This window comes from Podarcis gaigeae (genome assembly GCF_964106915.1).
Source record: "Podarcis gaigeae genome assembly, chromosome: 12".
Classification (NCBI taxonomy): Eukaryota; Metazoa; Chordata; class Lepidosauria; order Squamata; family Lacertidae; genus Podarcis; species Podarcis gaigeae.
Genome location: NC_139688.1, coordinates 31,779,271 through 31,851,359, shown reverse-complemented (window position 1 = coordinate 31,851,359; position 72,089 = coordinate 31,779,271). Strand labels below are relative to the sequence as shown.

General features: G+C 43.3%; 1 long non-coding RNA gene across 2 annotated transcripts; it reads left to right on the top strand.

The window, feature by feature from the left end:
• Positions 1 to 40,509: 40,509 nt before the first annotated feature.
• On the top strand, positions 40,510 to 61,515 carry LOC310828260. Of its 2 annotated transcripts, XR_014556793.1 has the most exons (4): positions 40,510 to 40,905; positions 51,784 to 51,857; positions 56,365 to 56,433; positions 58,927 to 59,121. It is a non-coding gene; the product is annotated as an uncharacterized lncRNA (long non-coding RNA). The 2 variants fall into 2 exon arrangements; XR_014556792.1 differs by lacking the exons at positions 56,365 to 56,433; positions 58,927 to 59,121 and adding an exon at positions 61,220 to 61,515.
• Positions 61,516 to 72,089: the final 10,574 nt, after the last annotated feature.

The following is a 72,089-nucleotide window of genomic DNA, read 5'->3' as shown; positions in this document are numbered from 1 at the left end:
ATTCAACCAGATGCCCTGTACCAGATCCTTGGATAACATTAACAGGGTTCGTTGCTTCGTGCATTTCAATGGAGCAATGCCCATTTGCACCAGCTCAATATGCCAGACTTGTGCCAGGCAGTCAGAATGTAGAAATGATCAGACATCTATGAATAATCCTTATCGATCTTTTCCTTAAAATACATATTTACAGAAATGTGAAAGTTAAATATAGAAATCACAGAATGTCAGAGGTCATCTCTCCCTCCCCCACAGCCCACAAAAGCCGAGGCGTTTTGAAGCACTTGAAAACCATCTGGAAAATGTCAGCTGGCGAAACTTTGTTCTTCCTACATTCTGAAAATTCAGAAAGGGGGGGGGGGATTTATTAATCCTTCCAAGAATCTGCACTTCAGAATGATGCCTGGAGAATGAGCATGAGTAATCACAGCCCCAGAAACAATATTACAAGAAAGTTGGGAGTGTTTAGAAAAGTTAATGGAATTTGTGCCAATAACAGTGATAGACTATATGACAGAATGGATTTGGGGCCTGTAAGTGCATATTGTGTATATTGATGTGTATGTATTATACACATACACATGCAGAAGTTACATTCTGTTTATCTGGAACTGTTGTTTTAATCATTTTTGATTACCCTGAGGCAGAGTGACATTTGGTGCACATTTTTTTTTTAAGTTAAAGAGATGATTTTTTAACACCTTGTAGCAGGTGGAGGCAAAACACAGCCAAGTGCTTATAAGATTGCAACTACACACGTGTGAGATATAGTGCTGATGGTAGCTGTCTAACAACAGGTTTCAGGGGAGGAGGCAATCACTCATCCTCTGTTTCTTTCTGGATTTTCTGTCAGTCAGGGCCAGCCTGAATTAGCTGCCTGATTGTCAGGCCCTGGTTGGCTGAGGAGGAGAGCTGGGAGCCAAGAGCCCCTCAGGGAGGACTCAAACTGGTTGGATGAAGAAGCATGGTAGGAGACTACTTCCCAAGAGCCTGCCAGGGAGGGCTCTGAATATGACACCTTAGGTTTCACATGATTTTCCCAAAGACTCAAAAAATCCAGAAGATTTTCTCCTATACACTGCAAGAGAAGATTAGCAAATGGTGAAGAAGAATCCCATCCGTTTGTTGTTGTTGTTAAACATCTCCTTCTTCTTCTTCTTCTTCTTCTTCTTCTTCTTCTTCTTCTTCTTCTTCTGGTTATTATCAAAACATAAAATCACAATTTAAAACACAAAATACATAATTTAAAAATACCCAATAATCCCCCCTCCCCTACACATTTTAAAAGAGCATTTCTTCATTAGAACAGAGAATTTTGCTGACCATTTCATTCACAATGATAGGTTGATGTAACAAATTGCATTGAACTTTAACTTTCCACTCCACTGTATTCGGATAACATATATATATATATATATATATATATATATGTTTTCAATAATAATTTAAGAAACAAAGATGTACTGATTTTCCCGCAGACTTAAAAAAAATGCAATCTTATGTAGAAATAGGGAGAACTGAACTTAAATCTGGGAAAAAAGATGAGAAATGGAGAAAAACCAAAGCTGACAAATTTGTCTATCCTTATCTATCTATATCTCATCAAATCTGAAAACATAAGCATATGAAAATAATTTATCATAGACTTCATCTTCTTATGTTATCTCTGCCACGGCAGTGCTCACCAATTTGGCTTGGGGAGTTCTTCTCTCCCAACTGATACCCCTGTAACAAATATGTTCCATTTCTAATGAACTTAAATGTGACGGCGAGATGTTTGTTAAGAAAGCCATATCATGCTCGTTGGCTGATTACCAGGTTATTGCTCGGATTTTGACCTCACTGAAAACTCACTGAAAACTGTACTGTATTGGTCATGGGAAAAGAAAACTCTAATATATGTTCTGCAATGGCAAGTTCTGTCTTGCCAGGACAGTTGAGTCAAATGGCTTTCTTCCCTATTTTATTTTGACAATTTGTAAGGCAAGTTCTCCACCCAGTGGCTACAATACGCTTTGAACGCACAATCCAGTATCTGACAGGCTGTTTCCTGAGTTCCTTTCTGGCTAGGGAAAACCATTAAGAAGTGGAAGCAATGGGGTGGGAGTGGATAAAAAATAATCTAGCTTTTTTAATCATGAAAGACTACATAAATTCATCACAGATCTATGAAGATTCAGAGCTGCATTTGAGAGAGAAAAGACAGACATCATTTAGATTCAGCTTCTAGGTTTTACATCTGCTGCATTCATCTGCATTGTCCTATAGGGGCATAAGAATCTACCTTATAGAATCATAGAATCATAGAGTTGGAAGAGAACACAAGGGCCATCGAGTCCAACCCCCTGCCAAGCAGGAAACACCATCAGAGCACTCCTGACATATGGTTGTCAAGCTTCTGCTTAAAGACCTCCAAAGAAGGAGACTCCACCACACTCCTTGGCAGCAAATTCCACTGTCGAACAGCTCTTACTGTCAGGAAGTTATTCCTAATGTTTACGTGGAATCTTCTTTCTTGTAGTTTGGATCCATTGCTCCGTGTCCGCTTCTCTGGAGCAGCAGTAAACAACCTTTCTCCCTCCTCTATGTGACATCCTTTTATATATTTGAACATGGCTATCATATCACCCTTTAACCTCCTCTTCTCCACGCTAAACATGCCCAGCTTATTGTCCATTGATGTCAGTATTCCGTATATTTACTTGCAGAAACTCTCCAGCGTTTTCAGATAACAGTCTTCCTAGTCTGTACATGGAAGTGCCAGGAGTTGAACCAGGCAGTGGCGTAGCGTGGGGGGTGCAGGGGGGGCCGGCCGCACCGGGCGCAACATCTGGGGGTTAGGGTTAGGGGGCGGAAATCCACGGGTTAGGGGGCGCAAATCCACCAGTTAGGGGGTGCAAATTACTTGCCTTGCCCCGGGTGCTGACAACCCATGCTACACCACTGGAACCAGGCACCTTCTGCATTCAAAGCAGATGTCCTACCATCGTGCTACAACCTTCCTCTATATGTATACAGTGGAACCTCGGTTGCTGAATGCCTCCATAGTCAAACATTTCAACTTTCAAATGCCAAAAACCCAGAAGTAACTGCTCCAGTTTTCGAATGATTTTTGGAAGCCGAATGTGCTACATAGCTTCCGTTTTGAGTTTCCTATTGTATTGAAGCTTCCATATTGAGTTTTCAGTTTTTGAACATTTCGAAAGTCGAACGGTCTTCCAGAGCAGATTACGTTCGAAAACCGAGGTTCCACAGTATTTCCGAGCTGAAAAAGGATCCAAACACTTCTGACATCATTATCTAATTTATTAACCTTGGATTAGAGCATTGAGTTTATACAATCCCCACGGCTGTGCTACACATGGGTGTAGCCAGGATTTATGTTGGGGGGAACAGGACACCCATTTTTCATCACCCTCTGACTCTGTCTAGCAGATTTGGAGTGAAATGACTCAACAACAGTTGTTTGAAATGACTTTCTTTTGACTCCAAGTGCTCAGAAAAACCTGTCAAAATCTTTCTACAACTTCTACTTTTAGTTAAGCATTTTTATTTATTTACTTGACTGGAGGGGGCAGTTGCCCCCCTGCCTACATCCATGCCACATAATACATTTCTGTCCTTAGGAACAATGTTCCCTCTGTATAGGCTAACAGAAATACGCATTTTTGTTGCAAGAATTGGAGGAGGTAACAGGGCTCAGAGGTCAAGAATTTGCTCTGCAGGCAAAAGGTTCCAGGTTAAATCCCAGGCATCTCATGGGAGGACTGGAAAAGAAAGCTGTGTGTAACTCTGGATAGCCACTGTTGGTCAATGTCAGTACTTGCCGTAGCTCTATTTTCCTACTTAATTTGTTGGCCTGTCTAGTCCAGCCCCCTGCTCTCACAGTGACCAGCCAGGTATGCCGGTGGGAAGCCCACAAGCAGAAACTGAGTTCAACAGTACTCTGTTCCCTGGGTGGTTTCCAGAAACTGGCATTCAGAAAGATACTGCCTCAATCAGTGGAGACCTAGGACCCACGTACCTATGGGACTTCCTCTCCTGGTGTGCCCCACGGAGGACCTTAAGGTCCACAAATGACAACATTTTGGAGGGCCCAACTCACAAGGTGGTTAGGTTGGTCTCAACTAGGGCCAGGGGCTTTTCAGTACTGGCCCCAACTTGGTGGAATGCTCTCTCACAAGAGACTAGGGCCCTGCGGGACTTGACATCTTTCCGCAGGGCCTGCAAGACAGAGCTGTTCTGCCTGGCCTTTGGTTTGGACTCAATCTGACCCTTATGTTTCCCTCCCCTTATGGTTTTGACTTTTAAAATGATGCTGCATTTTAAATTGCATTTTAACCTGTATTTTAAATTGTTTTTTTTTCTTTTTCTTTCTTTTTCTTATCATGTTTTTACTGTGATTTTATTGGTGTTAGCCGCCCTGATGCACCATGCAAAATCTCTTTTCAACATAAGCAGCTAAACTTTCTATTAACTGGGCAACTCTTGGCTGCAGCTCTTCGCTTCCTTAGAAGTTCTGCTCTGTTTGCTGAGGAAACCATGACCCGTGAGGCAGCTCTGCCACCCAGTGGCTGTACAATGGAAACTAACTTTTTCTAAAAATGCAAACCATTTTTTTTGGGGGGGGTGTTTTTATTGGCTTTTAATACAAAAATAATAACAAATAACAATGGGGAGAATTGCATAAAGCAGTTCCACAGCTGGTAAATGATTTGATTATAATTGTAAATTATTTTTTACCCACCAATATAGATTAAAGAAAATTATTCATTATCCAACACTTTATGCATGGTGTCACTTCTGTGTGGAACATAGTGTTGTTGTTATTATTGTTGTTGTTGTTGTTTAGTCGTTTAGTCGTGTCCAACTCTTTGTGACCCCATGGACCAGAGCACGCCAGGCACTCCTGTCTTCCACTGCCTCCCGCAGTTTGGTCAGACTCATGTTTGTAGCTTCGAGAACACTGTCCAACCATCTCATCCTCTGTCGTCCCCTTCTCCTTGTGCCCGCCATCTTTCCCAACATCAGGGTCTTTTCCAGGGAGTTTTCTCTTCTCATGAAGTGGCCAAAGTATTGGAGCCTCAGCTTCACGACCTGTCCTTCCAGTGAGCACTCAGGGCTAATTTCCTTAAGAATGGATGTGTCTGATCTTCTTGCAGTCCATGGGACTCTCAAGAGTCTCCTCCAGCACCATAATTCAAAAGCATCAATTCTTCGGTGATCAGCCTTCTTGATGGTCCAGCTCTCACTTCCATACATACATCACTACTGGGAAAGCCATGGCTTTAACTATACGGACCTTTGTTGGTAAGGTGATGTCTCTGCTTTTTAAGATCCTGTCTAGGTTTGCCATTGCCTTTCTCCCAAGGAGCAGGCTTTTTTTTAATTTCGTGACTGCTGTCACCATCTGCAGTGATCATGGAGCCCAAGAAAGTAAAATCTCTCACTGCCTCCATTTCTTCCCCTTCTATTTGCCAGGAGGTGATGGGACCAGTGGCCACGATCTTTGGTTTTTTTGATGTTGAGCTTCAGACCATATTTTGCGCTCTCCTCTTTCACCCTCATTAAAAGGTTCTTTAATTCCTCCTCACTTTCTGCCCTCAAGGTTGTGTCATCTGCATATCTGAGGTTGTTGATATTTCTTCCGGCAATCTTAATTCCGGCTAGGGATTCATCCAGCCCAGCCTTTCGCATGATGAATTCTGCATATAAGTTAAATAAGCAGGGAGACAATATACAGCCTTGCCGTACTCCTTCCCCAATTTTGAACCAATCAGTTGTTCCATATCCAGTTCTAACTGTAGCTTCTTGCCCCACATAGAGATTTCTCAGGAGACAGATGAGATGATCAGGTACTCCCATTTCATTAAGAACTTGCCATAGTTTGCTGTGGTCAACACAGTCAAAGGCTTTTGCATAGTCAATGAAGCAGAAGTAGATGTCTTTCTGGAACTCTCTAGCTTTCTCCATAATCCAGCGCATGTTTGCAATTTGGTCTCTGGTTCCTCTGCCTCTTCTAAATCCAGCTTGCACTTCTGGGAGTTCTCGGTCCATATACTGCTTGACCCTTCCTTGTAGAATTTTAAGCATAACCTTGCTAGCGTGTGAAATGAGTGAAATTGTGCGGTAGTTGGAGCATTCTTTGGCACTGCCCTTCTTTGGGATTGGGATGTAGATTGATCTTCTCCAATCCTCTGGCCACTGCTGAGTTTTCCAAACTTGCTGGCATATTGAGTGTAGCACCTTAACAGCATCATCTTTTAAAATTTTAAGTAGTTCAGCTGGAATACCATCACTTCCACTGGCCTTGTTATTTGCAGTGCTTTCTAAGGCCCATTTGACTTCACTCTCCAGGATGTCTGGCTCAAGGTCAGCAACCACACTATCTGGGGTGTACGAGCCATCCATATATTTCTGGTATAATTCTTCTGTGTATTCTTGCCACCTCTTCTTGATGTCTTCTGCTTCTGTTAGGTCCTTACCACTTTTGTCCTTTATTATGGTAATCTTTGTACGAAATGTCCCTTTCATATCTCCAATTTTCTTGAACAGATCTCTGGTTCTTCCCATTCTGTTGTTTTCCTCTATTTCTTTGTATTGCTCATTTAAGAAGGCCTTCTTGTCTCTCCTTGCTATTTTTTGGAAATCTGCATTCAATTTCCTGTATCTTTCACTATCTCCCTCGCATTTTGCTTGCCTTCTCTCCTCCGCTATTTGTAAGGCCTCGTTGGACAGCCACTTTGCTTTCTTGCATTTCCTTTTCATTGGGATCGTTTTCGTTGCTGCCTCCTGTATAATGTTGCGAGCCTCCATCCCAGCTTTCTTTCAAAGTGCCCTACCTGGCTCTCCTCCTCCTGATTTTATCCTCACAACAACCTTTTGAAGTGGGTTAAGCTGAGAGACACTGACTGACCCTAGGACACACAGTTGGGATTTGAATCCAGGTCCCCACAGTCCTGGTCCAACACTCTAACCACTACACCACACTGGTTCTGGTACTACTGCAAGCGGGGGAAACCATTTATTTATTTCATCAGTTTTTCCTCTATAACAGGGGTTAGCAACCTTTTTCAGCCGTGGGCCGGTCCACCATCCCTCAGACCTTGGGGGGGGCCGGACTATATTTTGGAGAGAAAAAAATGAACTCCTATGCCCCACAAATAACCCAGAGATGCATTTCAAATAAAAGGGCACATTCTACTCATGTAAAATACGCTGTGTGATGGCCTGGGAATCCGATTCAGAGGCTGAACCGGAGGAATCCCAGCCTGCACAGGAGTCCCTGCCTCCAGGGCTGGCTGAACTGGGGCAGGGCCTTGATTCTGAAGCGCCTGCACCTGTGCCGGATCCTCAGGAGCAGGCACCAGGTGAATCCACTCTGGCTCCAGAGGTGGTTGAGGACTCAATGCCTACAGGTGAGTCTCCCCCTGGGCCCAGTAACCCTTCAGCCTCTCCTGAACTGCAGAGGCTCAGGGCAGAGAGGCGAAGGGAACTGGTTTCTCCCAGGAGGAGTGCTCGCCTTAAGGCCAGGAGAGGCAGGTCTCCTGGGGGCCGGGACTGCCCCTGGCCTCAGAGAAGATAAAGGCCAGTCAGCCCGGTCCCAGGTTGCGGGAGCAACGTCGTTGATTAGCTGTTTCGGCCAGCATCCAGTCCTGTTTCCCCCTAGAGTTCCTGTCCTTGCCCGGCTTCCCGCTGTGGACCCTGCTTCGCCCAAGGAGGACTGTCTGCCGACCCTCAACTCAGGTCCTGGACCTCGCCCCACGGTAACCTCCCCCCTGGACCAGCACACGCTGATTCCTGGACTGTCCGTGGGCCAGATTGAGAAGGCAATTGGGCCACATCCAACCCACGGGCCTTAGGTTGCCTACCCCTGCTCTAGAATCACTTATGAGCTGACGGTGCGTACCTGGGATGCATCCATTAATTCCCTGGAATTAATGGGGGCTTTCAATCCATCCAAGGTAGTCAAATCGATAATGCATCGCAGGGAGGAAGCTGTTGGTGTTGGTCCGCAGAGCAGGATTAGAAGCACCAGGTGAAAATTGCCAGGAAGCATAAACCTCCTACAACTAGGAAGGATCTGTTTGACAGTGGAACAGACTTGTCTCAGGAGGTGATAGTCTGTCCCCTCATTTAATCCCCACAACAACCCTGTGAAGTTGGTTAAGGTGTGTTATAGGAAAATCCTTGGGCTCACTTGGATTACCAAACAAAGACACCAACCAGGAACAGAGGAGCAAAACAGCAGCCAGTAGGCCTGGTCTTTATTTAAATGACTGTTGCAACAGGCCTTCCACCCACCGCATGGAAGAAGCCCAGAACAAAGGATGGCTCCCACTTTTATCAGTTTTACAAAGATACCCACAACATCCCTAAAATTACATCATGCATACATCACAAATACATCACCAATTGGGAGGGTCTAGTGACAGAAACCTGAGCATCAGGTTTGTCCCCATCATTCCCTTGACCTCCACCTCATACCCATCAAGTAAGACAAAAGAAGTCCTAGGTTTCAGAGATTATGGCTGCCCACATCCCAGACTCCCCCCTTGGTAGCCATTCCTTTCCTGAACAGAACAAAGTTGTAATGGTGCAAATCCATACTGGAGCGATTTGATATAACTTTCTAAAGTTTTCCCAGTAAGTCAGTACGTAGATACATTTATCAGTGAATTGTTACATTTGGTAATGTGCAGCAGAGGCCCTTTGAACAGAGAGAGGAAAAACTGTGATGAAGTGTTTTGTGGGGACATTTGCCAAAGTGATTGTGTTGATTTTGGTAGTCGGGCTGTGTGTGTGTGTCTGTGTGTGTGTGTGTGTGTGTGTGTGATATCTGCTGGAGGGGCAACCCCCCCCCCAAAAAAAAAACACCTTTACATAAATTCCTGCAACAGGTGAGAGACTGGCCACCCAGGATCACCCAGTGAGCTTCATGGCCAGGTCTCCCAGGCCCTGCTTGCTCTAACCACTATACCGCATTAGCCCTCAATGACATTAAAAGGGGATTCTGTACCATTGAAATCATTGGGATATGTTAGTCAGGAGCAGGGACAGGGAAGAAATTCATTTGGTTCTCATTTAAATGTGAAACCTACCAAATTCACGCTTCCTGAAGCAATACATCAGTGAAACACTGCTCTCCTTCGAAGTTCACACTTCTCTGAATTTGGCAATGCCGTTCTCCGGTCAAAGAATGTATACAAAATATTGGTGAGAAGGTAAAGGTAGGTCAAGGACCCCTGGATGGTTTAATCCAGTCAAATTCAACTGTGGGGTGGGACGCTCATCACTGCTTTCAGGCCGAGGGAGCCAGCGTTTGTCCACAGACAGCTTTCCGAGTCATGTGGCCAGTGTGACTAAACCTCTTCTTGTACAACAGAACACCGTGACAGAAGCCAGAGTGCACAGAAATGCCATTTACCTGCTAAAATGCACCACATAACTAAAGCAATGTACAAAAGTGTGTTCCCAAAGCTATGATGGAATTAATCTATTATGAGCAAGATACGGCCAGAATGTAATTCTGGCAAAACTGGGGGGGGGGGGGCAAAGAAGTGATCTGTCCTTTGGAGACAAAGTCTTACCAAAACAGCTTTGAAATTGTTATGGGTGAGTAAGCCCGCTCATGTTGCTCTTAGCAAAAATGAGCTTTAAGCTACTACATAAAAGTTGTTTACGTTTGTGACGCCAAATAAAAATATTTCCCTCCATCTGTTCCTCAATGCTCTGGGTGGCAGTATAGCTCTATTCTACATTGTTCCTTATTACAAGACAACATGGCTGAGACTGATGCACTGAGAAGGAGGAGGAGAGCAAACAGGTTAACTATGCCTACCATGGTTGGGGGAAAGCAGACACTTTGTAATGTAGTTGATTATATTCTTGCTTTAAATGAAATAGTACTTTCTTACCACTTTCTTGCCTGCATAGTCCCGTGGATGCAGAGCATTATTGCTCCATTTCTATTGGGGGAAAGCGAGTGCTAAGAGTGTTGTGCTGAAGGAGCACATTGTTGCGCTGAGCTTGGGTTATCCTGGTTTTTCCAGCCCATGGGATGAATGAGGTCTGGAAGGCAGGTCTCCCCATTTGGCCTGCAAAGCAGCTTTTGCTAAGCCAGGCCCACCTGCTTTACCTGTGTGCACCCAGGGGCGGGTCGAGCCGCCTGGGGGGCGATTGGCGCGGCGGCAATCGGTGCAGTGGCAATCCACCCAGGGTGGCAATCGGCGCAGCAGTATTTCTTCTCCCCTGTTATTTTCTTCCTATTCTCCCTTTCTGCTTTTAACTTTCCTTATCAATCTGTCCCCCTATTGGATTATTCCCCTTTCTTTTAACTAATCTATAAGATACCAGTTATACAATGTCAAATAGAATTATACAATACAATACAATGCAGTACCGTGCAGAGCTAAAGGGGGTTAGTCACAGTTCTCTCCAGCTGCAAGTTCTTTTTCCTCCGCCTGGTGGTGCTGCCAGCTGAATTTTAAGTCATGACCTTCTAAGTCCAGGATGTCTGCATTATCTAGTGTAATCCAGTCTTTTAACCAGCACAAACAGGCTGCCTCATAGTACAGGCTGTTCCTCTGTGGGCAGCTCTTCCCAATTTATTTTCCCCGATGCATGTTTTGCTGAGAAACTGTTTCCAGGGCCAAAGCTAAATTGAAATCCCTCTTTATTAGATTCAACATCTAATAACTATCTTGCAGTGATGCAAAGCAATTCACACGGCCTTCCACGTGCACCAATATGCCTACATGGAACAAGCAAGATCTGCACCCAGTGGGACTAAACCACACTGAGCCAGTCTCAGAGGGGAAACTGGGCTGTTCCGTCTGGGCCTCTTAAACTTACATTTGATACATCACAGTTTCCTTTAAAATTTAAATAGATGCAAACAAACGTGAATGACATTTCAGAGAGTCAGCATAGTTAAATGTGGAAGGGGAAACAAAGCTTTCCATCTGTCCCCATCTCACTTACTGATGTTGAATTTTCTTCTTCTGGGTATGGAATACCCTAGTTTTCTTAGAAAAGCTCTCTTTCGGGAGCTGGGGGCAATCTCAAAGATGCATCTGCTCGGCAAAGCCTTGCACTATTGACATGAAGGTGTATCTTCCGTCTTCCTAGTCTCATGTGGCCACTGCAGAGATACGGTGCAAAAGCAAAGAGGTTATTGAAATGAAGATGTTATCGCTCAGCTCATGCCTCGGGAGCCTGCTCTGCCCTCTCCATTGTGGACTGGAGGTGCTATAAATAAATCAGCTTTTGCCACAGGAATCTTTCTTGCAAAGTGCAAAGGAAGCTCCTGGGAAGCCTTCATCTCTGCTCAGCTGTGCTCACCAAAGCTCTGGTGCAGAATTCAACATGAGTAATATCAGGATAATTAATCCACCAGGGACTGCTCTATGTGGAACCAGGGGGCTTGTGGATACCCAAGAATAAAAGAAAAACCCTCTCTATAGAATATTCAAAGCTTAGCATAAACCATTTTTCTCCCCCAACCCTATTCCTCTTTTGCAGGCAAAGAACATATAAACTGGCCAAAAGAAAGAACACAAAAGAGCCCGGTCTTGGCTGGGGAGGGCGGGGTATAAATAAAAATTTATTATTATTATTATTATTATTATTATTATTATTATTATTATTATTCACAAGGACTTGTTTCGGAGGCTGCCTTTCAATTATGATTTATTAAATCTGCATATCACCATTCATCTAAAGATCCCGGGACAGTACACAACAGCAATAATACAAAACGACAATACAAGATACATAATAAAATAAAAACAAACCAATAACGCCACTGGCGCAAACATATCTGACAAAACAAGGAATGTGAAGGAATGTGGCTGAAGATGAACATTTTCACGTGGCACTTAATGAAGGTACCAGGCAAGCCTTCCAAGGAAGAGCATTCCACAAATGGGGAGCCACTGTAGAAAAGGCCCGTTCTCGTGTTGCCACCCTCTGGGCTTCTCATGAAAAAGGTACGTGAATGTCAGGGAACTGCCATTGGAGCCAGAGGCGGAGGGAAGGCTCCAGAGGGATGCCGGAGAGGGTCCCAGTAGGGAGAGAGGCAGCCCATCTGCTGGGGAAGGAAATCAGCGTAACACCAGTGGAGAAGGGGGGCAGATGGGGGAATCGGAGAGGAGGCTCCAGGACTCCTCACCGGAGACCAGCGGGGAGAGCACGGGTACTCCGCTGCCCACACCCTCTCTGCGCAGAAGACCTCCGCGCAGGGAGAGTAGGAGGAGACTTGGCGTCAAAGAACTTCTTTGCTGGAAGAAGTTCAAGAAACGCCCACTGATGGATTCTGCCAGCGATTGAGGCAGCCATGGGTGAGAGGCTGTCCAGCCAGAAAGGGTTCAACCAGGTAACCTAGCCAGGAGTGGCGACAACTTACGCACGAGCAACCCCTAGAACCATAACAGTGAAGAAAGCCCTCAGATGATGATTGCAGGGGCTGGGGCTGGGGAGAGGCGAGCCTTGAGGTATTGCCATCCCAAACTGTTTAAGGCTTTATTGGTCAGAACAGGATTGGTATAATATGCTCAAACAATCTCGTCCTGTGAGCAGCCTGGCTGCCAAAATTCAGCACCCGTTATTGTGACTGATCTATGTTGCTTATATTTTATGTGGTTTTAGATCAGGGGTCAGCAAACTTTTTCAGCAGGGGGCTGGTCCACTGTCCCTCAGAACTTGTGCGGGGCTGGACTATATTTTGAAGGTGGAAGAAGAACAAATTCCTATGCCCCACAAATAACCCAGAGATCCATTTCAAATAAAAGCACACATTCTACTCATGTAAAAACACGCTGATTCCCGGACCATCCATGGGCTGGATTGAGAAGGTGATTGGGCCGGATCCGGCCCCTGGGCCTTGGTTTGCCTACCCATGTTTTAGATTGTTTAAAATGCTGTCAGCTGCTGCGGTAAAACAGTATTTTGAACAGCATACACACACAATCACAATTAAAAGCTTTCATCACAAAATACCACCATGGAGAACATTTATTTCCATTAATCCAGTGTCTTGCCTTTTGATTTTGTGACCCAAGCCCCGGCTTACACAAAGACATGCTTGAAACATAATCTGATTTCTAGAAATGACCCACCCCAGTTATTCCTCCTGTCTGACCCCCTTGACCTCCCTCTTGAACCTCATTAATACAGCAAGAACAAATTTATTCTATCCCAGAGGCATTTGGTGTCTCTCCATAACTGAGAATTTCATCCTTCTCTCCTGTTGCTGAATCCAGTGTGTTGGTGTGTGTGTGTGTGTGTTTTTCAGGAAACACACACACAAATCTATCTTTCTCCTTGTCAGATTTGTGCACTGCAATTCTAAATATGAATGCAAGAGAAATCAATAACAGACTCCCCCCTCCATCTTTTTAAAAGAAAAATAATATTTGCTAACGAAACTGTCACTGAAACAATTTTCATCTTCTTAAGCAAGAGTGATCCACAGAAAACACAACACATTCATCAAGCACCACAAATTTATCATATAAACTCCAAAGGTACAGTTGGTGATAATTTAAGCACTCTGGAGTCTACAGACTCATGTGGGTCCATGCTTATTTTCAATCAATAACGATAATAGATGGGATTTGCTACAGATTCCTACAAACACTGACTTTTGTAAAATCCATGAGAAATTATCATAATATAGCCTCAGCTATTGCTGTTGTTCAATCCCCCTTAGAGATATCTAATGTCTTGTAAAAGTTAATGGAGTCTATGAATTACAGGCCCGAGGCAAAGGGAAGCCTAAAGATAATTCATTTGACTGTCTAGATCCAGAGAGATGCACGAATGCCTTGCAGAAGGATAGCTCCGTAAGCTACACAAGAACCTCCAATGCAGAATCTGCTATTAAGACCAAATGATACCATGAAGTCATCCTCTCTCTCTCTCTCTCTTTCTCACACACACACACACACACACAGAGAGAGAGAGAGAGAGAGAGAGATGAAATACATTTGAAATTTCCCAAGCAGTCTCAAACTTTGACGTCTTGTTCTGCTCTTCTCATTACTCTCCAAATTCTTGGAGACCGGGGGGGGGGGGGAGTGGGGCTTGTTACAACAGGAGAGAAAGACTTCCTGGATTCTTCAGCAGTCCTTTGACCCCCCCTTCTCTGCTTCAGCCTCAGAGTCCCTGGGCGGTTCCCAACAGAATATTAAAAACACGATAAAACACCAAACATTAAAAACTTCCCTAAACAAGGTTGCCTTCAGATTAAAGTTACCAGATTTTTTTCAACGAATCTGGGGACACTTTTCAATTTCAGTAGGAGTGATAGGATTTTGTCAGGGGACTGCTTTGTAAATCCAGGGACTGTCCAGGGGAAACGGGGACATCTGGTAAACTTACTTCAGATGGCTTCCAGAAGTCAGATAGTTGTTTATTTCCTTGACATCTGGTGGGAGGGTGTTCCACAGGGCGGGCGGCACCACCAAGAAGCCGCTCTGCCTGGTTCACTGTAACATTGCTTTCAGCAGTGAGGGAACTGCCAGAAGGCCCTCAGCACTGGACCTCAGTGTCTGGGCAGAATGATGGGGGTGGAGATGCTCCTTAGGTCTACTGAGCCGAGGCCGTTTAGGGCTTTAAAGGTCAGCAGCAACACTTTGAATTGTGCTCGGAAACGTACTGGGAGCCAATGTAGGTCTTTCAGGACTGGTGTTATGTGGTCTCTGCGGCCACTCCCAATCACCAGTCTAACTGCCACCTTCTTCCACTGGGGTTTCTAGCCTCCATCTGTTCCTCAATGTCTAGCCAGTCCCTGAGAAACAGATAGAGAAGTAATGAATAATGGCAACAGGGATAGGATTGCTGGAGGAGATTTTTATGTGGAATTGCACTGAAGCTTTGAAAAACTAGGAGAAAGGTGGTGTTAACAGAATCACTGATGGACAGGTTGCACAGCACATGATTGATATATGCATGATTGATATATTTATATGGTCTCCAGGTCCACGCTCTGAAGTAGGGCAACTTGGGAAACAGCTCTCTTTAGTGGTGCACCATTTGAATTCACTGGGGCTTGAGTGAACATCCCTGTGGTATTGGCCTCCTGTAAATAAGATCTTTTAAAAAAAACAGAGGGGGGGGAGGACAAAGTAACAAAAATGTGCTAAAACTTTGGCCAGAACCAACAGCAAGCTGACAGCTTGGTATTTCTGAGGGCCTGTTAAAACAATGCCGTGTGTACTTTGCTAGATGACATGTTTGCACACGATTAAACTTCCATGAGTAAATCATCAGGTCTGGTAGTTAAGAGGAAGTATGGCTTTGAATTTTTGTTTTCCCCAAAGTGAGTTTTGGAGAATGAATTCTGTCATTTCTTCCATGCCTCACCTGGAGAAATAACAATATTGTCAACGAGCAGAATAAAGACTGGAGAAATATATAAGTGTTTCTTCTGCTAAAACAGGGTAGGCACTGTTCAGAAGCAAGGCTGTTGAATATATTTGCTTGTTTCCCATGAGAAATCAGGAATATGATGGCATAGCTGGGAAGATGCTCGTTCTCGGTAGGGGGACGGTGCCTTTTCCTGTCCATTTATTTTATTTTACTTTATTTATGAAGATCATTTATACCTTGCCTTTAAAAATGTAATGTATCCAAAGTAGCTTACACAATGAATAATCAAATAATCTCTAGCAGACCATAATGCCAAAGACCCAGGTGACATTCATGGGCATAGCCAGGAATTTTGTTAGGAGGGCAGGCTTTTTTAGGGAGGCAGAAACTCAGATTTGTATTGATTTGTATTGGTTTGGGGGGGCAACTGTCCCCCCTGCCCCCCTCAGCTGCGCCCATGCTGACATTGTGCTCTCTCTTGCACACATACCCAAACAAACAAATAAACAAAGCTGCATGGAACAAAAGCTTTTTCAGAGAGGAGGCTTGAAGGAGATACCAAGAAAGAGAATTTCAAGGCTATGGGGTGAAAAAGCCCTGTTCCAGGTACTCATCAGTGCAGTCAGGAGAAACTATCAATTTGGGCTTGTCTCAGTTTCTCTTTTTTCCAATTCCAAATTCAGTTCCCTGCATTTTATCATCAGTTTGCAATTTTAAAAAAAGTTCTCAGGAAAATTCACTAGCCATTCAGTTCTAATTTCTCCCTAATGTGCACCTTTTTGCAAAGCAATTTCCCCTAATATAATGTATGTTGGTGTGTTATTTTCACTAATATACATAGATTTATGCATACTTTAGCACAGTATATGCATTTTTGTACACATTACATGGTTGGAGAACTGCCCTCCAAAATTCAGAGAGATGCAAATTTCAATTCACGTTTGTGCTTCAGTTCATGTAAGTGAAAGTGTGAATTAGGCAGGTCCACTATTAAATGCAAAATGTGTCAAGTTTTTCCTCCATCTCCACTTCAGTCTGATCTTCACTAGAAAAAGCCTAGAGAGCAAGGACTCTTGATTCCAACCCAAGCGAAGATGGTCCTGTTCAAGAACAGATGCTGTATTGTATAAACCTTACTCACACTCATTGACAGCCGAGAGAATGGGCTTCATTTTCAGTTTCTTGCAGACTACCAGGTACAATGCAATCTGTTGGTTGGCGACAAAAATATCAGCCTTCTCCAGGCTAAGTATGCTCAGTCCCTTCAACATTTCCTCATAAGACTTGCTTTCCATGTTGCTGAAGATATTAATTCCCATAAAAATGAGGCCAACAGCCCACCTCAAACAGAAAAGGTCTTCGCCTGGCAATATAAAAACATTTGGGCAAGGAGTTTCACATTTAGGCATTGTCACAGAGATGTCCTGTGTTTGAGAAAGTGGCGAATACTACATGCCTAAGGGCTTCTCCCACCAACTGGGGTGTAGTGTAGTGGTTTGGGAACTACTGCTCTATTCCACTGCACTCCCAAGCAGCAAGTAGTTACCAATTAAAGCTCTTTGAAAGCCTAATTGCTGCATGGGAATGAGGCAGAAGGGAGTGAGAATGCAGATTGGATGGAGAGGTCCCCCAAGTAGCATTTGATACACAGGGTAGAAGTTTGCCATTCCTGTTTCAAGGGATGACCTGACACACACTAGCCTGTTAATTCAAGAAGATGCCTTTTGCTGGAGTGGCTGATCTTCCTGCAACATTCTCTTTTGTTCAACATTGTTTTCTTAGCACACAGACTGAATCCCTGCCTGGTAACCCTCAGGTCACCAAAGGATGATAGGCTTTGGCATGTTGTGACCATCCTAGACTATAAACTCGAGGAAAAGGGATAACTCTAATGGCTCTCCTACTTATTTTTAGAACAATTCAGCCACCACAATGCCTTTTTAATAGTGTGTGTGTATGTGTGTATGTGTGTAATTACATCTTCAGCCACACTTGCTTGAGGCAAAATCCCGGGATGTACATGGATTTCCTCCTGTTGGATTGACTCAACTGAGTAGTTGAGCAGTTGAGGGGCATGCAGAAAGGAGGGCGACTCATTCTATTGCATTCTCTGATGCTTCCTTCATAAAGGAACAGGGGTCAAGTTATCTGAGGGCAGACAGATATATTCACAGGCCAGGCAGGACATTGATTGCTTTCTGCTCTTTCAAGAGAAAGAGGGAAGGCCACATTCTCAGTTCTTCCCAACAAATTTTGTCCCAGCTGAATACATTATAGAGTGCAAATTGCCTCAAAATGAAATATATGTTTCCTGCTGGAGTTGGGAGTGGAGGAAGAGAGACTCTAATAACTCTGATTTAAAACTGTGTTCCACATCCAGAAACTCTTTGTTTTAGTAAGCCTTCATACCAGCAGAATACACAATTGACAAATCGTGCTCACAATGCTCTCAGTTACATTTCTGAGGCATGCTCTGCCCATCAAAGAGATAGAGTGCCACACTTCATCTTAGTGATAGAACACCTACATACAGGTTTCTTTTTTCTTATTCCAGTACCTTAAGATTACAATCTGCAAACCAATTTTACTCAAAGAATTCCACCGCTGGTGTTGCATACCATCAACAAAATTGCCAGCCCTTGATTTCTTTGTTTTGAAAAAGAGCAGACCCTTTTCTGACTAGCATCTCTGTCTCACACTCCATCTGATCTCAAATGTGAAGAAGATTTCTTGGGCAAGAGCAATAATTCAGTATTAGGGCACAAGTGTTGCAAGTCACAGAATCCATCTGCAGCTTCTCCAGAGAAGGCTCAGAAAAGATCCCTGCCTGGAACCCTAAGTAGCTGCAGCTGGTTGGTGTGCACCAGGGCTGTGAGATCTGTGGCCCAGGAGATGTGGTTGGACTCCAACTCCCATTAGAACCAGTCAGCATGGCCAATGTTCAGGGCTAAAAGTAGCTGTAGCCCAGCAAACATCTTGGGAGGTGGTACCCCATTCCTGGTGTAGACAATATTGGGCTAGGTGGACCAATGATCTGATTCAGGACCCTGTGTTTCTAAGCTCCTGCCTGGGTGGAAAGGGTTGATGTGATTGCCCTCTGATAAAAAGCAAAGGGAATTGGAGAAAAATCAAGGCCATGCTCACACCATACATTCAAAGCACCACTATGCCACTTTAAATAGAGATTCCAGTGCCTACAAGGAATCACTTGACCAGAACAAATAAACGAAACATGAAAATAAGACCATGGGGAAAACAGTATGTGGAAGATAGCACAATGCTTATTTTTTCAACCCCTGTTGCTTCAAATGGGTCGCATCATCAGCTGCTAGAAACCATGGCTGAGAGTCTTGTCTTTAAACTTGTACTTGCCATGCACACTTCTTCTGAATTTTAAACTTACGACAGCATTCAGTCAGAAGACTGTACAAGCACAAGCCATTTGAATGTCTCATTTTTCTTGTTGTTGTTCTTCATAAAAGCCCCCCAGCAGGATGCAAATGACATTTTGCGAGGCTACAAGAGGTAGCAGAGTAGCACCCGGCTGCTGTTCTGATTGGCTCCAAAATGTCATTACACTGTGTGATACGGGAACAGAAATTACTTAGCCAGTCAAACAGCACAGCGGGCTTCTCTAGGAGGGTTTCAAAAGAGAGTTTAAATAAAGCACACACTTACGGACACACGCATGCTCACACACACATGATTTAAATGCAAAAAATCCACAGCGCCAAATGGATCCCTCCGAGTTTACTTACTTACTCAGCACATCTTTTGTCAAGGGTATTGTGTGTGTACGCATAATAAACTTGATTGCATGCTTGAACAGCATCACTTATTGGTTCCACCCCATGAGCACATTATGCAGTAATTTTAGCATCCCTCTTTGTATGTATTCATAGAAGGCAAAGAGGTTTTAGAAAAGGAAGGGACGTGTTGAGAAACAGCACACATCCACTAGCAGTGTTCAAATCCATATGGGCACTAGTTTGTAAAAATAGAATGAACGGAATTAGGAAAAATACATTTCCATCATTGAAATTATTCTTGATGGGAACCAAAGCCTGAAATATATTTTCCTTCCCAACCCCTTGCTGGTTTTGAAGCACACCAACCTTTTCTTTTTTTAAAGTTACTAGCAGAAGTATGTTCTTATTTCTTTTCTTTTTTTAAAAAAGAGAAACATTCCAGTTCATACCCTGCATCTTCACCGTGGTGATTCTTATGATCAAGAGTGGGATGCTATTTCTTTTCTTTTTCTTTTTGTATTTTCCTTGCAGCTGCTATAGATTTCTTAATAGTTTGTGGCATAGAACACAGTGTGAAAAGAACCTGTATTTTTTTAATGTGAAAAAGCAAGAAAATCACGGCCATTTTGCTTTTTAAAAAATTATTGAAAAACACAAACAAATTTTAAAGGTGGCTAGCACCGAAAACAAAACAAAACATGGACATACTGTCAGCAAATTAGTATGCTTACATCCCTGAGAAATTACCATGTTTCCAAATTTAATGAACCTGTGGGGGGGGTTGGAACGCCCCCACTATAGCCATTTTGGTTTCCAGTGCAGGTGAGTGGGAGTCCCAAAGATTCTGATATCTGGAACTTGATTTGGATTTTGTGTCCAGATTGATCTGAACCTAATTGGGAACCGAATCTGAATTGCTAAATTGGGTCCAAACCAAATTGATGGTTCTTGCACAAATGAACGCTGCACCCCACCTTTGACTGGACTTAACCATCCAGGGCTCCTTTACCTTTTTAAACAAATAACGTGTTACAATAGTATTGCCTTAGTATATTTTGGAAGGAAAGAATGCAGAAAAGATACTTTGGGTATGCATTTGTGATGGAGACCAAATTAAACTCTATAGAAATGTAATATGGGACAGTTCGTCTTGCTTGCTCCAGTCACATGTAGAGCTGGCTTCAATGGGATGAACTAGGTTTTCAAACTTTATTGATTTTTGAGAGGTGCATGTATTTTGAAGTAGAACTGCAACTAATAAGCAGGTGTGTAAATGAAGGGAGAAATTATTACCTCAAACATATATTTTAGGATGGGGGGGATTTACTCCCAAGTAAATGTGTGCAGGATTGCAAACTTAGTATTAATGATGGGGAAAACATGGCAGCCTTAAACTCTAACATCCTAATTTGTTCCATCAGGCCCTACTAAATCTGAAAACATGATTAATTATTAGATTATATTCTTCTATCACTAATAATGATTAAAGTGCTGCTTTTGGTATAGTTCATTAATTGCTGGATTAAAATGGAAAAGTGTCCTTGTGCATTAATAGAAATAATTGCCTTTGAGAAGACTAGGTGCTGTTCTTGAATGCACTTGCTGAAATCTTCATAGAATCCCTCCCCATTTGCAAGATAATCAAAGAACTTTGCTCATTTTACCATGCTAATAATAGATCTTGTTGAAGAGTTTTATTTCTTTCTGCTAAAAAAAAATCCATTTTTTATTTTAAAAAAAGGTGCAGTGCTTTTTAATTGTTAAAAATTGCCTCCTTTGGAAACAACAATTGCAACTAAGGGTCCAATCCTTAGTTTGGATTTTGTCCAATGTGGGTGTTACAGGGCAATTAGGGATGTTTCGGATTTATTTCCATTCCTCTCAACATGCCCTGGGAATGGGGGAGGGGTGAGCTCAATAGCGTTGGGGCTGGCATACCTATTTTCCCTCACATTGCAACCCCAAGGGGTGGCCTGTGGTGTTTTGATGCCTGAGGGGGGAAAGCCCCTGCAATTCCTCGCCACCGGGTGCACAGGGGAGGAATTCGACAAGGGTGAGAGTGGGGCATTCCAGCAGCTGCAGAAGCAGTGGGGTCCCATCTCTTGTGTTTCTGCTGCCTGAGACAGCTGCTTCATCCTACCTCATCTATGGGCCAGCTCTGGCAACCCCAAAACCTGCCATGAAGGCAGAAAATATGGTAAAATGCCATGCCCTCCCACCAGTATCTCCTGCCCTGTTGGCATATCAGTAGGGTTTTTGATCCAGTGGCCTTTCTGCCTGTTGTTGTTGTTGTTGTTGTTGTTGTTGTTGTTGTTGTTGTTGTTGTTGTTGCTGCTGCTGCTGCTGCTGCTGTTGTTATGATTATATTTATTTGTACAGTAGTACCTCTGGTTGCGAACAGGATCCGTTCCGGAGGCCCGTTCACAACATGAAAAGCCCACAACCTGAAGCACCATATCTGTGCAGGTGTGCGGTGCAATTTGGTGCTTGTGTGCATGCGCAAAGCACGATTTAGCACTATTGTGCATGCGCGAGTGGCGAAACCCAGAAGTAACCCTTTCCGGTACTTCCGGGTTGCCATGGGACGCAACCTGAAAAAACGTAACATGAGGTATAACTGTACTGCATCTCTTTTCCAAACAGGGACTCGAGGTGGCTTACAGATAAAATTGCCGCTCCTATGACAAGGTGGTGTAAGAAAACTGCCCTATTATTTCCACGTTTCAAGCAATTATCCTTACAAGCTGTATAAATCTATGATAACCTTTAGCGTGTTGAATGCCATTGTCATAAAAGTTTGTAAGCCATTTCTGTTAATGAAAAGGCAAGGGCCAAGGGTCTACCGCAGTGCAGAACTTCGGTGTTTATGTCTATGCATTTCCCCCTCCTATACTTTTGTAAAATAAACTGCCTTCAGACTGCAGTTCCCTTCCATTATGTCTGAAATCTCCGCAGAACATCATGTCAGAGTAAATGGCATTTTCTGTATTAAATTATGTTGCGATTAACATAATGAACTGAGACACTGTTTCTAAAGAGGGTGATTAGGTGCAATTTTTGAGGAAAATTATTGATCGGCCACCAAATTAAAGCATTGGGAAATGGGTGCACAAACAATCTGAGCATCTCACCCATGTGGCACAAAATAAATAACATCAAACATTAAATGCAAGACTTGGTGCATGATATTTCCAGATGTGGCAGCAAGTTGCTAGCAAACAACAGGTTTAACTATCGCTCTTGGAACAAGCACAATGTAATTATTTTTTAAAGTTACCTGGGGCTTGCTTCTTGCTTCCCTTACGCTTCTCACTTTAATGTGATGCCCCGATGCCTGGTATTCTATTACATGAGTCACATCGTTTTTTCTCAAATAGGTCCTTTGTGTCTTCTTGACACTGTGTTTCATAAAAGGGGCAGCAGAAAAATAACCCACAGCAGACAATCAGGGAAGGAAAACAACATTGTCCTTCATGATGTTTATAAATGGAAACTAGGAAATAACAGTTAGTGGGCTCGGTCAGACTGACCATAATCAGCTCCTGGGGCAAGGCTAATTCATCTGACACTGAGCGGCTGATGAACCAGACTTGCAAAAAAAAGGAAGAAGGGGGTGGGGCTAAGGTTTGGAAGAAGAAACAGGAAAAAGCAAAGGGGAGTCAAGAGAGCAACTAGAGCTCTCAGTCTAAGCATGCCTTTTCAGCTGCCACTTGCAAAAGGAGATCATAAGAGCCAGTGTGGTGTAGTGGTTAGAATGATGATGATGATGATGGTGATATATTATTTATACCCAGCCCATCTGGCTGGGTTTCCCCAGCCACTCTGGGCAGCTTCCAACAAAAGATTAAAAATACATTAAAAGGTCAGTCATTAAAAACTTCCCTAAACAGGGCTGCCTTCAGATGTCTTCTAAACATCAGATAGTTGTTTATTTCTTTGACATCTAATGAGAGGGCACTCCACATGGCGGGCACCACCATCGAGAAGGCCCTCTGCCCGCCCTCTGCTGGACAAAGACGGGACAGATGGATCCAGTCAGCCAAAAAACTCCCTGGGTGACCTTGAGTCTATCATTGTCTGTCATCCTAATATCCCTCACAGGGCTGTTTGTGGGAATAAAGCAGGAGACAGGAAAGAACCATGGATACTGCCCAAAGCTCACTGGAGAAAATCTGGGATCTAAATAACAGAATCATAGAGTTGGAAGGGACCACAGTTTTCATCTAGCCCAACCCCCTGCAATGCAGGAATCTTTTGCACAATGTGGAACACAAACCCATAAACCCCAAGATTGAGAGTCTCATGGTCAACCAATTGAGCTGCAATATATAGATATTCCCCAGTTAGCAGTACTGTAACTCAAACCTCAACCCAGATAAGTTGTTTGACTTTCTAGAACACATCTGCCAAGAACTTGATGATGATGATGATGATGATACCTTCGCATGGTGTGAATGTGGCCTAACTCTGAGGGCCTTGTGGCAGTTCCTTCACTGCAAGAAGTGAAGTTACAGGGAATCAGGCAGAGGGCCTTCTCAGCAGTGGCGCCCTCCCTGTGGAACACCCTCCCTTCAGATGTCAAGGAGATAAAGAACTACACAACTTTTAGAAGACATCTGAAGGAAGTCCAGTATTGGGAAATTTAAAATGTTTTATGTTTTATTATGTTTGGATATGTGTTGGAAGCTGACCAGAGTGGCTGGGGCAACCCAGCCAGATAGGCGGGTTGTAAATGATTAAATTCTTATTACAGTGGACCCTCCGGATATGAATTAAATTCATTCCAGGGGTCTGTCCACAACCCAAGAAGTCCGTAGGCAGAGGCGCCGCTTCTGCGCATGCACGCAGCACGCAGAGGGCTTCAGTGCATGAGCGCATGGCCAAACCTGGAAGTATACACAGGGTTTGCAGCATTCATAACCCGAAAGTTACATATCCAGAATGGTGCATAACTAGAGGGTCCACTGTATTAACTTGTGGCAAGTAACTGTGTGAAGCAGGAGGGCTTCTTGCATCCACAGAGGTCTACAATTCATTTTGGAACTCTGATTTCCCAGCATCCCACATGGAGCCTCCACTTGATACAAAATGCATGCTATCAACTTCCAATCAGTAGACAGCCAATCCAGCAATGGAGGGAGAGGCGCTAACATGCTCAGCTCCACTGCCTGCCCCCCACATGTAGTTACTTTGCAGGACTGTAGGGAGAGCTAGTATGTTGCTGTCCCACGGGGCTGTTATGGAGGGAAATGCAATAAAAGCCATAAAGGACATGGCGGTATTAGAATGGCCATATAGGTGATAAATATTAATGGCAGCTGCATGACTGAATTAAAAAGAAATGATTGAAAAGAACAGATGGGTTTTGTTAGATTTAGCGTGGCTTTTTTGTAGCTCCAGAAAGATACGGTTGTGGTTTCATACTTCCATTCTGTGCATGATTTTAATTTGAGCAATCTAAAAAGCCTCCTCCTTTTCCAGGAGTGGTATAATTATATCTGCTGAGAAGTTAAAATTGGCAGTATATATTCAGAGGGAAAGACTAATTGCAAGAGCATTAACAAAGGCTATTATGTAGGGGAATGATAAGTTAGTAGGAATTACTTTGATAAAGCAGTTGAAACGTTCCTGCCCTAACTCTAATAATATGGTGCAGAACTAGCAATATTGTATTTGCAAGATGTATGTTTTTCACCATAGGGAACCACTGAAGTATTTTTTTCTCGGTTGCTACCACCGGGCCTTCTGTACTTGCATGTTAAATGATGGACCAGTTCCAAACTAGACCTGAGCCAACACTATGTGTGTTTTATGAGAGTACAAAATGGCCTGACATTGCAGGCATTCGTTAAAAATATGTTTTGCGGTGGGGACATCAGTTGCATCCAAGCCCAAAGGAAACTGTTGTCATCAATATGTTCTTGGGCCATTTTCACACTACAGTCTAATCCTAGGCAAGCTTATTTGAATGTAAGTCCCATTATACTCAATGGTATTTACTTTCATATATAAGACTGCTGCCTTGAACTGGTTCTGCCTTCTAAAGGAGCCCTGGGAATCACAGATACGTGAGGCTGGGAGCAAAGATGTCTAGAGATTTTTAACCAAACCAGTTAGGATAGATGGTCAAATCTTGCCAATTTCTGCTTCTCTCCATTTGTGTGTTCAGACCCAGAAACCTCCCCACTAAATAAATTCACACATGACTCAAATTTTAGTTTTGGTTTTTGGCAGAATTTAGGCCACAACTTTATTGATTACAGAAGGTGAGTGGTTGCATAGACTCTGGTTCAACTAGCTCCCTGCACCCTTGCAGGCAGCGCTGACCCAGGGCACCAGCATAGGTCAGCCAAGGATGAACACTTGGGAAGGAGAAAAGCTGGGAACAGACCATGTTCACCACCCAGATGCCCCCCTGGACTCAGGCACGGGCACAACCCCCTCTCGGGGATTGACCAAACCAGTTGAGTCCCTGGATTCCTTTAATGGAATACCCTTCACATAGGGATGACAAGACCACTCTCCCATCCCTATCACTTGAACCAGTGCCTATCCGCAACCTTACAAGTTGTGACGATTTGCTACGCAGCAGGCGAAACCGAAATGGCAACAGCCAATCAGCCAAGTGGGGGAATTCCTGCCATGCTCCTGTCCCAATGACAGATGGTATAGCAAGGTCAATCGCACAATGCCCTAAAAGTAGGGAAAGGTGGGCAGGTGTTCCGAATGCACGAGCCGAAAAAGGAAGCTCTGGGTCACGTGCATAGGTATATATAGGTCCCTCAAACCGTTTTGACTGCATCCCATTGGCCAAATTGAACCCAGCAACGAGGGACCTACCAATCAGGTGTTGTTGCTAACCAATCCAACCCACCTACAACACAGGAGGTGAGTCTACAGGTCTCACCACAACACGTGCCCTCTTCTAGGGAGGACACAATTTCTCATTTTACCAGTCCTGAATTCAGTTCTCCACATTTCCACATCAGGTTGTGATTCTTTTTAAGTCCTCATGAAAATTACTCCTAGTATGTACATTTATATGCAGTTTTGCATAACTTGCACATTTTTGCAAAGCAATCTGAAGACTGCAACCTTAAGGTCTGCTCCCCAAGCCCCCCCCCCCCCCGGCTGCTGCAGATTGGCTGCATTTGAACAGAGGGCCTGGCAGTGCCCACAATGCTTTGCAGCAGCTGGGGGGGGAGCAGCAATGGCCGCAACAATGTGTCAAGGCTCCATGGGTGCGTGGAGGCGCCATGGTAGGTTACAACAGCCACTCACCCCGGAATCAGGTAAGCGGCCATTCTGTATTTTTAGAAATAGATGCATTTATATGCATACCTTGCCTTCACCTTTACCCTAGTATATTGCAAAATTTGGGAAATTGCGAATTTTGAAGGTTGACTGGTGTTGGTCCACGTGTTGCTTCTGAAAGTTCAAATTTGATAGTTTTACCTTTAAATATGAACCAACAGTGGACAGGGATAATGTTGCCTGTTGTTGGAAGTTGCTGAGACTATCCAGGATCAGTCTGAGATTAACAAGGAGGGAAGCACATTTCAGTTCAGTTTACGGATTGCTGTGGGATTTAATAGCATGGAAATTAATCCTTTTGCATTTTGATCTTGGAGAATATCCTGCTCCAAGTCAAAAACATGCCAGACAGATGGCTATAGAGGCTGAGCATAACTTCACATTTCTGCAACTGCATGTCCTTCAGCCTCTGCCGGTGCTTAAATTGTAACCATTTTGAGAATGCTGTGAAAAGGATTCAGTTATGTGGGTGGATTTTGCATTCTAATGTGGAGTTAAAATCTCTGCTTTGGCACATTAGTTGCTTGGAGCTTTTGAACTCACAAATGTTCACCATCCTTCATAGCAACACAAGCTTTAAAGGCACAGTATTCTCTTTTAATCAATAAATCTCAAATCCTCCTCCTTCTCTTCCAAAGTGGTGATGGAGGAGGATACAGGCAGCTTGAGGGTTTTTTTTTTAAAAAAATGTGCTCATGTTTGTGACACGAAAGCACAATTTCAATGTTACATTTTTGTAGTTTCCAGCTGCCTGTTCTTTCTTAAAGGAAAATAAAACACGACTGATATTAAGCTCCATTATGTGAATAGTCTAAATTGCCTGGCTGCTGTTCAAAGGAGGGGAAGAATTAAAAGTGACATAGTACTCACACAAGGGGGAAAAACAGATCAATATTCACTGGGAGCTTGGGCCAATTACTATCTCTTGGCCTAACCTGCCTCAGAGGGTTGTTGTGAGGATAAAATAGGAGGGGACAGAACCTTTTGGACAGAAGTGAAATAAAGAAATACACTTCCGATAGCCAGGTGCTGATTTCTTATATAACAAACTTAAAACTAGCCATCTTGTGTCACCTACTGGAATGTCCCTAGTAATCTTGGTTGAAGAAGAAGAAGAAGAGTTTGGATTTGATATCCCGCCTTTCACTCCCCTTCAGGAGTCTCAAAGCGGCTAACAATCTCCTTTCCCTTCCTCGCCCACAACAAACACTCTGTGAGGTGAGTGAGGCTGAGAGACTTCAGAGAAATGTGACTAGCCCAAGGCCACCCAGCAGCTGCATGTGGAGGAGCAGGGAAGCAAACCCGGTTCACCAGATTACGAGTCTACTGCTTTTAACCACAATGACACAGACTGCTTCTGTGGGTGACACAAGAGATTCTTTTTTCAAAGCTTGGTCATGGAATACTAAGAACTAATACAGCTTCTGCGAGAGATATGCAAGGGCAGTTTAGAAGGAGGAAAAAGATCACACAAGGCCCAAAGATTGGGGTGTACAAAGATGAGGCAGACGACTAAAAGAGAAACAGACTTTTTGACTAAAGAAATGAGTTTGCATAGCTATAGCTTCCCCCCAAGAATTCTGGGTAGCTGTAGTTTGCTAAGGGTGCCGGGAATTGTTAGGAGATCCCTCTTCGCCTCCCATAGCTTCAGTTCCCGAAGTGGTTCAAGTCATCTTCACAGGGGACTCTGGAAATTGTTGCATTGTGTGGGGAATCACATGCATATATGAAATCTTTACAGAAAGTGGTACCTTTCACTTTTCCTGGCATACCATTTATGTAAGACCATTTTATGACATGGAAAATGTGGCAAAAAGTAGTTTTGCACATCCTCTTCTGCCTCCCATCTGTTCAGTGGCATGAGGTTGGAAGAGAACTGAGCAAGGAATGTGGATTGTAATGCTCTGATGCAAAGGAGATCAGTATGAAATATGGCTGTAAAATCAAATCACCAGTCTCATGAGCTGAAAGAGTTCTCCGCCCCCCCCCCACGTCAGCTTAGATTGAACTACAATAATAATTGGTACTAATAAAACAGCTGTTGAATGATGAAAGGGAAGAGTTGTTTTTCTTTGTCCTTCTCAAATGATTTTTTGTTTTCTGAATACAGTTATTCAGAAATGTGTGGTTCCCTCTGCTCCCCATTAGCTCTACTGAACATCAATGACACCTTGTTTTCCTGTAAGAACATTAGCTTATTTTTTGAAGGTGGGGAAAACCACATTTCCCCCTGTGCTCAAATTTCAGTTGGATCAAGTCTGATATTTGTTCATCTGCACACATGCTCCTGGCAGCCCTGAGATCACTGGATGAAATAATGTTTTTAAGTGGAGTTGTTTATATATATATATATATATATTAAAGACATTTTAACTGTAATTATATTTAGATTGTGATGCGGGTGGCGCTGTGGGTTAAACCACAGAGCCTAGGACTTGTTAAGCAGAAGGTCAGCGGTTTGAATCCCCGCGACGGGGTGAGCTCCCATTGCTCAGTCCCTGTTTCTGCCAACCTAGCAGTTCGAAAGCACGTCAAAGTGCAAGTAGATAAATAGGTACCACTCTGGCGGGAAGGTAAACAGTGTTTCCGTGCACTGCTCTGGTTCGCCAGAAGTGGCTTAGTCATGCTGGCCACATGACCCGGAAGCTGTACGCCGACTCCCTCAGCCAGTAAACCAAAATGAGCGCCGTAGCCCCAGAGTCAACCACGACTGGACCTAATGATCAGGGGTCCCTTTACTATATTTAGATTGTTTTAAGTGTTTCAGAATGCTTTTTAAAAGGTCAGCAATAAAAGCACATGATGCCCAGGCAGATTATCATAAGTGAAATGATCAGGTATAAGATAATAAGAAATACTTCCCTTTTCCTTAGACTTTGGACAACTGCTGCCATCCACAGTAGACCATTTGCCTTCAGCAGGTGAATCAGTACTAGGGCAAATCTGGTTTTTTGTTTTCTCCTCATTTCCCCACTCTTAAATTCAGCTCTCTGTGTTTCTACATCAGCTTAAAATTTATTACTGGCCTCCAGGGGTCTTGGCACTCCACCAGGGTTTGTGCTACCTTCAGAAATCAGGCACAGTGGAGACTGCAGTGTCTTTTTGAACTATGGTCTACTTGCACATATTTACACCTGAGCCTACTGTGGAGAGGGTTCAGAGCATCCACATCTCAAGAAGGGCTTGCTTCCTGCAGGAGCACAGGGATGTCAGAAACTGAAAGTGGGACCATCTGCACCACTTTTTATTGTTAGGCTTTATCCTGGAAGTGTCAAAAATGCTTAATGGAAATGACTAAGTGGCAGGATTGAAGAAAAATAAGAATATAGCTGAACTATTTTGTTTACCAATGTGACTCAAAGGGACAAATGCTTCCTTAGCAATATAGTTTTCTCAATGGAAATCCATTTAAAATTTTGAGGGATCAATATTTCTTTAAAAATTGCTGAGTTGGTTAAACACAGCTAAGCAATTGGGAAAGTGGCTAAGAAGAGCATGGAAGAAACAAAATTTTGTATGGCTGGATAGATTAGCAGCCATTAAAAAGATGGCCTTGCCAAAAAGTAATAATTTCCTTTTTCAAGTTCTTCTGATAATGTTTCATCTTGCTTAGTTGTAAAAGAAATTCACACACAAAAGGGGGTGGGGATCAAGGTCACCTAGAAACACATTATATAGGAATGTGAGACATAGATGTATTGTGATTCATAATTCAAAATATTAGTTTGATGCATTTCAACTAAGGTAGTTTGTGCACATATTGCAAGGCAACAGCTCTCAGCCATGGGTTTCTATGGAGATTGCAGTTCATTAACAGGGCTCAGTGAAAGCTCTTTTATTTATATTAGGGATGGATAGATTAGTCTGTTTCTGGTATATGTCAGTTTTACATTGGTTCATTCATAAGTCTGTGCTTTGCTGTTTGTACATTAATATGTCAGCACAAGAATACTACTTTATCACTAAATGTATATTTAAATACTACGTATATGTTTAAATACATCGTTTATTTCAGTCCATGCATTTCTAAACATATTTTATCATAAAATAAACATTTTTGTAGCATTTGGGTACTTTTTGAGGAAAGAACTGCACTGCAGATTTTGGAGAGGAGCAAAACCTGAAGGGTACTTATATTCCGATCTGTACTTGACTCTAGGAGGTGCAGATCAGGACCTGTATGCACGGTAATTCCCAGAAATCCATTTCCTCCTCCTAATTCATGCCACCAGCTCTCCATAATACAGTGGTACCTCAAGTTACATACACCTCAGGTTACAAACACTTCAGGTTACAGACTCTGCTAATCTGGAAGTAGTACCTTGGGTTAAGAACTTTGCCCAAGGATGAGAACAGAAATTGTGCATCACAGGCGCGGCAGCAGTGGGAGGCCCCATTAGCTAAAGTTGTACCCCAGGTTAAGAACAGTTTCAGGTTAAGAACGGACCTCCAGAATGAATTAAGTTCGTAACCAGAGGTATCACTGTATACGCAAAGTAGATTATACATTGGGGGGAAATCTGAATGATATAAAAAGCTTGCATTAATTTTTTTTGGGGGGGGGCATATTTTATTTCTTATTGAATTTGTGGGACACTTTTAAAAACTGATGCACAAAACTAGGGTCATTTTCATCCATGACAATTTTCAGTGTTATATGTATATTGCAAGAGCGCATGAGAGACGATAAGGAAGTTTTATTTCATCAAGCCAGGCCAATAGTCCATGCTGCACTTCCTAGCCATGGTTCTTCTGGGTGCCAGACATGAGTAATTTGCAGCCACATCTGGAGAGGCTGGAGACTGAACCTGAGACTTCCAGAAACTCTGGAGAGCCCCTGGTCTGACTCAGTATAAAGCAGATTCCTATGTTCCCTGAATGGATACAGCCCAGATACAAGTTTGATAAGAAAAGTCAATCTCCCTTTCAAATACAGGGTTAAAAACCACATTATCTATCCTGACATCTGTAAAGACTGGGGATTTATACATAATAAATCTTGAGATTCTCAACATTCTGCTAAGACCTTTGTGGTGCACACTGAAATATTTCAGGGGGTGCTATTAACCCATGTGCAGCCCATTCCAGGGCTAGGATATCCTTCAGGGCTTTGGGCAAGTTAATTCTGAAAATGGAAAGAATGTACTGAATGGTACAAACTGATCTATTGCTGTGATCTTCATCCAGATGAATGATTGATGAGATTTTTGTCTTAACATTCCAGCCTAATGGCATACTTTACTATGTAAGCGCCCCAGTTGGTTATGGGAATTTCTGGTGAGAACCACCCCTTCAGTGCTTTAAACTACTATGTAAAATTTCATGCATTCGTGAACTAATTCAATAATCAATCTTGAAAGGCTTTAAACCAGAATTATCTGTCGCTGGGTAGATCAAATCTCCTCTGAAGTGCAATTAAATACAGTCACATGTAAATTTCCCACTTGCTATGAATTCTTGGAAGTGTTGATTTGTTGAAATGCACTGAATCTCACCACCAGCCTCTAGGGATTACATATTATATTCCTGCCTACCTGTTGATAATTAATCCCCCTCCCTGCTTGAGCAATGTAGGCTTTTGAACCAAAAAAAGCACATCTGAGAATCTGAATCCCTGGTTACTTGTAGCCATTGAATTAAACAAATGAAAGAGGCCTTTATTGAAGAGGCACCAGAAAGGGACATGTGATCGAAAATCTAATCCTATTACTTAAGTTTCCTCACCTGAAAGATAAGTTATTTCGAACCTCTGTGCAAGTCATTATGGAGAAAATGCTTGATGCTGGAGAAGGTTAGGGAAATAAATTGGATGCTGACCTAGTTAAACTCTCCAGAATGAAGCGGCAATACGGGGGGGGGGGGGTAGGGATCGATATGATTTGTATAGGTTAAGGTATTTTGGAGGTTCTCTTTCCAAAGTATATACTTCACTAAGAGCTGAGCACAGATTAGCACTGTCTCTTTTTTGTCTCTCTTCTATTGTTCCCTACCAGGGCCACATTTGCACAAAGCACCTTGGTGCTGTGTCCGCATTCTGTTTGCATCTGTAGATGATAACATAATGCCAAATGTCTTGTGTGCTGCTTGGCTACATCTCTCCCAAACTGCACATTCCATGGAAGTTTTTACTTTTTTCAGAGCTTCTGTCTAGGTATCACCCAAAAAGGGAAAGGAGATTGCCAAAACAAGAGGATGAAAGAGGGTGCCGATTTTCATATCATTTGTCTAGGCTAATATATATGTATAGGTGCAGATTTAGAAATCATTCCTGAAATTTGAATAGAGCTACAATACATCTCGCCACAGTGGGAAACAAAAGTGTGGCCCACTTTGTGGCTGCCGCTCAGCCTGCTCTCCTAGCACTCACTGTTGATGGGCAACTTCAAGGCCTTCTGTTCGTCCTTCTTTCGGTTCTTTGTCTTTAAACCAGACTTGAACCAGACATCCCTTTAGATATAGGACACCTTTAGATAGAGAGTTATTCCCCGCAAGACCACCTTAGCGAAGTCAGAGATGGGAACCTGTTGTCCTCCATTGCTGTTGGACTCCAACTACCACCATCTCAAGCCACCGTGATCAATGGTAAGAGATTATAGGAACTGTAGCTCAAGAACTTCTGAAGGGATTCCCGTCCATGATGTAAACTATGCCACTTCAAACTGCAGGTGGAGACTCGTATATATTCCTTGCACCAAGAAAATAAACATGTCAGAGGAAAATAACTAGGCTAAGCCCTTCTCCCTGAAACCTAGGTTTCTGCATGGTGACTTTTCTTTTTTAAAAATAATAATAATGGTGGAACATTTTCTCAAACACACAGGAAGGCTTAAGAAGTGCAGCAGGCTTCTTGCTATAGTGAGGCAACTGCACTCTGTGAGTTTGTAGGCAAAGGAAAAAATGGTGATGGGAAAATGATGCTCACTCTTATGTCACATATTTTCTGAACTGTTAAATTGGAGTGTCTGAGGAGGAATCAAATTGTACTCAGAACATGAAGGTAGTGTCCTAAGAATTTCACAGATCATCCGAGAAATCAGGACAAACGATAACCATAGGAATGTAGAGGCAATGTTCAAAGGGCCATGTGACCTTAACTGAGCTCAGTTCATTTTGCCTCTTTCCACAGGGCAAGCATACACCCCTCAAATTCCTAGCATTTTCTTATTCTTATTAACTACCTTCTCCCTAAGGTCCCAGGGCAGGTTACAACATTGAAAACAAATTAAAACAACTTACAACCACAAAATAAGGTGGCTTGAACCCATAGAAAACAGAGCTTCTCTAGGGAAATGCCTAAAAGGGGATAAAATGTTAACAGTGTGTGTGCATATGAGCGTGTGCCCATGTATGTGTGTAGAATATTTCCATTTGCTTCCTCTGCAGTGTATCTTGTCTTGACTGTTTCTAATCTGATAACCTTTTCATTCCCTTGTACTGCAGGCAGGCATGTAGAAAACTAATGAGATGGTATCCTGAGACTGCTAAGCAAAAAATTAAATTATTACAAAACCAGCTTTCCATGTTTCTAAATTATGAGATTGAGAACAAAATAAAATGGTTGAAGCAAAGGAGCTTTGAATTCACGAATAAGCCAGGCAGAATGCTAGTGTGACATTTAAAGAAAAAACAAAAGGAAAAATAATTGTGAAACTTGTAGAAGAAGGGAAAGTAATATTTAAAAGTTTCACAAAATACTTTAAAGACTTACATCAGGGAAGACCAGAAGACAAAGAAGAAATAACAAAATATCTTAATCAGAGGAAAATTCTGAAAGTAACAAACTAGAAAATTGAACAACTTAATTCACCCATAACAATGATGGAATTACAGCGGGCATAGGCAAACTTGGCCCTCCAGATGTTTTTTGGCCTACAACTCCCATGAGCCCTAGCTAACAGGACCAGTGGTCAGGGATGATGGGAATTGTAGTCCCAAAACATCTGGAGGACTTAGCTTCCCTATGCCTGTATTACAGTACGCGATTATGAAAGCTAAGTCAGGAAAATCTCCAGGCCCAGATGGTTTGACAAAAATATATTATAAGAAACTAGAATAGGTCTTATCATTACCATTATTATCAAAAACATATGATTTGCTATTGGAATAGGAATTAAAGGATGAGGAGGTAAAGGAGGTGATGATCAAGTAGGCTCAAGAGGTCAGACACCCCATCCATATGGATGAATGGGAAAAATTGTGGGCAAAGGATATAAGGTTTACAGCTTGCTACACAATAAGGGGAACCCTAATGAAGATGGTGTATAGGTGGTACATGACCCCAAGTAAGCTACCTAAAATCTATAAATAAAAATCTAATACTTGCTGGAGGTGAACATAGGGGAAGGAACAATGTTTCACATGTGATGGCGATATGAGAAAATCAAAAAGTTTTGGAACGCCGTATATGACGAACTCAAAAAGTTGCTTAAGATCATATTTGAGAAAAAAAACCAGAAACTTTCTTATTAGGAATCTTGTCAATTGGTATTCCTAATGGTAGGAAAAGGTGTTACTTTACTGCTGCCAGAATGTTAATTGCCAGGAATTGGAAAAGGGACATAGTCCCCTCGAAGGTGGACTGGCAAAACAAGTTACACGAGTACGTTGAACTGACTAAAATAACAGCGGTAATTAGAAAACAATCAAACCAGAAACAGAAAAGAATGGGAAAATGTAGAAGAATATATGATAAAACATTGTTCCAAATTCAAACCCTTGGTATGTATTGACTAAACTTCGCAAAGTAAAAACTCAGATAGACAAGCTATTTATTTGGAACAAAAGTGATAACAAGATATACAACACAATAGAAAACGGAATGTAAATATAAGAAGCTGCAGTGTGGTGGTGGGAAGTCACTGGGGAAGAAAAAGTAAGCAGGGTATGGATTGTTATACATTAAATATAAGTGAAAATATGGATGTGAATTTGTAACTGTATAATGAAAGCAAACTCAATAAATAGCAAATAACAAAAAGATGGTATCCTGAGAACATAGGCAACACAACTCTGAATGTGATTTGCGTTCAAAATCCTTTTCAGTGCCAATTTGTTGAAGTTTTTGCTTGTTGCATTTCAGAATAAGGGGCATTACTGTGAAGGCTGTGACTGAAAGACCTGCAGACATCCTTTGCACAGCACAAGACAGGAAGATTACTCGCCGAGTACAACTTTGTATATTACTTTATGTAACGAAACCTCATTCGCCTTTGATTTCCTGTTGTTCTTCTGCTTTTTATGTAACCAAAGCTTTAGGAGGTAATCCCAGACAATTTTGTTTTCATCTAAAACTTGCATTGTTGCTGGAATGTTAGCGTGTCAGTATTCTTTTGTTGCTGTTACATAAATGTTTCTGGCTTATCCATATCTATATATATCCTTTTTAAAAAACACACCAGGGAGATTCTAGAGCCAGCACACCTATTTATCAGTATCCATTTTGTTAACTGAATGTATACAGCCACCTCATAGAGGATATTCTCTGGGCTGCTCAGAAAACCAACACAATCTACAAGCCTGAAAACTATTTTTTAAAAAAACCTGAAAGGGTAGATTTTAAAACTGCCCCATTTTGCATGATTGTGTACATTTCACTGGTGTTGTGCAACAAGTCCAAAAGCAGGAATAGCATAGCTGCTTGAACCTTCATACGATGCTGGACTCCAATTCCTATCAGCCCCAGCCAGCATGGCCAATGGTCAGGGACGATGGGAGTTGGAGTCTATAGCAAACATCTGGCTACCACTGGTTCTTCACTCCAGTAATTTTAGCTCAGCTCATGGCTAAGACTAAGTAGTCCAGTGAGGCAGGTGGTAGTAACTGGTCATTGCCACTGGCAGCTTTCCATACCTGTAGCAGATGCAGGAGCACATCATGCAGGCAGGGGCATTGCAAGGTAGTGCTGGGGGTGTGGTCTGCCCCGGATGTCATGCCTACAGGGTGTGACAAAATCCCCCCGGGTGGATCGGCGTGGCACTCGTACCCCCCGGCAGGCCGTTTTTCGCAATTGGTGCGATTGTCATTGTGAAAATCCGCCTGCTGATTGCACAAATATGCCCGTCGGTCAGCCTGGCATTCACAACCCCTGGTGTTATTATACTATTTGCAGCACTGGCACCCCCGGCTGGTGGTGCTGACACAGTGCAATCAGCGGGCGTATCTGTTTCGTGCCCAACCTTCCCTAAAAAAAAGCTCAATAAAACTTTGGGGGGCCTTCCCCCCAAAAAGCTCAACAACTCTGGGCAATGTTCCCCAAAATTGCAGTAGGGCTGACAAAAATATTTTTGTACTGGGTACCACCTGACCTTGCTATGCCACTGCATGCAGGCACATGGCTGTTGGAGAGGCAACCTGCATCCAGTGTGACTGGCATGTGCTGAGCACTGCTGGTAATTCAACAGTTGCGCAGAAGCAACCAGGCTCCTCTTATATCCCGTTAGCATGCAATCCCCACTGGGAATTTAAGGCCAGGTAGATTTCTGCCTCTTGGCTGACATCCAGCAGTGGTGCCCATTTACTACTACCTGCCCCAGCCCATCAATCACTGCCACTGGAGAGAATTACCATTCAAATGTTTCAAGACGAAATGCTGATGTGACATTTTTCTCAGGCGCTTCTGTTATGCAAACAGCAGAGGTGGCATAGCTAAAAGGATGAAGTCTAAAATATTGCTTAGCGGGGGCCACCCATCCTCCTGACAGTGGTGTCATTGTGCATAGCCACCCATTTGAAGCACACCCAATGCACATGGCTTCCACCAAACAATACTGGGAACTGTAGGTTTGTCAAGGGGAATGGTAGCTTTGGGAGAAGGGGAATTACAGTTCCCAGGATTCTTTGGGGGAAGTCATGTGCATTTGATGTGCTTTAAATGTATAGTGCAGATCTGCCCACTAGCTCACTGGGGTGTTGCAGGTGTGGGGCAGGGTGGGAGCAAGTTCAGGTCTGTGTGGGTGCAGGAGCAGAGTCAATTGAGTGCTCCACTTAGTGTGGCTTTGCAGCCCTGACCTTGACACCACCCTGAAAAACTCTCATGGCACCACTTCGCAAGTAGCTCCTGTGAAAGGAAGGAAGGAAGACTGGCCTTACCTACAAAAACACAACTGCACATTTACAGCCTAATCTTAAGTACAGTGGTACCTCGGGTTAATTCGTTCCGGAGGTCCGTTCTTAACCTGAAACTGTTCTTAACCTGAAGCACCACTTTAGCTAATGGGGCCTCTCGCTGCTGCCGTGCCGCCAGAGCACAATTTCTGTTCTCATCCTGAAGCAAAGTTCTTAACCCGAGGTACCATTTCTGGGTTAGCGGAGTCTGTAACCTGAAGAGTATGTAACCTGAAGCGTATATAACCCTAGGTACCACTGTATGTTTATTCAGAAGTAAGCCCTGCAGAGTACAGCGGGATTTGCTGACCCATAATTAGGCTCAGAGCATCAACAGATTTTAAAATTAAGCTACAGAGTAACTTTGCACATTCATGATATGCATGAATACAATGAGCATGGTGAGTCATGCAGGCTTCCAGTATTCATGGGTATCAATGTCCAAAGTAGGAATTTGCAGAGTTGCTCAACAGGGAGATTCATGTGGACTGTTTGCATTAGGACTAAGTGGTGTATACAAAAACATGAACCACGAATAAATTGTGGATGCCCATCATATTGATGAGGCACACTGGGTTTCTGTAAAGATCCCCTACTACAATATTAATGATAATGTTGCTCACATTCTGGACAGCCAACAAAAGGGAAATTAATGTTTCATATATTATACAAATGTAACAAATGTTAGCTACTAACATGCGTTTGACCAAACTGTGGGAGGCAGTGGAAGACAGGAGTGCCTGGCGTGCTCTGGCCCGGGGGTCACAAAGAGTCGGACATGACTAAACGACTAAACAACAACAACAAATGTTAACACACCCATGGCTACTCAGTGTCAAATGCATCCTTTTAGCAAGACCCACTCGGCACACTGGCTTCGAAAGGCTAGGGAACTTGGAGGGCCCCACAAGGTTTCATGGGAGTAGAGACGGCTTGTTGACAGCCAAGCAAGGCAAAAAGCTTAAAAGTTATTTTCATGCTGGGAAAACCTGGTGCAAAAGGAGCTTTTAAGCGCTCTGCCTTTCTTGCATTTAACTCGCCAGCCTTCAACTTTATGGCTGAAATCACAACAGTTAAATGTGCATAAGATGAGATTGTACTGTATGGCTCCCACAATTCTTTTGGAGGGAGCCAGGATGGTTTAAAGTGGCACCAGAGTGCTCTTAATGTACGGTGTGAATGTGGCATTTGAAGTAGTTTCATTTTAGCTGATTCAGGATTTTGTCTTACTTTTTGTAGGGTTGACTCCCTTATTCTTTTCCTTGCCATGGGGACTTGGCAGTCATTACAAAATGCAGGTGCCCATCGCAGTTTTATTCTCTGTTTGTCTGTGTGTGTGTGTGTGTGTGTGTGTGTGTGTCTGCACATGTGGTGGCTGTTGTCACATTCTGGCAGGTGCACAATTCCCAGTACAACACACCTGTCCGTAATTAATGAGCGCATCCCGTAACACCACAGCTTTAGCCACAGAGAAGTGGTGACATCGCCTCTGTAGGTCGGCACCAAACCAGCAGGGTTTGTTTACAGATACTTGATAATCATCCTTCCATCACTAACAGTTTTTCAATTCAACATGAAGGCAGCAGGAAACCTTATCTCCTAACCTGGTGTAAAGCACACACAGAGAGACAGAGAGAGTTAAGAGCTTTAGACTAAATGCCTCATGGCATCAAGGATTCTTGCATGCTGAATAATCTGAGAGTTTAGCTTCTTCTTTTTTTACCAGGGAAGGGGATACAGAAAGTGAAATATTAATATAGGATTTGTGCCCGGCAGTACTAAAGTTGGGCAATTCACCACTTCCTCTCTCACATTCTTCTCAGTAAAGGTAAAGGGACCCCTGACCATTAGGTCCAGTTGTGGCCGACTCTGGGGTTGTGGCACTCATCTCGCTTTATTGGCCGAGGGAGCCGGCGTACAGCTTCCGGGTCATGTGGCCAGCATGACTAAGCCACTTCTGGCGAACCAGAGCAGCGCACGGAAACGCCATTTACCTTCCTGCTGGAGCGGTACCTATTTATCTACTTGCACTTTGACGAGCTTTCAAACTGCTAGGTTGGCAGGAGCAGGGACCGAGCAACAGGAGCTCACCCCGTCGTGGGGATTCGAACCGCCGACCTTCTGATCAGCAAGTCCTAGGCTCTGTGGTTTAACCCACAGCGCCACCCGCATCCAATATTGGATTGTGCCCGGCAGTACTGAAGTTGGGCAACTCACCACTTCCTATCTCACATTCTTCTCAGTAGCCCTCCTATAAATGAACAGCGGCACTCAAAGCCAGCCTGAGCATGCATAACAGAATGATGAAGGGAACACCTGGATCATCTTCACTAAGAATGCAAAGGAAGCTGTCATGTTCAAATACAGCACACATTTGGTTTTGCTGCATTGTGTATCAAGGTATCCTTTTGTTAAGTTTCAGCGGAAGGGGTGAGTTGTATCAAATGCCCAGATATAAAAAATGTAGCACATAGAAGGCTTTCCAGATGTTTTATTCCCTGTTGTGCTTCTGTAATTTCATGGCATTTTAAAATGAGTGAGAAAAACAAAAAACAATTTGCCCATCAGAGCTTATTCTTCAGGTGGGTTCTCCCTGAATTACATTGAAGAGTTAATAAATTGTTAAAGGCAACTCCTTACAAATTAGTGCGGAGACAGCCCAAAGCGTCTGGGGCCTACTTGCAAAACAGTTTCTCATTTGTGAACCTATCATCAGCTCACCATGAACTTTTCATTATCACTGTGAATTTATCACTAACTTTAATCAGAGAAGGGCAGGCAGGATTCGTTTGCACAGCAGGCTGGGGAAAACAAGGCCTGCCAAACTGGTGGTGCTTAAAATGGTGTTTCCCTTCTGTCGCCTGCCAGAGGGAGCTAGTGCAACATGGCTTTCACTAAAATATGAAGTCCACAAAAAGGAAACCCCTAGAATCTGATTCACACAGGTATGTCTGCCGGTGCCTCACCCAGGCCTGGAGATGTGTGGAAGTGAGGCATCTGAAGTGTTATACAAACACCCGTTCCAGAGAGAAACTCAGGAACGGTTTCAAGAGCTTTTTCCCTAGACAGCTTTTCTGCACTACCAGAAAAAATTATTGCCCAATCTGTTCCCTACCGCTGTGATGTTCATACTTGATGGTAAAAAAAAAATGCTGTTTTCCCCAAGATGCTTGAAAGGTCAGCTCCAAAGTAAAGTGTAACTACTTTCAGCTATCCTGAGCACAGACACCTGGGCAATCACTTTTATAGTATCTAATGACAATATGGGGTTCTTTATTTATTAGTGTCCTACTTTACAGAGGACAAGTGTCTGCTGGAAGGACTGCCGAAAGATAGTTCTCTATTTGATGGCACCTCCTCTGCAAAGGTAAGAGCTGCATCTGTTTCCCTGCCCATTTTTGTCTCTGACCCCATTCACCACCACTGGCATGTGACTCTCAGAAGGTTTTCCACAAGGGAATATGCCCCTTGGGTGGAAAGCAGTTTCCCCACCCTCGGTTTAATAGCAGAGAGACATCTGGTATGTGTGGCACCTCTGTATTTCCCTGACCTATTGCTCACCTGATCTTTTTGCCACCCCAGGAAATCTCTACATCACCCTAACTTTCCACTCCTAATTACTGTAGCCCAGACAGATTTTCACCATTAAAGAGAAGTTGAGAAACTAGACTTTGAGTGGATCTACACACAGGAAAAAACCTGCTATAAATCAGTCATAAATTAGATCATTATAACAAACAAAACAAAAAACCACCCGATGGAAAAACACGTTTAAAAATTTCCTGCTCTCTGTCTCCAGCTGGTGTTGCATGTTTATAGTGCATTCAAATCGTCGTTTCTTTACTAATGTAGCTGAGTCCTTTGTATTTTTTAAAAAAATAGTTGTAGCTTTCACAGATATATAAACTTTCAGCAAAACTTGTGATCCTCCCATTTTTACAAGTAAAATTGAAACGAAGTCTTGAACTCCCATGCCTTCAAATGCTTTCAAACACCTTGCTTCAAATTTCCCTTTCAGCAAAATTCTGTAGCAACTCTAATGACAAGGCTACATTAGGCCTTGTCGGACGTTCTCCACAGGTACGTTTCACACACGGGAATCATGGAGGCAACGGGGTCCAGCCTGGACATTATACACACTGCTGGACACACCCCTGACCTTGGTTTGTACAGACAAAGGTCTGTAAAGGGGGCACCTTTCTGTAAGCAGCAGTGGTGGTATGTGTCTATTGATGTTGGTAGAACCAACAGTAGTGCAGCCAGACCCATGGAAAGACAATGCAAGAGCCAGTGACTGGCCAAGCTAACCAATTATCATTTTGTCCCTACCTCCTTCCTGTTGATATCTAAGAAGGCAACACTGAGACTACGGAGGAGGAAGCTAACGGAGACGGGGGTGGAATCGACGCACATATAAAAAACGCTGTGGAAATGCTTTTTAAAAAAATGTTTTGAAAAATACAATGAATTTTGCATAGCTCACTGTCGCCATCTGGTGTCACGTTTGTATACTGCACTGTACAACACATTTAAAGTGTTTGATTTGCAGCTGTTTAGCTGTGTCCAGTATCTCTGTGTAAGCATCACCAACTGTACTGGATGAAAGTAAGAAGACACGCAGGTGGGGGCTGGCTGAGGGAAGCAGTGGCGTAGCGTGGGGGTGCAGGGGGGGCCGGCCGCACCGGGCGCAACATCTGGGGGTTAGGGTTAGGGGGTGCAAATCCACGGGTTAGGGGGCGCAAATCCACGGGTTTGGGGCACAAATTACTTGCCTTGCCCCGGGTGCTGACAACCCACGCTATGGCACTGGAGGGAAGGCTGGGGTTGGTGGGGCAGTGCCCCACTTTCATTAATGGACCGGCCTTCACTGGTGTAACTATATGTATATAGCTGGTCCGCAAGCTGTACATGTATATGTGCTCTTTGTAGAACACTAGCTACATAAGTAATGATGAGTGTCTAAAGTGGTTCCTGCCGTCATCATGTCTTTAATGTATGTACGGAGAATGTCAAAAGGGCCTACAATGAGTGGAGAATTAAAAAGAAAAAAGGGCTGGCCCTTAAAAAACCAGATCTCTGAAAGTCTTCCTCTAAATTGATTTCAATTTTCCTCCTTTCAAACGTGTTTGCTGAAATCTTAATGACTTTGACCCCTCTTCTCCAACTCGTTATGTAAATGCATTGGCTCTTCCACACTGACACAGGAGGAAATTTGAGCGGGTGAAAAAGGTGCTTGGAGTTAAAAAAATTGTTATTGGCATCTAAGAGAAAGTGTTGTCAGATTCGGTTAGGATCATCACATTCCCGCCTTGATTCCAGCTGTCATACATACAAGATGAGAATGCAAATGGGCTTCCATTATACACACTGGGCTCCATCATGGCGACTTCATGAACTTGGTTACAATCATAACAGTGCAAATGCAAATTTGATCTGCAGTAACAGCAATGAGTGAAAGGGCAACATGGAACTAAAAAAAAAAAAGTCTCCCAAATGTCCAGAATTTTTTTTTAAAAAAAGTCTGCTTCCAGGGAGTTTCATTTCACTTCTGAACTTTGCTACTTTATTCATATTACCCTAGTATTCACAATTCACTGGCATATAGTGGCTGGAGCACTGGATTGTGCTTCGGAAAATGTGACTTCCAATCCCCTCTCAGCCACCAGTGAAAGTCAATGGATGGACTTGAACCAGTCAATCTAAGCTTAAAACTATCTCACAGTTGCTATCCATCAGTTGCTGGAAACCACAGGACTTGGTCTGTTTCTGCTTGTGCATTGGTTGGCCACTGGGAGAATGCTGAGCTAGATCTGCCATTGGCTTGATCCAGCAGACCCTTCTCACGTTCAAATGAGGCTAATATGAGAGCCACATGTTCTGAGCTCCTTAAAAGAAGGGAAGATTAAAAAAAAGGAATGACATATTTATAAGATGTTTCCCTTCAAAAAGGAAGACTACAATTTCTTGCAGAGGCTTCTTTTTAAATTTCTCTTCCACATCATCACTTGGTTCAATTCCACACCAAAAGCGGTCTATTGCGGTGCTAATCTGCATAACATGATGGGCTCTTAGACTCACTGTGATTTGATATTCTAGGATTACTTGTATGTTTCTAATTGTTTCCTTTCGGTGTATACACATTGTGAATTAGCTGGCCATTCATTATATTTGTGCTTCTGAACCTGTATACTGGTGCTCCAGAGGGTTCCAGAAAAGAGCCTGACGTAACTGGAACCCCAGCTTTGAATTCTCTTTTTCTTCACCCCCTCTTTCAGTGGACTCTGTTCAGTAGTAGATAGAGAGAGAAAGGGTTGGGTGTCTTGAGGGAACAGGAGATGTTTGGATGGCTGTAGGTGCTGGAGCTGGAGGAGCAAAGAGATAACGGGATATTAAAGTGGAGAAATAATGGAGGCAAGGCCACAGAAGTCTTTTCAATAAAGAGCATGTGGTGGATCTGGGAGCAGGGAGAAAGTCAATCACATGATCCAGAGGGAAGGAAGAAATACAGGATGTTGGTGGCAGAATGCTGAAGGGAACACTCACAGTGGTGCCTGGACCTAGCAAGAACAGCTCTGGCATAAGCCACTCATCTCCTTATGCCAGGGTGATGGCTTTTTCAGCCACATTATTTTGTTTGCAACCTTCTGGGGTCCAGATCTTATAAGCCACTGCCTCAGTATAACACTTCCAGTTTAAGTAGTTGTCATGGGTACAAGGACACTTGGCATCTCTCTTTTTTAGAAGACCTATTGCTTCACATTTCTTTCTCAGTTAGGCTGGGTGTATTATAGAAGCATTACAGCTGACAGAACACTTTGCCAAGTACACTTGCCTTTTCTTTCTGTCACCCAGCCTTATTAAATTCTGCCAGCTACTCCCAGCTGCTAGCTAGAGAAAGTGTTTATTTAATCTAATTAGTGATTAAAAGGATGTGTCTCCTTGTCATTATTCAGTGGTTCCCTGTCAGGACTGTAAACACCTGTGTATGGAGAGCATCATGTTATGTTTCTAAAATGGGAGACTGTCGATGGAAGATCTGATATATACAAACAGAATTAGAGTAGTCAAGCACCCCACTTTCACAGAGGCCAATCAGATGCCTATGGGAAGCTTACAAGCAGGTAAACTTCATTTCCCCTGCTTGTGATACCCAGCAAGTCATATTCTTAATAATAACAATAATAATAATAATAATAATAATAATAATAATAATAATAATTATTATTATTATTATTATTATTATTATTATTATTATTATTTATACCCCACCCATTTGGCTGGGTTTCTCCAGCCACTCAGAGCGGTTCCCAACAGAATATAAAAAATACGATAAAACATCAAACATTAAAAACTTCCCTAAACAGGGCTGCCTTCAGATGTCTTCTAAAAGTCAGATAGTTGTTTATTTCCTTGAAATCTGATGGGAGGCCGTTCCACAGGGTGGGTGCTACTGCCAAGAAGGTTCCCTATAACTTCACTTCTCGCAGTGAGGGAACTGCCAGAAGGCCCTCGGAGCTGGACCTCCGTGTCCGGGCTGAACGATGGGGATGAAGATGCTCACACTCGAGGTGGAACATATCAATCACAGTTAGTAACGGATGATAGCCTTATCCTCCATAATTTTTCCAGTCCTCTTTTAAAGACATGAAAGCTACCAACAATCTCTGTCTCTTATAGGGAAAGAGTTTCTTGGACAATTGGGGTCTAAAAAGAAAATGATACGGATCTAATGTGAAAGAACCTGTGCTCATCTGCCTAGAAAACAATCCAGTCAGCACGAGCACTTATCACACATGTGCAAGAGCTTATTTCGCATTCCAAGCCAGACAATCAATTTTCATGAAAATGAAGCTCAGTTCCAAACAAGTCATACACAGATTCATATTTGGAACCTCAGTGACATCACCAGCGCAGTACTGAAAATTGATTTGGCAGAGGAAGGATTTGAACTCAGCTATCCTCCTAAGTACAACCCTTGTGTCTCTAAACTACACTGAGGCCTGGTTAACATCAAGAGATGGTTGCTTTTTCTTCCAGCATCTATTTTTCTTGATGAATGTATCATTTGAAAGCACACTCAAATGACAAGGGTTAATAGTGCTGGTTCCCACATTAAGATGTCCTCTGGAAGACTCATGTTTGTTCGGAGCAAAATAAAAAAAGAGGACATTCACCAACATGAAACATACACAATTAAATCGCCAGCCATAAATCCAGTACAGACTCAAGTATGCAGCTCAAAGCACCGTGTTCTATCCATCACAATTAAATATCAATATGATCTCATGGTAGTATCAAAACAAAATAGCCATGTAGGATAATGGTGATGATTAGTATTATTATTATTATTAGTAATATTATTAAATTTATTATCTGTTCTTCATCAGCAGATCCCAGGACAGGTTACAACCTTTTATAATTAAGTATTAAAAACAGTTAAAACCAATTACAGTTGAAGGAATAGGGTGGTTCTTGAAAACACACATATCAGGCATCAAAGGTCAGGAGAAAAAGATGTGTCTTCAGCATTTGCACGAGAAGATTTATTAATGAAAAGACAAGCAAATCTATACAATATCCCTTGAGTGGCATAAGGATAGCAGATATGTCAGTGAGAAAACAATTCTGGGAAATTGTGGCTCAAACCACATTTCCTATTATGCTATAAAAGGTGCAGTTATGAATAAATTAATTGGTTTTAAAAGGGCCACAAAAGCAAAGTAATCTCAGCTGCAGGAATGCCTTTTCTTTAAAAGGCATATAAAACCTATAGCACAATTTATGCATTTTCTTCTACCACCACAAATGTTGCACACGGTGGAGATGGTGTCAGGAACGCATTAAGAAACAGCAATGACAAAAAGCAAACTCATTTATACACCTCTGCTCTGAACTGCTGTTTCTCATAACCAACGCTGGCTCAGGAACAAAACAGACTAGATGTGCAAAATAATTCCATTATGGAACGTGTCAAAAATCCATCCTGCCCTGATTCTGCCCACAAATAGGACAGGCATGGATGACTGCCATGATGAAATCTCAAAATGATCTTGGGGTAGCAGCAAAACAAAATCAAGAAGAGGAGCAATGCTATACAAACATCGCTGAATGGTAATGACTGGCCAGTTTATTTCCTGAAATAACTGAAACTTGAGACAAAAGAATATTGATCAGTAAGAAGGCAACACCAGTGCACTCATTGATGCTTGCCGTCTGGAAGGAGTGTCTCTCTTGTGGCAGAGCAGACCCTTGTTTTCATTTCTCTGTGTGGTGTGCTACTGTGGGTTTTGTTAATTATACTGCACCATTAGTGTGCCTATCACAGGAGCAGGGCAAGTCGTACCACTAGGCTAAATGAGGCAGATGATAGAGGCAGGACGCAAAAGTGTGTGTGCCATGCAACCTGGCCGGTGCTCCCCCCCCCCCCCCGGGACGTGGGTGGCGCTGTAGTCTAAACCACTGAGCCTCTTGCGTTTGCCGATCAAAAAGTTGGTGGTTCAAATCCCCGAGACAGGGTGAAGGTGAAAGGCATTTCTGTGCACTCTGGCTTCCATCATAGTATTCTGTTGCACCAGAAGCGGTTTATTCATGCTGGCCACATGACCCGGAAAGTTGTCTGTGGACAAATGCCGGCTCCCTTGGCGTGAAAGCAAAATGAGCACCACAACCCCATAGTCGCCTTTGAGTGGACTTAACCGTCCAGGGGTCCTTTACCTTTTTACCTTTTTTACCTGTGCCCTCTAAGCTACCCTGCTACTCTCAGGTGCAGTTGAAGGTGTTGTCCCATCACCAGTGTTGGGTTTCTATTCCTTTCACTGTGCAGATATCATGTCTGTGTTATGCATTCCAGTACCAACTGTTGGAATCATGGAAGCAGTTGTTTACTATACTCTGTTTCCGTTTGTTTTTGCTTTCAATTCTGACTTCTCTCCAAGGAAGACGAGAGAGGGGACATATTTTCTTTTGTTCTGCCTTATGCTTAATAAGGGACACGGGTGGCGCTGTGGATTAAACCACAGAGCCTAGGACTTGTGGATCGGAAGTTTGGCGGTTCGAATCCCCGTGACAGAGTGAGCTCCCATTGCTCAGTCCCTGTTTCTACCAACCTAGCAGTTCAAAAGCACATCAAAGTGCAAGTAGATAAATAGGTACCGCTCCAGCGGGAAGGTAAACGGCATTTCCATGTGCTGCTCTGGTTTGCCAGAAGCGGCTTAGTCATGCTGGCCACATGACCTGGAAGCTGTACGCCAGCTCCCTCGGCCAATAAAGTGAGATGAGCACTGCAACCCCAGAGTCAGCCACGACTGGACCTAATAGTCAGGGGTCCCTTTACCTTTACCTATGCTTGATAAACGTAGCTTAGTTCTTACAACCCCAGCTTAGCTCTGACTGCGTTTTATCTCTGCTGAACTCTGGATGTGTACTCAGTGTCTCCAAGGCATGATTCACTTTAAATCGCCGGGGAAAGCTGTCGGAACTCCCTAGAGCTGCACACCAGTGGGAGGGAAAGGCTGGAAACGTTCCTGTCATTTGCCTGGGGGTTGTCCTAGCCGTCGGCCAACCCAACAACCAGTGCTGGTGAACAATGTGGTACAGTGGTTAGAGTATCAGACTGGGAGACCAGGGCTTGAAGTTCTCTAGGTGATCCTGGGGCAGGGGACACACTCTCTCGCAGCTTAATCTACCTTGCAGAGTTGTTGCAAAGATTAAGTGAGGAGAACCATGTACATCACCTTGGACTTCAAGGAGGAAAGGTGAGATATCAAATAAATAAGTAAGCAAGGAGTGACATTCTGTCTTTTGTCTCAGGAAGCAAAATGTTTTGGGCCAACCTTGTATGCCTCTCAGGACAAGCCCAGGCAGCTGCTTCCCAGAATCTAAGTTCAGCACTTATGCTCTGTATCAGTGGTGAGAAATGGATGGATGGATGGATGGATGGCCAAAATATAAGAACGTTAACAAAAAATAAAGCAGATTTTTGGTGGCACCCCATTTGCCCTAATGGACTAACCTCCATTGCTGTAGCCCACAAAAGCTTTTTCCATAATAAAAATGTGCTTGCCACTATGGTGCCATGGGACACTTTGGTTATCCGGTGCTGTGCCCCAGCATTTATTTGGTTATTCTGACCCCCTTTTTCATAGAGAGATAAGAGTTCAGTGAAAAGGTCACTTCATATTCAAGCAAAGAAACAGCCATTCCAATGAGCAGCCTAACAGTCTGTTGCTTACAGCTGCTACATATGTCATTCAACGATTTCATCTTTCCTCATAAGCCTTCTGGCCTTTCTTGTTTTTGTAAAGGTGAAGGGTGAGACAGGCAGGAATCTAATCTCTTGCTTGCTACTGGTCACTGTGAGGGCATGAAATGTGGAAAATTACTGGCTACCAGTCTACTTTCTGATATAAAGAGCAGTACAGAAAAATGCAATATCCCTGGAATTTTGTAAGTCCTAAATTGTGCTTATTCCCTGCTCTGTCAATTGCTGCTATGTGAGGTGATTATTTAAGTCTCCTAACAGCTCTCAGCACGCTTAAGACACCACATCTCCCAGAATTCTTTGGGGAAAACTATGACAGTTTAAAGTGGTATCATAATGCTACAAATGTATGGTGTGTATGAGACCATAAAGAGGATAATCGGGGTGGCTGCTAATAGAGTCATTGACATAGGATGCTACCTTGCACCCAATCAAACCATTGGGCCATCTAATTCAGTTCTAACCAACAGCAGCTTTTTGGGGTTTCAAGAAAGGGTCTTCTTCAGCCCTACCTAGAGATGCTTGGGATTCAACCAGGGATTCACCCTGGATGCAAGGCACATGCTCGGTCACTGAGCTATGGTCCTTCCAAGAACTGCTGTACTTCACAGCGAGATAGGTGTGCTATGTCTTCAGAACCACAGACCGGTTAAAAAGCTGGTGCTCTTTTTGAACAGCTGCTGATTCATTAATAAACATTGCACTGCAGAGCAGACTGTAACCTGCTTCCTGTTTTGCACAATGCTTCTCTTTGACCTAAGAAGTATCGTGGGGTTCTCTGTATCGTGGCAGAAAAAGGCTGGAGCAAAACAGGACAGTAATTGAGCTGCTTGAATGATGTTAAATGTACCTAGCTATTCTAATCTTCTGCTGGTTTGAAGTGTAGCGCCTTTCTCCTGCCATTGCTGAAAGTGAGAGTCCTCTTGCATACCTGAGATTTAATTGCTATATTCACTGACATCTTTTACAGAGAAGCAGAGCCAGTTGCATCATTAAGCAAAACTGGGCAATAGTTTGCTGCCTCTCTGGTCCCCAGTGCCACCCAGTCACCACTTCCCACCCAGCCACCCAAATCATAGATGGCTTTCCAGACACCTCCTCCTGTCCTCCTGTCTGCCACCATCCTTCTGCACTGCCCAGTTTTCTCCCTGTCAATTTATTTGCCACTGCTGGTGCCGCAGTAGACAATCAGCCATTTCACAGTCTCTGGCTCCTCCTCTTTTCTGATTCATGCTGAGAAGTGTCAGGGATCCTTCAGAGACAAGCGCTCTAGACAAGGTGGTCCAGAATATTGCCTGCACCACTTCAGCCTTGCTGCTTTGGCTAGAAATTCTCTTTTACATTTAATTTAAAGTTACTGGAATGTTTTAAATACTTAATAGCCTATTATTATTATTTTGAAGAATAATTTCTATTTTTAAAAGAATATTGATGCAATCCCCTGGGCTATGTTACCCATAATGCCTTGTTCTGAAGGACCGCAGTCCTTCCTCAGTGCAAGACAGGTGGACTGGGGTCTAAGACATAAAGCAGTTGATGGGTGGAAAGGGGAATGAGCAGGGAGGAGGGGGAAGTGGCAATATCTGCAACCACACAGCACACACACACAATTTGACTGTTTGGCCCAGAGACATAAAAATATTCCTTCCTTCCTTTTTAAAAAATATACCATGCTGGGAGTTTTACCAACTTTCAGAAACTGGCATTCTTTGCCTGGCCTTTTCTGCACACACAGACCAAAAGGCATAATGGAAAACAAGATCAAAGATACCGCTGTTTTCTTTTCACTCCAAAGGATTGCTTGGCTAAGCTGTGCGGCTCAAGGTTATGTAACAATTCTGTCAGTGCAAGTCAGTGACTCTTGCTCTTTTAAAATCCCAGTAGAAGAATTAGGCTATAAAGCTGCACTTTATTTGAAGGAGCACATTTTCAAGATTCCCATAGTCAAGTAAACATTGAGCAGATTCCTGAGACTGATTCATTTTCACTTGGACAGGAGTCAAGAACAGTTACCTAACAATCTTAAATGAAAAACAAATTTATCTTCCAACTCTTTTTTCCCTTTCAATGGCTAAAGTTAACACAGCGCATAATTAGACATAATCACATTGTAGCCTTCTCCATCCTATCTCATTGTAGGGTTTTGGTACAGTACAATGAGGTCATGTTACACACTAATCCATAGGTGGGCAGACTTCAGGCTTTTGGGATCTACTTTGATTTTTTGTTTTAATGAGAGAGAGAAAGAGAGAGAGCGAGAGAATCCCGAGACCATTCAGCTGGAGCTGAGTGAAAAACTTGTTTCATTAGGGACAACAAATAATGGGGAGGATACCTCTGAACAGATGCTCAGCCTTGGGATTCCTTATCAATGCTAGAACTGAGCTCACAGTCCCATCACACAAAAATCGACTTCTGGATGTATGCATATTTATGCACAATTTCCCCTAATATATGCATTTTGTACACATAATTGGTTAGACAACTGCATGGCAAAATTCAGAGGAAGGAGAATTACAAAGGATTTACGTAGCTTGTCATTGAAATGCAAACAAAAAATCAATTTCTCTTCCATCTCTACAATCCAAAATGGCAGTATCCCCTGCCTCACCTCACACTTTCTACTACTTCAGTCCACTGTATACATTGACCAGATCTATTTCTGCCCTTTTAATGGCTTAAAAAAACACAAAAAATATATATAAATCCATGAAGGCAACACCTATGATTGGTTGTAGTTGTGATTATTGTTAAAACAGAACCTCCACTTTCAAAGGCTGTGTACCAGATCCTAGGAAGAAAACTGAGGTGATGGCTTTGTCTCTTGCCTTTTATTTATTTTTGTGAAATAAATAAAATAACCTGCCTGACAGGGAGGATCTGTATATGAATGAACAACTCAGTGTGTGTTTTTGTATTATTATTATTATTAGTAGTAGTAGTAGTAGTAGTAGTAGTAGTAGTAGTAGTAGTAGTATTTTGCAGAGGAGCATTCAAGCAGCCAGTCCTTACCAGCCAGTCCAAGGTGGGCATAATCTGACAAGGGACACATCACACAGGTCTGCTGATCATATATATCCTCTCTAAACAAGTTGCTGCCATTGCAATGGTATCAATGCATTTTAGAAGGTTGTTATGCTTGGAAGAATTTGTTGCCTCTCATCCAAATCTATTCCTCATTGTTGCTCTGATTAAAATTAGATAAGACTGTATATTTACCAAGGGCCATACAAACCCAAGCACAGGAGGATGATCTGTCAGCTGAGGCCACTGCACAGTAAACTAATGACAGGTTGAGATTAGAGTTGCAATTCCATTGTCTGCAGAGCAGACTTTCTGATTACTCCTGATGCCTTTTTATTTCTGCCCTGCTGCGTAAAAGTGATAAGCGCCCATAGGAAACAATGAAGAAATCCAGGAACGTAGAGTAGTTGCGATCATGCAGCAGCTTCTCTTTCTGGGTGTTCATGGTCTTCTCAATTCAGATCTTATTTGGTGTTGTAAATCAGAATAAATTTGTGAATGGACAAATGGGAAAAGAAGATTCCAGTCAAACTGGAAGCAAAAGAAGAGGAAGAGGAAGAGGAAGAGGAAGAGGAAGAGGAAGAAGAAGAAGAAGAAGAAGAAGAAGAAGAAGAAGAAGAAGAAGAAGAAGAAGAAGAGGAAGAAGAATGTTTTCCAACTCTATCAAGAGCCCTGAAACAACCTTTCCTTACTCCCAGAGAATCAGCAGGTTTTAGTGCAGTTTGCACCAGCTGAGATTAAATCCATGTTGCATGGGTGTTCTGCACTGGCACTCCCACCCCCAGAGAGATCACATTGTTCTTGTATGTGTTGTTTATCATCTGTTGCATCTTTTGGTTGTTTTGCTGAATCTGCAGCTGCAGGTTGGGCAACGATGTTGTTTTTCTTCACCTAAATGACCTCCAAACATATTCCTCATCATTTCTGACCTGTGTTTTAGGAATCTGGCAGATGTGAACACATAAATGCTTTCAGCGAGCAAACCATGATCCAAAGCAGGTGAAACCCCCCGCCCCGCCTCCCCACTCTTTCTTGGAGAGCTTGGCCAATGCAAAAGTTCAATGAAAGTTTAGTTCAGTTGCAAAAGATTACAAATAAAAATTGAGATCACCTCAAACATTTTAGATGGAAAAAATTAACGCAGGAGGGTTTAAGGTGTTTCCTGCATCTCATGAACAAATGCAACGTAGGGTCTCTTTCTTGTTGATCATGCTTATCTGCCACAAATACTTTCACACACAAAAGCACACTCAGAGGCATGTTGTTTGAAAGGCAGTTGCATTCAGTGGCAATCATAAAGCTGACCTTGGTTGATCTTCAAACTATTGAAGATTTCGTCTCACTAGTTGTGTGTGTGCACATGCACAACATTCAGGGATGCCCATTTGTGCAATGGAAATCTGCTTGCCCAGCAAGGCTTCTGGTTTCTCTTTTCCACCCTGCAGCCCATCTGTGTGCCCCCAGAATCTGCTCTGGAGGGTCCCCCAATGCTTTGAAGCAGATTTGGGATGTATGAAAGAGTCTTCATGGGGCGGGGGGAGAAGGAAAAGCTCCATTGCACAAGCAGATGTTGGATCTCATCCATGGAATTTTGTAATTTTAATATAATACAGTGGTACCTCGGGTTACATATGCTTCAGGTTACATACGCTTCAGGTTACAGACTCTGCTAACCCAGAAATAGTACCTCAGGTTAAGAACTTTGCTTCAGGATGAGAACAGAAATCGTGCTCTGGAGGCACGGCGGCAGCAGGAGGCCCCATTAGCTAAAGTGGTGCTTCAGGTTAAGAACAGTTTCAGGTTAAGAACAGACCTCCAGAACGAATTAAGTACTTAACCCGAGGTACCACTGTAATAAATACACAGAAGCAAGTATACTGAATGAGAAATTGTATCAGGATTACCAGCATTATTGCATGTAAATTTGGACTCTGTTAAGCTCTATTAAGACCACAGGGAGTGGTCATTAGGAGTTTTGGAGCAAGGTGCCACCAGTAGACAGATGACACACAGCTCTACTTCTCCGAAACATCTGAATCAGAAGAAGCTATCAAAGCTCTGGGTTGGTGTCTGAATGCAGTGTTGGACTAGATGCGAGACAATAAATTGTGCTCGAATCCTGGGAAGGTGGAGACTCTTTGGGTGGGTTGTTCCCATGTCTGGGAGCTAGGCAGGCTACCTGTTCTGGATGGGTTTGAACTCCCTCTAAAGGAGGGCCAATGTCAGACTGGACTGAAGGGGACAAGGGTGAGGAGGAATGGTGGTGATCACACCCCCCCGCCCTTCTCCTGAAGCTTCCAGAGAAAAGGAAGGCAGAATTGAATTACAATAGTGGTTTGAGGAAGGTCACAGCTGAGAGACAGGTGGACAGAAGAGTTGGGAGGTGCTGAGAGAAGAGAATGGGGAGACAGAGACAGAGCACCCAGTTGACATGTTATCACTGGAGATAAATTATCATTTCTGACACACACAAACAAACACACCCTTTCACCCAGAACCCAGCGTGCATTGAAAGTGGAAGAGCAAAGGACTCAGAGAAAAGTAGCCCCTGGCGGGCATTGTAAGAGGAAGTGCTGTTTTTAGGAGGGGGGGGAGCTCAGTTGGAGCAAGGCCATTAACCTTAGAGGCAGCATACAATGGCCTCTTGCTGTGAATACTGAATAAAGACTCGGTAAGAGCTTCCTTTTCTACTCCTTGGCTGTCTGCTGTGAGGTGGGGTGGGAATGATTAGAATTCACAGAAGCCTGACAGCCAAGTATCCTCAGTGACTGAGAATGCCTTTTACCAGCTTAGACTTCAGCTGCAGCTGCTCCTGGGCAGGGGTAGCCTCACCACTGTAGTTCATGCATTCATAACCTCAGGGCTGGATTACTGCAATGCATTCCATGTGGGGCTGCCCTTGAGCCTGGATAGCAAACTCCAGCTGGTGCAGAATGTGGCAGCCAGACACCATTGCAAAATCAAGTGTATATTTCAAATGATAGATTTGTTCTGGTTATCATATTGTTTTGGAAAGTGCAAATTGGTGACGGTTTGCCTCTACATGTGAACTGAGTTAAATTTCTCCACCATCCCTACATGATGATGTAGCAGCAAAAGCCACTTAAGGGGAAATAAGGGCCAGTTGGGTGTGGTTGCCGAACAGTGAGACAGAAGGATCTGTGTAAGGACAGAGGTGGAGGCTTCTCAGGAGCTGCCTGGATTGAAGCAGCCATCTCCTGCTTAAGCAGAATCAGGATGGGGTGGAAGGGAGAGGACTGCTGTTATCTTTGCACAATGCATAATTGGCTTGTGGGATTCAATGGAATTCAGTCTCACAAGATGTAGTGATGGCCTTTGCCTTAAATGGCTTTTGACAGAGATTAGACAAAATCAGGTGCATCAGTGGCGATTACTCACCATACCTAAATGGAACATTCATGTTTAGAGGCAAGATACCTCTGGATTCCAGATGCTCCAGCAAACAACAGGGGGAGGGCAGCTGCCTTTTTGACCTCGTTGTGGACAATTCAGAGCAGAGGCAGCCAATGCATTGTTGGACTCCATCTCCCATTAGCCAGTGTCAGTGTGATCAGTGTTCAAGGATGATGGGAGTTGTAGTCCAACAACATCTGGAGGGCACCTACCCCTTGTTTAGGATGCTTAACTGGATGGGCCTTTAGTCAGACCTAGCATAACTCTTCAGTATTTATCAAAAACCCCCACATTTTTAACCTGCTTTTTCAGGACACACTGTTCTCCCAGGGAGGTTCATAGCACAACAACTACTGCTACAAACATCCTATCCATACACTCACCCCACTAATATATAAGCAGCAGCAATCAAGATACTTTTAAGAAACATTTAAAGCACGTGGCTTCTCCCAAAGAACCCTGTGAATCTACAGTTCCCATGACTCTTGGAGGTGGGGACCCATGTGCTTTAAATGTACGGACATAACAAAATATTTAACAGCACATCACATTGAAATTAACCAAACACATCCTGGAATAAAAATGTCTCGAGAACAAGCAATGATGTGGTCATGCTTATTGTCCTAGAAAGGGAGATCCAAAGAGTTGGGTTCACAATCTATTTTTTCTGTTCCCGGCGATGGAGTCAGGTCCTTTTACAGGCTGGAATTAACAGTCTTACGTGGGACTCTCCTCTTTAAATGCTAATGCATAATTATTCACTTTACTCAGCAGAATGACCAGGGGTGAGTGAGCCTCCCTCCTCATTCTGCTGAGGCAAAGGGGCTAAATGTCTGCCCCCCAAGTCCTGCCCTGATGGCACTACCACCCTGCTCTCCAACCTCAGACCCTGTCGCAATTTGTGCTCAAGCAAAGCCGGCCTTTCTCAAAGAGGATGGCTATGAAAGCAGTGCCTCCTTCTTTCCTTCCTTCCTTCCTTCCTTCCTTCCTTCCTTCCTTCCTTCCTTCCTTCCCAAAAATAGGCATGGATCATTTTCAAGGCTTAGGTCCGCTTGAACGCAAGCAGACACATTTTTGTAAAGCTTCCATATCTATGAATCAAAAATCAATTCCTTTTGCCTCTGACAGGTTTCTCCCGAAAGAAAGTGCAGCGGTGCACAAGAAGAGATATGGATCTGTTTTTACAAGGCTCTTCAGGTATTTTATTGTGATCGTATCTTGGCAGGCACAAGGATTTAAGACAAAGGAACAGGGCTCTGGAAAAGGATCATTGGCAGCTGCAGAAAGACCAGAAGGAATTCCAAGTGCTCCGCTGAGCATTCTGGGAAAATGGCAAGAGCAGCTCAGAAACATATGAATCTGCCTTTATACTGGGTTAAATCATGGGTTCTTCTAGCTCAGTAAGGTCAACACTGACTGGCAGAAGCTCTCCAGGATTTCAACAGGGAGATGCCTGGGACACTCTGGCATGCAAAGAAGATGCTCTAACACTGAGCTGTGGCCCTTCGCCTTACGGTTGGTCTCTTGGCACAATAAACTATGGCAATTTCACTGGAAATTATGAAATGAAGAAAAATGAAAGTATGCATCCCATACAACCTAAGGATTGCCTTTGTCTTCACCCTTCGTGGCAATGATGTACTATTTAAGCAACCCCTAGTGGGCTTTCATACTGTGGATCCTGTAGATCGAAATGTGGTCAATTCATTGTTCACCGAAATCACTGAGAGGGGCAAGATGATTGGGAGGTTAGTGCAGTGCAAACGCAGCAGCAGGAGCAGCAGCTTGGCTCCGCCGTTGCATTTGCACCACTATGACCTCTCTGCTGCCTCACCTCACTCTGCCAGGAAAACTCTCCCTCACCTTGAAAGCCATTTCTGGCTCTGGTGGACCTCCACCACAGACTCTCCTCCTTCCTATTAGATTGCCGTGCCTGATCAGGGATGATGGCATCCAGAAAAAAGGCCAAAGTTTCACCACCGCTGCAGTACTAGGACCACGGCTGTTTTTCAGCCAGAACTCACTGAAACTCCGTTCTTGCACCTCTCAGATGAGTGTCATTGCTGTTATAAGAGAACAAGGGAGATGTTTGTGATGGGTTCCGGCACCTCTTATTCTAGAAAAATAGCACTGACTAGGACTATGGGGCTATTTTAAACACTTTATGGAGCAGGTGAGTTTTGAAGAGAGATCTTGCAGGAAGTAAGGGAGTCGGTCTCATTAAGCCATTCCAGTAGACAGGTCCAGGCATAAGAGGCAGTAGGAGAGAAAAGGTGGAATCATTTCAGAAACCAGAAGACCTTTGGACAGCTGGAGGATAATAATAATAATAATAATAATAATAATAATAATAATAAAAAATAATAATAAAAAAATAAAAAATAATAAATTATTTATACCCCACCCATCTGGCCGGACTTCCCCAGCCACTCATTTATACTTACTTTCCATGAGCCTGCAATTTAATACAAAGCACTGTAGATTGTTTATGCACCAGAAGTTTTATCTCACACCAAGATCTCATAAAAAGGCTTTTACCAACATTAAAGGAAATCCTCACACAAAGGACATGCATTAGTCCAGAATCAGGGTAACAATAAAATGCAGAATGCCCAACTCATAAACATTTGGCACCCTTATTAACTATGCATGGGCTTCCTGCAAATATTCAATTGAATTGCCATATAAAACTGGAGACTTATGTGTTGGTGAGTTTATAGGTTGTTGGGATGCTATGAATAAATAATGGGTTAAGGTTCCTTTGGAGAATTCGTGAACATTTAAATATTGGACCTTTAAATTATGAAGCCACAATAATTGTGCTTCCCCCAAATTTAATTTTTCACTCGCTGACACGTTGCTCAGAGCTGCACAACCTCACTTTTACTCAATTGGATCTGCAGAGGAAACCTGCTCAGCCCATTGCTCCTGCACCATGTCTACTGATTCTGGCAGAGTAGGACAGTCAAATGGAGCCACCAAGCTGTAGATGGCCCACTAGTCAGATACCTGATCATCCCCACCATTGCTTTTTGAACCCTTAATCAAAACTTAGGAGGATGAGCACCTATTGGGTCATAAGTTGAAGGATGGATGGTGGCTAATAGATTAAGGTTGAATCCTGACAAGACAGAAGTACTGTTTTGGGGGGACAGGAGGCGGGTGAGTGTGGAGGACTCCCTGGTCCTGAATGGGGTAACTGTGCCTCTGAAGGACCAGGTGCGCAGCCTAGGAGTCATTTTGGACTCACAGCTGTCCATGGAGGTGCAGGTCAATTCTATATCCAGGGCATCTGTCTACCAGCTCCATCTGCCCATGGACTGTCTTCCCAGAGTGGTGCATGCTCTGGTTATCTTCCACTTGGACTACTGCAATGCGCTCTATGTGGGGCTACCTTTGAAGGTGACTGGCCTAAGGTCACTCAGCAAGTCTCATATTTGAGCAGGGAATTGAACGTTGGTCTCCCAAGTCCTAACACACCACTCTAACCACTACACCAAGGTGGTTGAACTCTCCGAGAAGGCCATATTTTTGTGATGTCTTTCTTTTCTGTCATGACAGCCAAAAAAAAGGTAGTTAAAATTCTAGAATGCAGCCACATGTAAATGTTTTCTTGTACAGCAGCAAGGATATGGAATTGCTACTTCCAGAAACAACTCCTGCTGACCTGCCATGGTTTTATATCCACAGGAAGCAAACACAAAGCGGACTTTGCAAACCATTAAAAGAAGAAAAAAGGGGGGGGAAATCTTCCAGATGAGCCGCTTTGCTGGAATAGATTCCTCCCGGCACATTATCTTCCAATTTACAAAACATAGGCATTACAGATTCTTTGAGCATATTTGAGGAAGCATGAAAATACAAGACAAATGTCTGCCGTAACATAGTGGCATCTTAACAGGTAGAAGATGCTGACATCAAAGGGAGTTAAAGATGTGAAACAGAAATATAGACAAGGCTCCTTGTAAATATTTTGTGTAGCTTCCCTTGATGATGACAAGGTAGCTGGCTTTCTGCTTTGTTCTGGCTTTCCTGTCTCTCTGGTCCTGTGTGTTAGTCAGGGGTGCCATGCAAGCTTCAGGTGCTGAAATTTCCTTTTCTGTACAACTATTATAGGTGCAAAAATCTTGGGGAAAGACCAGGGCTGCCTGGTAGAGCATCTCTTTTGCCTGTAGAAGGTCCCACGACCAATCCCTGGAGTCCCCAGGTAAGGAGCTCATCTAAAATCCTGCAGATCTGTTGCCAGTCAGGGTAGACAATACTTTGCTAGGTGGACCAATGGTCCAACTCAATACGCAACAGCCTCCCAGGCTCCTATGCACCCCTTCATATACAGTCACCCTAATGGCACCTCTTCTCCTTAATTAGCTGGCATGAGATTTATGGCATAAGACCTTGGGATTTGGGGCAGACAACTGTAACGTTGGGATCAGAAGGACGGTTACACCAAGCAAAGCTCAGACAAATAGACTCATTCACAAGGTATCAGGAACATAGGAAGCTGCCCCATACTGAGTCAGACCACTGGTCCATCTATCTCAGTATTGTCTTCTTCTTTTAAATTTTTATTTATGCTTCTCAGGTTTAGATGCTTCACTAATTTGACAATCATTTTAACATTTCAAAACTTGACTTCCTTCCCCCCTTTTCTGCAGTTCCTTAAATTTCTTTTTAATATCTTGTGCATGCCCAAATTAACTTAATTTGCTCATTTATTCATCTACTTTAAATATATACTCTTATAAAAATGCAAGTTATTACAATATCCCTGCCAATGGTCTTATCTGATTACAATTTATCTGTAAATATTCAATAAACCATTTCCATTCTTTTCTTAAAAAGTTTGTTATCTTGATTTCTTATTCTTCCACAAAGTCTCGCCATTTCTGCATATTCCATAAGTTTTTGTATGCATTCTTCCTTTGCTGGGACTTCTGCTTCTTTGCGTTCTTGGGCGAGTAACATTCTTGCCGCTGTAGTCGCATACATGAATAGGTTTCTATACAGTTTAGGTAGTTCTGTCCCTATAATTCCCAAAAGAAAAGCTACAGGGACTGAAACAAAGTGAGCATGACTGGAGATGTTGCTGGCTTTGATTTGAAAAGGAATAAGTGTGCTTCACTCGGTTAGTTGTTTGTGAAGCATCTTTAACAAAGGAAACCATTTTGTACCATACCTCATATCAGAAAGGTTCTGTGTTCATTGTTTCCAGATGTATTTTGAGGGTGCGTCTAGGCATGGAATTAAGAATCATAGAATCATAGAATTGTAGAGTTGGAAGGGACCCTGAGGATCATCTAGTCCAACCCCCTGCAATGCAGGAATATGCAGCTGTCCCACATGGGGATTGAACCTGCAACCTTGGAGAGCCACGATCAAATCTCCCCCTCTTTTATACAAGTTTAACAGCAGGTACAGAAAAGCCTGAATATTAGTGGCATGGTGTGTGTGTGGCGGGGTAACTTGTTCCATGTTGCCAGTTTCCTGGTAAATATCTTCCCCCAAGTGCAATTTGCCCAGCCAATCAAAATATGCAAGCACCATTACTGTATGTTTTTCTAAGCAGCAGCTTGCCCTAGAGTAATTTTCACTGGGAAAGCCATGCAAGACCAAAGGTTGTGTCCTTTCCCTGGCACTATGGTCCTGGACCACAGGAGCCAACTCCTACGGGTTGAGGGGTCTTTATCCTCCACCCCTTAAAATATTTGAGGAGGCCAGGACGCCCCCCCCCCCAAAGTTGATGGGCAGTGCCATTCAAATGGTGTGTGTGCACTGCATCATGTGATCAATTATGTGGGGTGGGGCTTACCTGCTCCCCGCAATATTTTATTCAAGTTGTCACACATGTCTTAATCAGATTCTCCTCATGCTGCAACTGTCATGAAAAATAATTAAAAATAATGGAAGGAACAGTTCTCCTAATCTCAAATTTAGTTTGTCCCCAATGAGATGTTAATGCAATATACATGTTTATCTGTTCCAGATTTCTCCCCAATGATGAGAAATCCTCCAAGCCTCTCAATGCCTTATGAAGAAGTTGGACAAATAAATCTACCATCTCTACCAAAGGCTTCATTTTCAAAAGATGCACTTAAACATTTTAATACAAATGTTCATAATAGGATCAAGCGAGTAACTTCTCTATTTTCCCTTACACAAATAACAGCCACTTTGTAAATCTAAAATGTAAAATCTTCAGATGTTGCTTGCTTTTGAGGTTTTTCCTGGCTCAGTTAGAAAGCTGGATGTTTGATAGATCTCTTTGATCTCTCTGCCAGGATATAGGAATGATGATGGAATGCAGAAACACATACATTTAAAAAGAAAACAATATCAAAGTCTCTCGGTTCCATTTAATGATCCTGAACAGTGGAAACAGAATGAGTTTGAAAAAGGGCCTTCCCTGTGAAAAAATATGCCCCTTACATAGTTGGTGGCAATGGTAGCTGGTGCCCGTTCAGACTGGTTGGGCCAAATTCAGAGTATGTGGAGATAGAGGAAATGAGAGGTAGAGCCAATTAATCCTAGGTTCATCCCCATCCTCCCTTCTGCTGAGTTCTACAAGGGCAATATTGAGACTCAGCTATACAGCGGCCAATAAAAAGTTTTAAGTGTGTTTTAAGTGCAATGTACAATGGGACACTAGATGGCGATGGTGAGCCTTATGGAAAATTCAATGTATTTTTAAAAACCCTTTTTAAAAAAGCATTTTCAGAACAGTTTTTATGTGTGTGTAGATTCCACCTAAGATCACATTCACATGATACATTTAAAGCACTGTGGTGCCATTTTAAACAGTTATGGTTCCCCCAAAGGAATTCTGGGAGTTGTTCAGGGTACTGGAGGCTCCTGTTCCCCACAGAGAGCTAGAATTGGTAGAGTTTCCTATGAAGAGGGATTGACCATTGAACCACTCTGAGAACTGTAGCCCTGTGAGGGGAATAGGCATCGCCTAAGAATTCTCAGTATCCTGAACAAACTACAGCTCCCATGATTCTTTGGGGGGGGGGGGAAGCCATGACTGTTTAAAGTGGTATCATAGTGCTTTAAATGTGTGTATGTGACCTTAAATGTATTCTGTTATTGTAGGTAGAAGAAGCTGACAGCCAGCACCACTCTCTCAGCTAGATGGGCTGACTGACAGCAGCCTGAGATTAGTGGGGCTGTCCTCCATCTGCCATAACAGACCAGTCTCCACTGTGTGGGTGGGGAACTCTGGGAGAGAAAAGGAGGCAACTGGAGGTTTGTCAGCAAATAAGATGCTATTCTCTCCATCTACATCTGAGGGGGGAAACAGACAGGAACACTTTGCTAGTATATTTCAACAATGCCGACAAACCTCCAAAATATTTGCTTTGGGTACACTCGGCTGCTTTTCAAAGATAAGGGTTTGTTTTCCTTACTAGGTACATCATGTTCTGCCTGCTGAAAATGGAACCTTATTCCTTGCACTTTGGATTTCACTGTTCTTGTGTGCAACATGGCGGCATTTATTTGTTTAAAAGCCCTGAGAACATGCAAGGGGAAAGAGGAAGGAAGGAAAGAAGGAGTGCCTTCTCTCAAGAATACCTTGTTCCCTGCCTGCTCAAACAGATGGGAAGTAGCCCACAACTTTAGACAGCGAAGAAAACCATTTTGAAAAGTGTCTCGTTCAATCAAAGTTAGAAAGGTGAACTGGAGTGAGAATAATTTTCTCAACATGCTTCCTGGTTATTATTGACTGGTAACTTTATACCCATCATTGTCTCGGAATTCTAGCAAACCCAAAAAATCAACACAGTTTTAAAATCAGTGCAGTTTTGAAAGGTTCAGTCCACCATCTCGACTCAAAGTGACACCCAGTTGTAGCCAATTGCAAAAAAAAAAATCTACGCAAGACATTTGTAATCATCTAGTAACTAGAGTCTAGGGCCATATTCACACCATACATTGAAAGCACTATGATACCATGTTAAACAGCCATGGCTTCCCCCAAAGAATTATGGGAGATGCAGTTTGTTAAGGGTATAGAGAGTTGACAGGTGGCCCATTATTCCCCTCACAGAGCTACAAGTCTCAGAGTTCCCTGTGAAAAGGATTTGATTTAAACCACTCTGGGAATTGCAGCTCTGTAAGGGAAATAGGGGTCTCCTAACAACTCCGTTTGTGCAGTAGGCTACTTTCTACACAAACACTCAACCCTCTCTACCATCTGGCCAACCAAGCATCATTATCACTATTCATGGACACATCCCAGCCAAGCAAAAAATCAAGAAGGGTTTAAAGTAAGGCAAGCGTGGGTATGGCCTGGAGAGTGAGGGTGTGACCATAAAGGGATGTGGCTTAGGGAGACTCCCAAGGGCTAGCTAGAAGGACTTGGAGGACCACACACTGATGGGATATGAATTACAGATCCAACAGAGATGCAAGCACTCAGCAAATGCATTTCTCCTTCAGCAGACACCATATCCTCAGCATTGCCCACATTATAATTCAAACTGGAGTCCAAGGTAGGACTCACACCCTAGTTCCCCACATCAAATTCCACCTATCTAGTGGATTGTGCTGGCCCAATAGGAAGCCATCAAATGAACATGTCCGCAGAATGAAAAACAGTATAATATTCAGTCAGATTTCTACATGACTCTTCCCCAAAAGAGCTGGAGCCCTTCTTAACCTGCCACCTACCCTCTGTGTTTGTGAAACAGCATCTTAATTGGTATTCCTAATTAGGTTTTGATTTGTAGATGGTGGCAATCAGAATCACGTGAGGATGGGAGTGGTGCTGAGCAGGCCGACTGGTATTGATTATGGTAATCGTTTTAAAGATGCCATTAGCTACTTCTGAACCAATCTGTACTTGCTGGAACACTTGAGAGTCCATATGGCACCCACATTGAATGTCAATGAGTGAATTATAATTCCGGCTATGAATCTGAATGCAAAATTAGCTGGGATTCTTTGATCTGCATTTTTTCTGGCAAGCAATGGTAATAATGCAGTCGCATGAAAGAAAAGGGGGAGCTGTTTGATTTTCTTTTAATGTCGGCTCCATTGGTGTTGGTGAATTTAAAAAAAAAAAAATCATTTGGGCTCCCAGTATATGCAAAAACCTTTATCAAACCTTTTACAATTTCATTATAATATAAATTTATAATTTAATGTGAATCCGTACCTTTTTGTTCAAGAGGAAGAAACCTGGTGACTTCCAGATGTTGTAGGACTACAACTCCCATCATCCCCCTGGCCATGAGCCATGATGGCTGGAGCTGAATGGAATGAGAAGTGCAGTAACACATGGAGGTTCCCTGCCCCTGTTTCAGAAAAGGCACTTTGCTCAAAGCTGCAGGGATTCACATGAGTTATTTTTTTAAGATTTCTGTGCGAAACAAATTACCGTATCTTTCGCTCTATAGGACGCACTTTTTCCCCTCCAAAAATGAAGGGGAAACGTGTGTGCGTCCTATGGAGCGAATGCAGGCTTCAGGCAGCTATCCGCAAGCCTTCAGAGCGCGGCGGGAGTTTCAGCCGCGCTCCAAAGGCTTTTGGATAGCAGCCTACAGCCTGGGGAGCGCAGCGCCAACTCCCGCTGCGCTCCCCGGGCTTCAGGCAGCTATCCGCAAGCCTTCGGAGCATGCCCCCAGCCCTGTAAGCTCCAGGAGCGGTGGCAAGGCTGTGTGCAACCTTGCCCCCGCTCCCGGACCTGTTCTGCCAAAGCTGCGCGCAGCCTCTCCCAGCTGGAGAGGTTGCGAGTGGCTAAAGAGGAAGCCAAGACAGCCAGTGGGATGGACCCCGCTCGCTGTCTTGGCTCCTTTGCTCTTTGGAGCTGGGGGGGGGTAAAATTTTTTTCCTTTATTTCCCCCCCTAAAAACTAGGTGCGCCCTATGGTCTGGTGCGCCCTATGGAGCGAAAAATATGGTATTTCTCCAAAAACCATCTATAGCTCCCATCATCCCTTACCATTGGGTCATGCTGGCAGTCATCTTCTGATTGGGGCTCCACTCCACTCTCCAAGCAATAAATCTCTATGCCAGTGTGCACCCTTTTAAAAGGGAAATTCCCTTATTCCGAACAGGATTCCTCGCAAGAAAAGGGAAAAGTTGACAGCTATGCTCTATGCTCTGGGATACTTCCGTTTATAGACAAGTGAAATAGTGTCAAAATAAGGGCTGGGGTGCAGGCAGTTTACATGTAACAGGGCAAAGCACTTGCCCAAGTGGACATTCCAGGTGATCCATTCTTTTTACAGACCAATAACATTCCTATATAGGGTTGTCAGGTTGCAACCCATAAAACCTGTAGGTTATGTTTACCTTTAACTATGCAGATAAAGCTAGATATTATATGTTCTGCCCTTCCTGGTGCATTCCTCTGCCAAAGTTGCCTACCTCCTGTATTAGTTCAGCTGGACTCCACATTCACCCAGTTGCAAATAAAGGTGGGGGGGAGGGGAATCCACCTTACTCAGATTTCAAAAAAGACCTGTTTCAATCCAGATGGATCATGACCTGCATCAGATCAATTCTTCACTTCAGAATCTGCTGTCCTTTACGAGGTGGTCTGAGGGCTGAATGCTATTTCCAGTCTACCTTTGTACCCTAGTCACTGTGTGCGCCTGCAGCAAGTCCCCTGTGGCTGCAGCCATGTCTTTTTCCATACAATTCCCCTGGAGAGCGACAGGATGTCATCAAGACTTGCCACTCCCAGGTAGTCTTGCTGTAAGTGCATTTAAGGTGTGAAGTGGCAAGCAGACCCCATGTACTACAGGCTGTGTGGGTGGCTAGATGCCTTGTTTTAAAAGTTTGAAATGAAAAAGGGGGGAGGGAGGCAGATGCAGTGTGCACCTCTGGAACCACCTCATGTGTGTTAATTTACAAGGCCCATAACAACTTGGGTCCAGTATGCAGTGGTACCTTGGTTTAAGAACTTAATTCATTCCGGAGGTCCATTCTTAACCTGAAACTGTTCTTAACCTGAAGCACCACTTTAGCTAATGGGGCCTCCTGCTGCCGCCCCGCCACCAGAGCACGATTTCTGTTCTCATCCTGAAGCAAAGTTCTTAACCCGAGGTACTATTTCTGGGTTAGCAGAGTCTGTAACCTGAAGCGTCTGTAACCTGACGCGTCTGTAACCCGAGGTACTTCTGTACTTCGGAGACTGCCTGACCCCTTATATCCCTGCCCCATCACTAAGGCCTGAAGAACACAAGAAGAGCTTGTTGGATCAGGCCTATGGCCCAGTTGGTCCAGCAACCAGTGGCCAACCTGATGCCTGAGAGCAACAGCAGTCTTCCCAGCTAAGATTTCCAGCAACTGAGTGAAGAGGTGGAACATGGCCACTGTGGCTAATAGCCATTGATAGCATTGTCTTTCATTAATTTGCCTAATCCTTGTTTAAAGCCATCCAAGCTGATGGCCATCACTAACTCCTGTGGGAGCAACCTTTGTAGCTTAACTATGCACTGAGTGATGTGGGTGATGCTGTTGGTTAAACAACAGAGCCTAGGGCTTGCCGATCAGAAGGTTGGCGGTTTGAATCCCTGCGATGGGGTAATCTCCCATTGCTCAGTCCCTGCTCCTGCCAACCTAGCAGTTTGAATGCATGTCAAAGTGCAAGTAGATAAATAGGTACCGCTCCGGCGGGAAGGTAAACGGCATTTCCGTGTGCTGCTCTGGTTCACCAGAAGCGGCTTAGTCATGCTGGTCACATGACCTGGAAGCTGTACACCGGCTCCCTCAGCCAATAAAGTGAAATGAGCGCCGCAACCCCAGAGTTGGCCACAACTGGACCTAATGGTCAGGCGTCCCTTTACCTTTACCTTGCACTGAGTGAAGAAGTACTTTCTTTTATCTATCCTGAATCTCCCATCATTCAGTCTCATTCTATGCCCACGAGTTCTTCTGTCATGAGAGAGGGAGGGAAACTTATCTTTAGCCACTTTCTCCATGCCTTGCATAGTTTTACAAACTTCTGCCATGTCATTTCTCACTTGCCTTTTCTCTAAATCAGGGTTACCCAAACTTGGGTCTCCAGCTGTTTTTAGACTACAAATCCCATCAACCCTGACCTAAATCCCAAAGTCTCAAATGCTGTAAACACAAAATGAAGTCAGTTGAGCTGAACAAAAGAGAAGGAACAGCCAGGAGTAGCTGTGGTTTCTGCACCACTGGATTTATTAGCCTGCTTAAAGGTAAATTCTCATTTTCCAGGTTGCAGCTTGGCAACTACACAGGAGCCTTTACTGTGTCTGCTCAAAAGGACTTCCATCTTAATCGACAAACTCAATTATGAGATTGACAGCACTATGGCGCCATCTTGTTTGAAAATCATTTCCTCAGTTAGAAAAGGCTAATTAAAACCCTACGTTGCTGCATTAGATTGCTAGACCTATAACCTCTGAACTCATACCACCCCAAATTCCAAATTTGTATCTCTCAGTCCACACCAGCACTTCTGTAGCACAAAGCACCTGCCTTCCTTTGATCTCTCCCTGTGACATTATAAATCATTATAAATCAAAGGTGTAACGTTTCCAGGGTGATTTAATGACTTCCTTCAGTGCCCTTCGGTACTCTCCCACAAGAAAGTTTCTGAAAGTTTCAACCTGAAAGTAATTGTCTGCCATGCTGGAGTGATTTGAAGCGATGAAGTCTCTGTGATGTGGATTATTACAGTAATACTATACAGAGGTCAATCATACACTTGTTCATAATACAAGGGTGGATTGTTGCTGTTTTTTAAAATGCAGTTTTCCTTCAGTTGGTAACCACTAAGTTCATTCTGCAGATACTTCTGATTAAATAATTGTTGATTAAATGAAACTAATGCTGTCACAGAGAGTTGGTGAATAAGTCATATCTTTTAAAGATGCCAATTTCCATTTTTCAATGCATGAAAATTCCTTCCCCCAGGGAAGGAATTGTCCCCTGGAGAGGTCATTTAGGTGCACACTGTCAGATCATGTATCCATAGCAGTGACCAGAGGAGGAATGACCACTGGGAGGAGCACAGAGAGAAGAAATGCCATGGTGCATCTGCAAGATCACAACTGGACAGCTTCATCAGCCCCAGCTGCAACAAAACATGTCTCTTTTGTATTGGTCTCTACAGCCAACAGCAGGTTCCAAAAATTTACCTTCACCCCCAAAGGGCACTCCTTCATTGTCTCCTGAGACAGACGGATGCCAGCCAGTTGAAATTCTCCATCTTCTTGTCACATTCTTCATATGAGCAATTCCACAGAACTCCACTTCTCAAGCTGAAATAAAATTGCTACTCGTTGCATTCAATCTTCACACTGTCATAGTAACTGTCATTAAATTACTTGATAATCCTTTGTATTCAGGTTTAATTTGACTATGAATCACTACCAATCAGAGCAGAGGTATAAAATGGTTTGTAATGTGCAAATACAGGAATTAAAGACTAACAGATTTCACTGTTGTTAGGCGAGCATTCCTCGGGATTTCTCCTTGTAAGGGTAGGACCTACACCTTACAAAAATGACGCATTTTTCCAGTGCTTGCCCAGTGCTGAGTTCCCCTCCTCTTTGTCTGCAATGTGCAGTTCAAATTCTTGCCGCCCTGTTTACCAACCCCAGCACTAAAGAAGAACAGCAAGAGCTGTGGAATGGAGTGAGGAAGCTGTGTCGCCAGGTCATCAGAATGCAAGGGAAGTTGAACAGCACTTTACAACAGAATAGAAGGAATTCAACAGGGGGCTGCTGTTTGCATTGGCAGCACCAATATTTTTGCAATGTTTTAATTCTTTTTGTTTGATTTAGATCCCATCTTCCCTCCAAGGAACTCAGTGTTGTGTACATGGCTCCATGTTTTATCCTCACAACAACTCTGTGATTAGACTACCAATTAGACTGATAGTGACAGACAGGGCCGTCTTAAGCATATGCGGCGCCCTGGTGCAAAGATCCCCCAGAGTTGTTGACCTTTTTTTAGGGAGCTGACACCACACTTATCTCCAACTTGTGATGTAAGCAGCGTGCACTGGGGGGCCTTTCCACAGTCCTATGCCAATCCCAGGAACGCGGGAGGGCGGAGCTGGCCAGCCAACAACTCAGCGCCTCACTGACTCACTCGCCCCCGAGCTCATGGAGCAGAGCCAGCCCGCAACAGAAGAGCCCATTGCGGCGCTCAGGCCGATGGGTGGGCTCTTCCCCGGACTCCGCCTCTTGGGCCCCAGACTCTTGGCCTGGCGCCCCTGAGAGTCCAGTGCCCCGCACCCTTGGCACTTATGGTTAAGACGGCCCTAGTTACAGACCCAAAGTCACCCAGTGGGCTTCATGGCTAAGTGGGATTTGAACTCTGGTCTCCCAGGTCCTAGTCCAGCATGCCAACCACTCTGCCATACTGACTTTTGTGTAAGCAAACTTTGCATATGGTTGTCAAATCAAGTGGCTACATATCCAGTCCTCACAGAACACAGCAGGGACAATTGCTTTCAGGTAATCTATAAATAACAAAGGGCCAGTCCTGACTGGCGGTCTTTTCATGAGTGCTTCTGTAACATGTTATTGAAATAATAATAGTGTACAGTCATAACTTGGGTTACAGACACTTCAGGTTGCGCATTTTGGGGTTACGGACGCACTGAAACCCGGAAGTACTGGAACGGGTTACTTCCGGGTTTCAGCGCTCATTCATGTGCAGAGGAACTAAATCGCACTTTGCACATGTGCAGAAGCACCGAATTGCAACCTGCGTGTGCGCAGAGGTGGCGCTGCAGATTGCAAATGCTGCAGGTTGCGAATGTGCCTCCCGCACAGATCATGTTCGCAACCTGAGTGTCCACTGTATTTGCATTTCTTATTGTTCTGCAATGCTTTCTCAGCATCATCACCACATCGCTGTCTGGACTGTCTTGCACAGCACCACAGCAAAAGCAGGAGAGAAAACAGCAACCTTAGAATATTTGTGCTATCAAACCTTGCATGATTTCAACAGGAAGTTACAGGACAGGAACTGATAGGAAATGAAACATTCTACTCCAAAACTCTTGCAGGCACAAACAGTATAGAACGTGGGATTGTGTGTAACCACTCTGATACCAGCACATACCCTCCAACATTTCTCCAATGAAAATAGGGATGTCCCATTCCACAATGATAATTTTACTATTTATACATTTACTATTTATACATTTTACTATTTATACATTAAACATTTTTTAAAAAAAACTTCCCTATACAGGGCTACCTTCAGATGTCTTCTAAAGGTTGTATAGTTACTTATACCTTTGGCTTGGAGGTTGCAATATTTCTCCAATAAAAATAGGGACATCCTAAGGAAAAGTGGGACATTCTGGGATCAACTCAGAAACCAGGATGGCTTCTGTAAATCTGGACTATCCCTGGAAAATAGGGACACTTAGAGGGTCTGCCATCATGAGCACAAATGATCATGAATGAACAATTAAAAAGATGTCTGGAGGGGCCTAAAGTGATTGTGACTGTAGTTAAAGTTTTTCCAAGCAAACATCATTCAATCGTACCATGATTGGCCATGATTGGTGGCCATACCCACCAATAGCATTTGGCCCCCAGAAACTTGCCCATGAGGCATGCAGTCCTCAGACGGCAAAAGGTTTCCAATCCTGGTGATACATTGTGCCTTCCTAGATAGATAAGTATGGTTGTACACACAGTACTTAGGGAAATCTCAGGTACGGAATGAAAGCTTAGTGAAAACCCCTCTATTTCCCAATTTCTCTTAAACTCCAACCCAGAAGAGAAAATAGCATGTATAAACGATCACAGCTGCTGTTCCTGCTGTGGCCGCAATCTATACAGACAAACTCCAGCATAATCTCTTTTAAAATTATTCATAGCCTCATAAATCCAGACCCAATCGGGTGACCTTTTGCAAATGCAAGTTGTTCAAATGCCTTTTAAAGATATTGTTGTCTATGTAATCATTCCATGGCCTCCACACATTCCTTCCCGTTAACCTTTCCTGAGATCTGAAACCATAAACTTGCCACATTGCATTTAGGGACAGAGGAGAAATTCATTCAGTCCACTTCTTAAAGTGAACCAATCTGATGTACCTGTTCTGGACTTACATGCAGATCAGAACATGGCTATCAATTGGATGACACACTTCTCTGAATTTTGTAATGCAGTTTTGGTCCAAAAAATGTGTATTTTATGTTAAAAGTATACAAAAAGAGTATACTATAGAGGGAGGTGCACTGAAAAGCATATAAAAATGTGTGCCTCAAGAGGGAAATGTGTGTAAAAGGCATACAATAAAATGCAATATTTTGCAAGACATGATTCCAGTTACAGATAGGTAGCCGTGTTGGTCTGCCATAGTCAAAACAAAAAAAATTCCTTCCAGTAGCACCTTAAAGACCAACTAAGTCAGTTCTTGGTATGAGCTTTCGTGTGCATGCACACGAAAGCTCATACCAAGAACTGACTTAGTTGGTCTTTAAGGTGCTACTGGAAGGATTTTTTTGTTTTGTTTTGCAAGACATGAGCAACTCCTCAATGCATCACATGGCAGGACAGCAGCTAAAACAAAAGATGTGCTTTCCCAAGTCCACATTCCCATCATGTTCGCACTCCTGTCTTAGCAACATCTACACTGGCTTAGTCATGTGCACAGAATGGAAGATGGCAGGATCCCCAAGGACAATTTCTATGGGGAGCTGACCAACTCTGTGTTATAAGGCACCAGGCCCCTTGGCAGACCAGCTCTGTGTTATAAAGATGTCTGCAAGTGTGGCATGAAAGCTGGCAGCATCAACCCCGCTTTGTGGGAATCCCGTGCAGACAACCACAGTGCCTGGAGACAATGAGTCAGGTTGTGTATCTACAGCAGTGACCAGAGGAGGAATGACTGCTAGGAGGAGCC